This window comes from Heptranchias perlo, unplaced genomic scaffold, assembly GCF_035084215.1.
Source record: "Heptranchias perlo isolate sHepPer1 unplaced genomic scaffold, sHepPer1.hap1 HAP1_SCAFFOLD_54, whole genome shotgun sequence".
NCBI lineage: Eukaryota > Metazoa > Chordata > Chondrichthyes > Hexanchiformes > Hexanchidae > Heptranchias > Heptranchias perlo.
In genome coordinates this window covers 1,098,933-1,171,021 of record NW_027139559.1, presented here as the reverse complement: position 1 = coordinate 1,171,021, position 72,089 = coordinate 1,098,933, and the positions used below count along the sequence as shown (strand labels likewise).

General features: G+C 42.0%; 1 long non-coding RNA gene across 1 annotated transcript; it reads right to left on the bottom strand.

Annotated features, from left to right (window-relative positions):
- Positions 1-12,454: 12,454 nt before the first annotated feature.
- On the bottom strand, positions 12,455-54,214 carry LOC137315154 (uncharacterized). Its single transcript, XR_010961327.1, has 5 exons — positions 54,082-54,214; positions 50,494-50,589; positions 42,504-42,784; positions 34,079-34,174; positions 12,455-13,055 (listed from the first exon to the last, which is right to left on the bottom strand). It is a non-coding gene; the product is annotated as an uncharacterized lncRNA (long non-coding RNA).
- Positions 54,215-72,089: the final 17,875 nt, after the last annotated feature.

Below are 72,089 nucleotides of genomic sequence, written 5' to 3'. Positions count from 1 at the left end.
GTGGTACAGTAAATAGTGTCGATAGGAGCAGGAATGTGCAAAAGGATATTGGTAGATAATTACGTGGAAGAAAACTGTTTTGGATGGAGTTCAACGTGGAGAAGTATGAGGTTATCCACTTCGGAACGAAGATTGATAGATCGGAATATTTTCTAAATGACGAGAAGCTAGGAACTGTGGATGAGCAGAGAGAATTGGGGGACCGAGTACAGAAATAATTAAAACCTGGTAGACAGGTACAAACAGGTAATAAACAAGACTAATGGAATGTTGGCCTCTTTCTCAAGGGGGTTGAAATATAAACGGGTGTAAGTGATGTTAAAGTTATATAAAACTCTGGATAGACCACATCTCGAGTAAGGTGTTCAGTTCTGGACAGCGCAAATCAGGAAGGACATACTGACCTTCGAAGGGGTGCAGAGAAGTTTCAACAAAATATTGCTGGGGCTAATAGGGCTAAATTTTGAGGACAGAATCCACATACGATGCTTGTATTCCCTAAGATATTGTGGTGTTTAAGATGATTAAAGGAGTTGATCGTGTAGATAGAGAGAAAATATTTCCTCTGGTGGGAGAGTCAAGAACAAGGGGGTATAACCTTTAAATTAGCGCCAGGCAGTTCAGGGTTCATGTCAAGAAATAGTTCTTCACAAAGAGAGGATTAGAAATCTGAAACACTCTGCCCCAAAAAGCTGTTGAGGCTGGGCCAATTGAAAATTTCAAGACTGAGATTGAGAGATTTTTGTTTGGCAAGCGTAGGAAGGGTTAGGGAACCAAGGATGTAGATTGAGTTAAGACACAGGCCAGCTATGATCCAATAAAATGATGGAACAGGCTCGAGGGGCTGAATCACCTACTTCTGCTCCTACGTTGCTATAAACATTAGAGTTAGGGTTTGCGTTAGGCTGACCCTAACCCACTCACACACACCCACCTGAAGAGCCCATGGAAACTTGAAGGTCATCAGGGCGCTGCCTGCTGCCTGAGGTTCAATAATAGCGTGTCTGGCATCAACTTAAAGGCGCTGTGTTCGAAATAGGTTGGGGGTCACAGTTTGTTTTTGGAGGAAACTGAACCTAAATTATTCAAGATGGCAGATTTTGTTTGCTGCATCATCATAAACAATATCTTGCTCTAAATTTATCTCATTAGTTCCCCAGTGTCAGAAGTAGAATTCTCTGATCTCCTCATTTATTTCGTATAAGAAACAAACACAAACAGACGTCTTAAATCCGAATCAACTCACACATTGACACAAATAAACAGAGCGAGAGACACAGGCAGTATCGGGAAACCTGCGGGAAATAGGCAAGAGAAGCGATGAGGACACTCCTCAAACCAACCTTCTCTGCTCTGCGGTAGCTGGTCGATCTCAGTGATTTGGCGCCGTGGTTTAGCTGGTCAAAGCCCTTGTTTAATAAATAGGACATCCTGGGTTCGCTTTATTGCGGGGCCTTTTTATTATCTTAGTGATATTTACTCATTGTGAATTAAAGGAAAAAATATCCGAGAGCGCGATTTGTATTAGTTCGGGAGCCAACAAGGTAAGGATTCTGGAATTACTGTGTGCAAGCGCCCCTTCATTGTACAACAGGTCTCTCATAGAATGTGTCCAGAACACATTTCACCGATACTGCTCTGAAGGGCTGATTTTACAAACTTCTTTCCTTACAACCAGCAACCCATCTCCTACTCAAGGGTGCGAAGCGAAACTGGTTTCAAAGCCGTTTTCGATGTTCAGCTTTTATCCGCAACGTGCAATTGGTAGAAACTCTTTTACAACACATCTTAGTATCAATGAGAATGTCAGGCACAGGACGTTAGGGATGGAACCGCCTCTTACAATAACTGCAAAGGATAATCTATTACAAAGTGAAAAAGCCAATCCAATCTCTCAGTCTCTCTCTCTAGGTCACGTTCTCTGTGAGTGGACATAAACCAGCAGAAGATGACAGAACAAAGGACCGAGCAGTTTAGTTTGTTTCATTTTCCTTCGGGTGAGTTAAGTTGAAGAGAAGGATCGCTGTGTTCTGCTGGACAAATAACCGGAATGAGCAGTGCATCTGGTTCCCACGGTACCCAGTGAACCATCCACGTGTATATTTATATTTGCACTGATAGCTTCCTCCCGCACGAATTACAGGAAACTTTTGCCTCACGGTTCAACCACACTTCAGAAGTCCAGAAGCACAAAGAATGGTAAACGCCTCCTGATGATGTAAAATAGAGATGAATAAAGTTTGCACGTTTATAGAATCATAGAATGATACATTCTTACAGAACAGAAGGAGGCCCTTCGTCCCGTCGGGCCTGTGCCGGTTCTTTGAAAGAACTGTCCAATTCAATCCCACTTCCCAGCTTTTTACACATTGTCCTGCAAATTAGTCCTGTTTAAGTACAAGTCCAATTGTCTTTTGAAAGGTCCGATCGAGCCTGATAGGAACTTTCAGGTAATGCGTTCTGGATCTTCATAACCCTCCGTGTTAAAGAATCTCTTCATTTCCCCTCTAGTTCGTTGGCCAATTGTTTTGAATCTATTACCTCTGGTTACCGACCCACTTGCCAGAGTGAACACTTTCTCCCTACTTGCTCCATCAAATCCCCTCATTATTTTGAATACCTCTATAGGTATCCCATAACCTTCTCTGCTCTAATGAGAACAATCCTAGCTTATCCCATCTCTCCACATAACTGAAGTCCCTCATCGCTGGTATCATCCTGGAAAACCTCGACTGTGCCCTCTCCAAGACCTTGACATCCTTCCGAAAGAGTGGTGTCCAGAATTGTACGCAATACTCCAGCTGAGGCCTAACCGGTGTATAATGAATGTTTAGCAAAACTTTCTTGCATTCATACTCTATGCCTCCATTAATAAAGCCCAGGGTCCCATACGTTTTTTACAGCCTTCTCAACTTGTCAACCTTCAAAGATGTGTACACATATACCCCCAGATCTTTCTGTTCCTGCTCGCCCTTTAAAATTGTACGATTTCATTTATATTGCCTCTCCTCAATCTTCTAGCAAATGTCTCACTGCACTTCTCTGTGTTAAATTACACCTGCCATGGGTCTACCCATTTCACCAGTCTCTCTGTGTCCTCCTGAACACTGTTACTATTCCCCACATTGTTTACCACGTTTCTGAGTTACGTGTCTGCTGAAAACTTTAAATTATATACTGTTTATCTAAGTTCAGGTCAATAATATACATCAGTCCGAGAGCATACTGTGTCACTGTCTGTTTAATCTTGGTGTCCTGTCGTTCCGGATCATTCTGTATCTGTTGAAAATGGGTCTTCCGTCAGTGCCGGATCATTCTGTGTCGATGTCTGTTTAAAAGGGGTGTGCAGTCAGTGCCGGATCATTCTGTGTCAATGTCTGTTTAAAAGGAGTGTGCAGTCAATACCGGATCATTTTGTGTCGATGTCTTTTAAAAAGGTGCGTTCTCAGTCCGAGATCATTTTATGTTTGTATCCATTTCAAAGGGATGTGCAGTCAGTCCCGAATCATTCTGTGTCTGTTTAACGGTGGAAGAGCGATCGGGCTGGAAAATACTCAAGGGCACAGGGAGCAAGCAGGAGCGAGGGGCTAGATACAGTCTTCATGTGGGGAGAATACTGTAGTTGGAGTTGATGGGTTAAATGCTCTGTTCGTCTACCTGGCACATCCTGTCAGCGGAACTCACATGTTAAGCCTTTAAGTTGGGTCCAACTTCACAATCTTGTGATCTGAAAGATAAAGAACTGACAGCTTAGTCCACCTGTCAACTGATCAGCAGTCATACAGGACGGAAGCAACTTTTCCCAGGATATTTTCAGAGACCGGTCAGTCCCCGTGTGTGTGATGATAAAATGCAGCAAACTCCTTGCCAAAACTGATGAAATCGCTGCTCTCGGTCATAGAGTCATAGAGTCATACAGCAAGGATAGAGGCCCTTCGGCCCATCGTGTCCGCGCCGGCCATCAGCCCTGTCTACTCTAATCCCATATTCCAGCATTTGGTCCGTAGCCTTGTATGCTATGGCATTTCAAGTGCTCATCCAAATGCTTCTTGAATGTTGTGAGGGTTTCGGCCTCCACAACCCTTTCAGGCAGTGAGTTCCAGACTCCAACCACCCTCTGGGTGAAAAAGTTCTTTCTCAAATCCCCTCTAAACCTCCCGCCTTTTACCTTGAATCTATGTCCCCTTGTTATAGAACCCTCAACGAAGGGAAAAAGCTCCTTAGTATCCATCCTATCTGTGCCCCTCATAATTTTGTACACCTCAATCATGTCCCCCCTCAGCCTCCTCTGCTCCAAGGAAAACAAACCCAATCTTCCCAGTCTCTCTTCATAGCTGAAGCGCTCCAGCCCTGGTAACATCCTGGTGAATCTCCTCTGCACCCTCTCCATAGCAATCACATCCTTCCTGTAGTGTGGCGACCAGAACTGCACACAGTACTCCAGCTGTGGCCTAACCAGTGTTTTATACAGATCCATCATAACCTCCTTGCTCTTATGCCTCGGCTAATAAAGGCAAGTATCCCATATGCCTTCTTTACCACCTTATCTACCTGTTCCGCCGCCTTCAGGGATCTGTGAACTTGCACACCAAGATCCCTCTGACCCTCTGCCTTGCCTAGGGTCCTCCCATTCATTGTGTATTCCCTTGCCTTGTTAGTCCCTCCAAAGTGCATCACCTCGCACTTTTCCGGGTTAAATTCCATTTGCCACTGTTCCGTCCATCTGACCAACCCATCTATATCGTCCTGCAGACTGAGGCTATCCTCCTCACTATTTACCACCCTACCAATCTTTGTATCATCAGCGAACTTAATGATCATACCTTTTACATTCATATCCAAGTCATTAATGTAGACCACAAACAGCAAGGGACCCAGAACAGATCCCTGTGGTACCCCACTGGCCACAGGCTTCCAGTCACAAAAACAACCTTCGACCATCACCCTCTGCCTTCTGCCACTAAGCCAGTTTTGTATCCAAAGTGCCAAGGCACCCTGGATTCCATGGGCTCGTACCTTCTTGACCAGTCTCCTGTGGGGGACTTTATCGAAGGCCTTACTGAAATCCATGTATACCACATCCACTGCGTTACCCTCATCCACACGCCTAGTCACCCCCTCAAAAAATTCAATCAAATTAGTCAGACATGATCTTCCCTTGACAAAGCCATGTTGACTATCCCTGATTAATCCTTGCTTCTCCAAGTGGAGACTAATTTTGTCCTTCAGAATTTTTTCCAATAATTTTCCTACCACTGATGTTAGGCTCACTGGCCTGTAGTTCCCCGGTTTTTCCAGTCCTCTGGCACATCCCATGTGGCCAGAGAGGTTCTGAATATATGTGTCAGAGCCCCCGCAATCTCCTCCTTTGCCTCACACAGTAGCCTGGGATACATTTCGTCCGGGCCTGGGGATTTATCCATTTTTAGGCCTGCTAAACCCGCCAATACCTCCTCCCGCTCGATGTTAATATGTTCGAGTATATCTCAGTCCCCCTGCCTTATTTCTATGTCCTTGGAGTCCTGGTGTTGAATTAGTCCATCACTGCTTGAATTGGGCTCGGTGGAAGAGAGATCAATTTAAGTGGTATATTAAAGGGTACGGGGAGCGAACAGGAGAGAGGGGGCAGATTTAGATCTCCTGTGGAAGGAATAGTGGGGGTGGAGTTAACGATTCAATGTCCTGCTTTTGGACCTGGTACAACCTGTCAGATGAGCTCATGTTTCAAACACTGAAATGGGGCCAAAAACACAACCTTGTGATCTGAAAGATAGAGAACTGCCAACTGAGGCAAGCTGCCAACTGATCCACCATCACACAGAAGGGCAAGTCCTTTTCCCAGGATATTTTCAGATAGTCACTCCCAATTTATGTGATTATAAATACAGAAAACTCTCTGAAGCCGTCTGATCCTGACTCTGAGGAAACTTAGCGGAAGATGGCGAAAGTTCTAATTTTGGTGTTTGTCTTCCTGGTGCTGACTCAGTCCATCACTGCTCGAATTGTGATCGAAGGAGGTGATGGAAGTCTCGGTTCTTTTATCGGTGAAATAATTAAGTTTCTTTGATCTCTCACCACCAATTTTTGTTTAAACTATTTTATTCTATGACTGAAGCTCACGGTTTGATTGCTTAAATGAACATTATTGTAATATTGTAAGAATGAATGAAGAATTTAACCTGAACCAGTACCACAGGAAAATCGTCCGATTGTTTAGTCGGTACCTGAGCGGGGAGTGGGAATGGTGGGTGTTGTGTGAGGATCCAAACAGACTAAGAATTAAAGCACAAATTACTGGCCAGTGCCGAGTTACCGGATCTCAGCCGGAGAATTGACCTGTTTGGGAAAGTCTGTCATTGGCTTCAGTACCCAGGTACTGTTCAGGGGGAAACTCACAGTTCCTGCTCCCGATCCGTGTTACCTGCTGTAAAATGTGGGTGTGCGGACGGGAGCTCCTTCAGTCCCCTTCACCCACACTCGCTGCTCAGACACACAGACAAAGAATGGTGAATTGGGAGTGATACTGCAGGCGTCTGAGGAACCGATCCCCAGACATGAGTCAGATTTTCATAACATGAGGGGAGGGGATTAGATCAAAAGGGTTTGAAAATAGGTTTCTGAATTCGAATAATTCTGCAGCCTTCATAGAGATCAGGATATGAGGACACGGGATAAGTGGACGAGTCAAGCGGTGAAACTATCAATTTTCAGGAGCCGGGTGTCAGTTTACCTCAGTTAGGAGTTGCGTGAACAAGTTATGGGCTGATGTTCCACTCCAGTACATACAGCCCAGCACTGGGGGAGTGCAGCACTGTTGGAGGTGTCATCTTTTGAATGAATCGTTAAACGGAGACCTTGTCTACCTGTTCATGGAGCAGGAAACACTTGGTCGCATTATTTGTAGAGCTGGGAGTTCTCCTGGTGTCTTGGACCAACAACACTCTCTCAACTAACATCACCAGAAACTCCCCACACTGTCAAATCTCATTTGCTGTTTGTGGGACTTTGCTGTGAGCAATTTGGTTACAAAACAGTGCCGGTACTTCAGAAATAATCCTTTGTCTGTGAAACTCTTTGGGCCCTTCTGTTAAAGGGAAAGGCGCCATATAAATGTCAGATCTTTCTTTTCTTTGACTCTAGTCTCAGAAAGCGCGAACGGTGGGCTCCATTCTGTGGAAAACCATTGGGCTGCCCCTTGAGAACAAAGAGTGAGTCTCTACCGGTCGGGGAGGGGTCAGTATGAGGTTTATTGAAGTACAAATGAGCTGAGGTTCATGTGTGGTCCAGAGTCAGTCCCAGTAACACGGACAGACTCAGCTTCATGTTTTATCATTGTTCTCCCTCCCTCCATGTCCAGAACGGTCAATTAATTAACTCTTCATTTTGGATTTTAGAATTCCTCATCACCTGCAGCCATTTTGAAGCAATGTGTCGCAAAGGCTCCTGCAACATAAACGAGGAGACACTGAAGATATTCTGCGGCGTTGGGTTCCAATGTTGCAGACCGAACGAGTGAAAGATCCAGTGATGGATTCTCACCAGCCCGAGCTCTCCAAGTTCTCACTGAATGAAACCTTCGTTCACGGGAAGCTGGCTCTGTTTGATTGCATAGGTCCCACAACCCCTGACCCTGAATTGCTGCTGTCTGAATAATGGGCTGTATTCAGAAATAAATCTCACTGCATTGATCACTGCTTCATATCCGTGTCTTGTTTCTCTTTAGGATCATTGTGTCCGAGGATGGAGTGTTCAGGGGTCTTATGAGGCTGCGGGAAGATTTGGGAATCGTAGGTAATGGGAAGAGGAGACCACAGCAGGGAATCTCTGAAAGTGCCTAATAACACAGTCAGAAAGTTACTGAGATAACACAGGTGTCCCAGAGTGTCAGCACTCTGACTGTTCAAGGTTCAAGTTTGGAAGGAGAAATGCATTGCATCAGGCCCATCAGATTGTTTGTTCGGACATTGAAGCGGGAGCTTTACTCTGAATCCAACCCGTGCTGTACCTGCCCTGGGAATGTTTGATGGCACAGTGTAGAGGGAGCTTTATTCTGTATCTAATCCGTGCTGTTCCTGCCCTGGGAGTATTTGATGGGGACAGTGTAAATGGAGCTTTATACTCTATCTAACCCTTGCTGTACCTGCCCTGGGAGAGTTTGATGTGTCAATGCAGAGGGCGATTGAACAGAGACACATGTGTAGCTGGCAGTATAACTCGAATTCTGCTGGATGAACCTGCTCTGACATCAGTAACTGTCTCAAAATCAAAATTTTATGGGTTCAAAATCTGTGATTATAACCCAACAGCGCTCTTATTATAGAAGAATAAAAACTATAAGGAATATTTAACTGTGTACGGAAGCAGGGATAAAATATGTTCCACCTTCTGTCTCTCTTTCAGCCTCTGCCAAATCCCTTTATCTCGTTTTCTCTCACTCTTTCCCTCTTTGATTATTTTATTTCTCTCTATGCTTCATCTTTCTCTGCCTCTGATTTCTCTGCCTCTGTTCATTTATCTCTGGCCCTGTCACTCCCTTCCTCGTTCTCCATCTTTCATTCACCTTTACGGGGATTCAATTTTCTTTCTCTCAATCCCACTCTCTCTTCCTCTCGCTTATTTCACTCTGCCTCCTCTCTCTTACACTTCCTGCCTTCCTCTCTTCTCTATCTCACGTTCCCTCTTCTTGCCTCGCTCTCATTCCCCCTCACTCCATCTGTATCGTCCCTCTTTCTTCTCTCTGTCTCATTGTGTCTCGCCACTTCTGTCGTTTTCCTGTCTCTCACTCCTCTTTCTCTCTCTGCCACATTCCCTTCCTTTCCATCTCTGCTGCGATACCTTCGCCCCTCCTTTCTATCTCTCTGCCTCATTCTCTCTCTCCTACCCTCTCCTCTCTCTCTCTCTCTCCTTCTCTCTCTCTCCTTCTCTCTCTTATTTTCACCTATCACTGTTTCCTATCTGTCTGTCACTTACTCACTTTCTCTCTCTTTCTCCGTGTCTTCGTTCTAAGTTAAGATCCCTGATGCATCAGGACTATCCAAACACAAACAATTTCACACTGATCCCAGCCTGTACTCTGAACACATTGCATAAGCTGATCACAGCTTCTGCACCCCTAGTTCGCAAATGAGCTGCTCAGGATGTGCAAGGCCCACCAGTGGCCTGGAGTCCTGCAAGACTTTGCCATTGCTCGAGAGGGAAGCCTGCTTTTGCTTCTAACTTCTCCTGCACCTCTGCCTCCACATCTCATCCAGCCTCGATTCCTGAACTCATTTTATTACCTTCCATCTTCAAGTGACATATACACACTCTTCTTTATCCAGGAATTATCCATGCCTCTGATTTGCATCTCTCTCCAAATCTTCAGGACATTGTTTTCCCTTATTTTTGACAGTCCGTCTCTGTAACTGAATCTGTTTGTTCATTTTCTAATTTGATCTGAAATTTTTGAATAGCTGGCAAGCAATACCTGCTATTCTGCTAAGCGTATTTCCACAAACAGAGATGAATGTAGGGAGACGAAATTAACCTTGTGAACCTTCGTTTCACCTCCTCTCAGGCAACTTTGTCTTTCCTTAGGGATGGAGACCAAAACTGTACTCAGTACTCCAGGTGGGATCTCACCAGTGCCCTGTACAATTGCAGCAAGTCTTCCTTCCTATTTCAACCCAACCACCTTGCAATAAAGACTAACATGCTATTTGCCTTCCTAATTGATTGTCGTACCTGCATGTTAACTTTCTATGATTCATCTACAAGGACACCCAGATCCCTTTTAAATCCCTATATAAGCTCACGAGGGAGACATGAATAGAAAGAGATGCTGATCGGGTGAGATGAAGTCGGGTGGAGGAGATATAGAACATGAGTTAAAGTTCAATATTGGGTTCAGGCCAATTTTACTAAGCTGAGAAGTAATTTCGCAAAAGTGGAATGGAAACAGTTACTTGAAGGTAAATCATTGTCAGAGCAGTCGGAGCCATTAAACGGAGAGATTCAAGGGTTTCAGAGTAAACGTTCTGCCACAAAGTTAAAAAGTGGGACTGCCAAATTTAGAGCCCCCTGGATGGCAAGGAGCTTACAGGGTAAGATAAAGCAAAAAAGGAAGCTTATGTCAAACACCAAGAGCTCAATACTGCAGAAAGCCTAGAGGAGTAAAGAAAGTGAAATTAAATTAAATAGGTGAAATTAAAAAGGAAATTAGGAAAGCAAAGAAATATACTGGCAATTAAAATTAAGGAAAATCCAAAAATGTTTTATGAAAACATAAGGAGCAAGAGGATAACTAAGGAAAAAGTACGGGCTATTAGAGATCAAAAAGGCAACCTATGTGTGGAGGTGGAAAATGTGCGTCTGGTTCTTAATGAATACTTTGATTCTGCCTTCACAAAGGAGAAGGATGATGCAGTAATTGAAATTAAGAAGGAGGAGTGTGAAATATTGGATGGGATAAACATAGGGAGAGATGATTTTTTTTTGAGCCAGTAAGAAGGAGGGTCGATGAGGGTAACGCGTTTGATCTCGTGTACATGGATGTTAGCAAGGCTTTTGACAAAGTCCCACATGGCAGACTGGTCAAAAAGTACAATCCCGTGTGATCCAAGGGAGAGTGGTTGATTGGAGCCAACATTGGCTCAGTCGCAGGAAGTAAAGTGCAATGGTCGACGGGTGTTTTGGTGACTGGAAGGCTGTTTCCAGCAGGGTTCCGCAAGGCTCAGTACTCGGTCTGTTGCTTTCTGTGGTTTATATTAATGGTTTGGACTTGAATGTGGGGGGCTTGATCCATAAGTTTACAGGTGATACAAAAATTGGCCTTGTGGTTGTCAGTGAGGAGAAAAGCTTTAGAGTGCAGGAATATATCAATGGGCTGGTCAGGTGGGCAGGAAAATGGCGAATGGAATTCAATCTAGAGAAGTATGAGATTATGCATTTCGAGAAGGCAAAGATGGCAACAGAATAAACAATAAATTGGAGGATACTGAGAGGTGTAGAGGAACAAAGGGACCTTAGAGTGCATATCCACAGATCCCTGAAGGTCGCGGGACAGACAGATAAGGTGGTTAAGAAGGCATAGGTAACATTTTATTTCATTAGCAGAGGCATTGAATATTAGAACAGGGAAGTTATACTCGAACTGTATACATCAGTGGTTAGGCCACAGCTTGAGTATTGCGTACAGTTCAGGTCAACACATTACAGGAAAGATGTGATTGCACTAGAGGAGATTTACGAGGACATTGACAGGGCTGCAGAATTTTATCAATCAGAAAAGATTGGATGGGCTTGGGTTGTTTTCATTGGAACAAAGGAGGCTGATGGAAGGTTTAATTCAGGTTTCTAATATAATGGTGGGAGTAGATAGAGTGAGTAGAGATCAACTATTTCCCTCAGCTGAGATGTCAATGCCGGGGACATAGATTTAAAGTAATTGGTAGAAGGATTAGAGGGGAATTGAGAAAAAAGATTTCACATCGAGGGTGGTGGGTTCTGGAACTCACTGCCTGAAAGCGTGGTGGAGGCAGAAACTCTCAACTCATTTAAAAAGCACTTGGATGAGCACCTGAAGTGTCGTAACCAAGAGAGCTACGGGCCAACTGCTGGAAAGTGGGATTAAGCTGGATAGCTCTTTATCGGCCGGCACAGGCACAATGGGCCGAGTGACCTCCTTCTGTGCTTTAACTTTTGATAATTCTATACCTTAATGTTTGTGTATGTGTATGTCTGCAAATGTGCCTTGATGTATGTGTATGTGCCTTTATGTGTGTAAGTGCCTTTATGTGTGTGTATGTGTGAATGTGGCTTTTTGTATGTGTATGTGTAAATGTGTATATGTGTATATGTGTGTCCGTGGCCGTATGTATGTATGTGCCTGTATGTGCCTGTATGTGTGTGCATGTGGCTGTATATGATTGTGTATGATGAAAGTGCTGCTCTCGGTATTTACAGCCCTGGTGCTGACTGCCCGAGAGGGGCGGGTGGAAGAGAGACTTGACGTGGTGAGAAATTAAAGAGTCGAGCAGCGAGCAGGAGAGATGGGTCAGATTTAGTGTTGCGGCAAGATTAGAGATGTTTCAGGCGTATGTTATGCAATGTTACAGAGCTTAGAGATGTTTCGGGCCCATGTTATGCAATGTTACAGAGTTTAGAGATGTTTCAGGCCTATGTTATGCAATGTTACAGAGTTTAGAGATGTTTCAGGCCTATGTTACACCATGTTACAGAGTTTAGAGATGTTTCAGGCCGATGTTATACAATGTTACAGAGTTTCGAGATGTTTCAGGTCTATGTTATACAATGTTACAGAGTTACAATTGTTTCAGGCCTGTGTTATAGAATGTTACAGAGTTCAGAGATGTTTCAGGTCTATGTTATACAATGTTACAGAGTTTAGAGATGTTTCAGGTCTGTGTTACACAATGTTGCAGAATTTAATGATGTTTCAGGTCTGTGCTGCACGTTGTTGCGGAGATTACAACTGTTTCAGCCCTTTATTGTTCATTGTTGCAGAGATTACAGATGTTTCAGGCCTATCTTACATTTATAGAGAGTTCTACCCTCCAGCAGTTCCTTTGATAGGCAGATGCAAAGAATTTGTTTCCCTGAACGCCAACGTTGGAAAGTAAACTGAAAGTGTCAGCAGCTGTTCTCGGAAGTGGCCGGTTAGCTCAGTTGGTTGGAACACTGAAAAAGCATTTTCATGTTGGTCCTGTCAGTCCCCGATCATTCCGTGTCATTTTAAAAGGGAAGCGCTCTCTGTCCTGGGTCAATACTTGTCTGTTTGAAAGGTGTGTGCTGTCAGTCCCGGATCATTCTGTGTCAGTTTAAAAGGGATGTGCTGTCAGTCCCGGATCATTCTGTGTCTGTTCAAAAGGGGTGTGCTGTCAGTCCCGGATCATTCTTTGTCTGATTGAAAGGCTTTTGCTGTCAGTCCCAGATCATTCCGTGTGAGATTGAAGGGGATGTGCTGTCAGTCCCGGATCAGAGAATCAAGTTTCTGTTCAGAGCTTGAACCCGTAGACGGCTCGATCACACTGGAGATCACAACCAACTGAGGAGAACTGGGGCATGAAAAGCATTCAATTAATGAAACAAGTACTTCAAACAGGAAGTATTGTCCCGACACAGAAATACGGAGATCAGAGAAATCTGTAACAGAGGCAAAGCAATATAGAAGGGAGATTTTAATTTTAACACAGATTGGGACAGAAAGGCAATACATTTCTAGAATGCATCTAGGACAGTTTTCAGTAACAATATCATTGAACTGAGAGGTTACATATGTCTGGAAAGAGAGAACAGGCTGGGGCTCTTTTCTCTGGAAAAGAGAAGACTGAGGAGTGACCTGATCGAAGTATTTAACATTATTGATGTGTTTGACGGGATAGACGGAGAGAAGATATTTCCACTTGCAGGGGAGACCAGAACCAGGGGTCATTATTATAAGATAGTCACTAATAAATGGAATTGAATCGAATAATGAATTCAGTAAAAACTTCTTTACCAGAGACTGGTGAGAATGTGAAACTCGCTACCACAAAAAGCAGTTGAGACGAACAGCAAAGATGCATTTAAGGCGAAGTGAGATTAGCACATGAGAGAGAAAGAACAGAATAACATAAAAATGGGAGCAGGAGTAGGCCATCCGGCCCCTCGAGCCTGCTCCACCATTCAATCAGATTATGCTTGATCTTCTATCTCAACTCCACTCTCCCGCCCGTTCCTCAAATTCCTTGATTTCCCTAGAGCCCCAAAATCTATCAATCGCAGCCTTGAATATACTCAACGATTGAGCATCCACAGCCCTGTGGATAGAGAATGCCAAAGATTCACATCCCTCTGAGTAAATAAATTCCTCCTCATCTCAGTCTTAAATGGCCGGCCCCTTAACTGAAGGCTATTCCCCCTTTTTCTACACTCAACAGCGAAGGGAAATAACCACTCAGCATCTATCCTGTGAAGCCCCCCTCAGAATCTTATATTCTATTTGATATGTTTCAATGTGATGAGAAAGGAATAGAAGGACATGTTGATGGGTTTAGATGAAGAAGCATGGGAGGGGGCTCGTTTGAAGCATGAACACTGGCATGGAACTGTTGGGCCGAATGGTTTGTTTCTGAGCTGTACAGTCTCCGAAATCCAGGAATGTTACCACAGATTCGGCCCGTCATACCTGTGCTGGCTCTTTGAATGAACTGCCCAACTTAGTCCCACACACCAGCTTTCCCCCCCCCACCCTGCAAATTAGTCCAGTTCAAGAATATGTCTAATTGCCATTTGAAAGTTCCGATGGAATGTGCTTCCACCGCTCTTTCAGATCTTGCATTCTAAATTATAATAAAGCTCAGTGAAAGGGGGGTTCTCATTTCCACTCTAGATCTTTTGCCAATTAGTTTACTATCACGAAGAGGAGAGGTACTTAGAGAGAATAGAGGTCAAGAAAAATAGAGAGCGTAGAGGTCGAGCAACTAGGAGAGAGAGAGAGAGAGTAGGGTGAGAAAGAGAGAGAGAGAGCAAAAGGAGACAGAGAAAGTAGAGGGAGAAAGAGTGGGGGAGAGAGAGAGGAAGAGTAAGGTGAGAAAGAGAGAGAGTAGAGAGAGAGATTCAGAGAGAGAAAAGAGGGGATGAGACAGAGACAAGAGGAAGAGTAGGAGAGCACACAATGATAAAAAAAAGAAAGAGGGGGAGATAGAAAAAGACAAGGGGGAGAGTGAGAGAGACCGACAGAGGGACAAGAGAGAGAGAAATTGGCAGAGAGAGCGAAAAAGTGGAGAGAGGGAGAGACGGGGACAGAGCGAGTGATAGAGACTGGTCAGAGAGAGAGAGAGTAGAATGATAGAGAGAGAGAGAGAAATAATCAGGATCACAGCTTCACAGGGACGTTGAATCACGGAGAATGGGGGGAGGCAGTGAACTCTGGGGAAGGCCCAGGCAACATCCCGGCCTCTTTTAGTAGATCTCACCCGGTGTGCGACTGACACCCACACACGGTGCATGGTAGTGTTGATAGAGCTTTACTCTGTATCTAACCTCTGTTGTATCTGCCCTGGGAGTGTTGAAGGGACGGTGTAGGAGGAGCTTTACTTTGTATCGAACCCGAGTTGTTCATGCCGTGGTTGACGGTTGTTTTTTCGACTGGAAGGCTGTTTCCATTCGGGTCCCGCAAGGCTCAGTAGCAGGTCTCTTGCTTTTTGTGGTATATATTATTGATTTGGCCTTGAATGTGCGGAGCTTGACCATGAAGTTTGCAGATGATACAAACATTGGCCGTGTGGTTGATCGTGAGGAGGAACGCTGTCGACTTCAAGGCGATATCAATTGACTGGTCAGGTGGGCAGAAAGGTGGCAAATGGAATTCAATGCAGAGAAGTGTGAGGAAATGCATTTGGGAAAGGCAAACAAGGCAAGGGATTACACAATAAATGGGGGATACTGAGAGGAGTAGAGGAACCAACGGACCTTGGAATGCATGTCCACAGATCCCTGAAGGTAGCAGGGCAGGTAGATCAGATGGTTCAAAATGCATACGGGATACTTTCCTTTATTAGCGAGGCACAGAATACAAGAACAGGGAGGTTATGCAAGAACCGCATTAAACATTGATTAGGCCACAGCTTGAGTACTTGCTACAGTTCTGGTTACCACATTACAGTCAAGATGTGATTGCACTAGAGAGGGGACAGAAGAGATTTGCGAGTATGTTGCCAGAGCTGGAGAATTTTAGCTATGAGCAAAGATTGAACATGCTCGTTTTTTTATGGAATAGATGTACAATAAAGCTCCGTCAACACGAACACAGAAATATTCAGAACGGGGTCTTTGTTTAGAGTGGTGTCTGTGTTCAGAGTGTGGTCTGTGTTCAGAGTTTGGTCTGTGTTCAGAGTGGGGTTTGTGTTCAGAGTGGGGTCTTTGTTCAGAATGGGCTCTGTGTTCAGAGTGGGGACAATATTCAGAGTGGGGTCTTTGTTCAGAATGGGGTCTGTGTTCAGAGTGCGGTCTGCGTTCAGAGTGGAGTCTGTGTTCAGATTGGGACCTGTGTTCAGAGTGGTGTCTGTGTTCGGACTTTGGTCGGTGTTCAGAGTGGAGTCTGGGTTCTGAGAGGAGTCTCTGTCCCGTGGGGGATCTGTGTTCCGTGCCAGGCTTTGTTTATCAATCGATAACGCAGAATAATTTATGAAGGATTCAACTGCGTGCATGCTGTGTGAGAGAGTGCAGCTTAAAGAGATAGATGGAGGCAAAGCTCTCTGAAGAAATTGGTTTTAAAGCAGCTTTTGAAGGCACTTGCAGACACCTTACAGCCTCTTTACATTTCAGGATACATTAAGGGCATCTTTTCATTACTGCCACTAAATATTTCAAGGCCTGAACTCCGCACAGTAATTTTGTCTCCAGTATTTAGTTCCCAGGGGTGAATGTTCACAGTGTTCCCCCCATGTGAAACAGGGCGGTGTATTAGAGTTTGTTCTGGATACAGTTTTGTGAGAATTAAGTCTTTAAATGAACAGAATTCCTCCATCCTCCTGAGCAATCTCTGTCCCGTATGAAAATATATTCTGTCGATGAGGTGGTTTTGTTGCTTTGTATGCAAAGTAAGCAATTCATTTGCAAAATGTACAAATTTTTTCGGTTGCTGAGTCAGGCTGGTAAAATGTGGAAAACTAAAAGCAGATTTAAAGAAGATTCAAAGAAAGAACTAAAGTGGAGGAGAGGAGAATTAAGGGATGGGGAGGAAAGGGGAATGGAACTGACATATGTAATGTTCCAAAGATGGGTGGAGCCAAGGGGATGAAGGAGAAATGAGGAGAGAGGAACAGAGTCGTCCAGATGTAAAATAAAGCTCTTTCGATACGAACACAGAAATCTTCAGAGTGGGGTCTGTGTTCAGAGTGGATTCTGTGTTTAGAGTGGGGTCTGTGTTCAGAGTGGGGTCTGTGTTCTGAGTGTGGTCTGTGTTCAGAGTGGGATCTGCGTTCAGTGTGGGGTCTGTGTTCAGAATGGGTTTGTGTTCAGTGTGTGGACCGTATTCAGAGTGGGTTCTGATTCAGAGTGGCTCTGTGTTCAGAGTGAGGACTGTATTCGCCGTGGGTTCTGTGTTTTGATTGGGGTCCATGCTCAGAGTGGGTTCTGTGTTGAGAGGAGAGACTGTGTTCACAGTTGGATCTGTGTTCAGAGAGCGCTCCGTGCTCAGAGTGGGGCCCGTGCTCAGAGTGGTGTTCGTGCTCAGAGTGGTGTTCGTGTCCAGAGTGGGGTCCGTGCTCATTGTGGGGTCTGTGTTCTGAGTGGCAACAGTGTTCAGAGTGGGGTTTATGGGTTCAGAGTGGTGTCTGTGTTCACAGTGTGGTCTGTGTTCACAGTGGGTGTATGTGTTCAGAGTGGGGTCGATGTTAACAGTGTGGCCTGTCTTCGGAGTTGTGTCTGTGTCCAGAGTTGTGTCTGTGTTCAGAGTGGTGTCTGTGTCCATAGTGATGCCTGTGTTCAGAGTGGTGTCTGTGTTGAAAGTTGGGCCTGTGTTCTGAGTGGCTCTTTTGTTCAGAGTGGGGTCTTTTTTACACAGTGATCTCTGTGTTCAGAGTGGGGTGTCTGTGTCCAGAATGGTGCCTGTGTTCAGAGTGGTGCCTGTGTTCAGAGTGGGGTCTGTGTCCAGAGTGAGGTCTGTGTTCAGAGTGGGGTCTGTGTTCAGAGTTGGGTCTGTGTTCAGAGTTGGGCCTGTGTTCAGAGTTGGGTCTGTGTTCAGAGTTGGGTCTGTGTTCAGAGTGAGGTCTGTGTTCAGAGTGAGGTCTGTGTTCAGAGTGGGGTCTGTGTTCAGAGTTGGGCCTGTGTTCAGAGTGGTGACTTGCTCATAATGGGGTCTGTGTACCGACTTTGGTCTGTGTTCAGAGTGGAGTCTGTGTTCTGAGAGGAGTCTCTGTTCCGTGTGGGATCTGTGTTCACTGTCAGGTTTTGTTTATCAATCAATAACTCAGAATAATTTATAAAGGATTCAACTCCGTGCATACTGTGTGAGAGAGTGCAGTTTGAAGAGATAGATGGAGGCAAAGCTCTCAAAACAAATTTGTATAATGCAGCTTTTGAAGGCACTTGCAGACATCTTACAGCCTCTTTACAATTCAGGATATATTTAAGACATCTTTACATTAATGGGACGAAATAGCTCAAGGCCTGAACTCCGCACAGTAATTTTTTCCTCGGGTATTTAGTTCCCAGGGCTGAATGTTCATAGTGTTCCCCTCCTGTGACACAGGGCGGTGTCTCACAGTTTGTTCTCGATACAATTTTGTGAGAATTACGCCTTTAACTAAACAGAGTTCCTCCCTCCCCCTGAGCAAGCTTTGTCCCTGATGGAAATGGATTCTGTCGATGAGATGACTTTGTTGCGAGGAATTCAAATTCAGGAATTAAGCTGAAGGTCCTGCCTCACAGTTTCGGACAGAATATTGATTGAATTCGAAATTCAACAAGACAGATAGCTCCGTTCCCCCTGAGCAATCCCTGTCCCGCATGAAAATATATTCTGTCGATGACGTGGCTTTGTTCCTTGGTATGCAAAGTAACGAATTCATTTCGAAAATGACCAAAATGTTACAGTTACTGAGTCAGGCAGGTAAAATGGGGAAAGTAAAAAGCAGATTTAAAGAAGTTTTGCAGAAAGAATTAAAGTGAAGGAGAGGAGAATTCCGAATGAAGAGGTCTGGGGAATGTAAATGACATATGTAATGTTCCAAACGTGGGTGGAGCCACGGGAGTTGAAGGAGAAGTGGGGAGAGATGAAAGTATCGTCCAGATGTAAAATAAAGCTCTGTCTACACGAACACAGGAATCTTCAGCGTGGGGTCTGTGTTCAGAATGGGTTTCTGTGTTCAGACTTGGATTTGACTTCAGTGTGATGACGATGTGTTGATTAGACTCTATGTTCAGAGTGGGGCCTGTGTTCAGATTGGGCAGTATGTATTCAGAGTGGGCCCTGTGTTCAGATTGGTGTCTTTGTTCTGAGAGGAGTCTGTGTTCCGTGTCGGATCTGTGTTCAGTGTCAGGCTTTGTTTATAAATAGATACCTCAGACTAATTTAAAAAGGGTTCGACTGCTTGCAGAATGTGAGAAAAAGTGCGGCTTGAAGAGATAGATGGAGGCAAAGCTCTTTGAAGAAATGGGTTTTAAAACAGCTTTTGAAGGCACTTGCAGACACCTTAGACCCTCTTTACAATTAAGGACATATGAAGGGCATATTTACATTCCTGGCACTAAATAAGTTGAGGCCTGAACTCCGCACTGTAATTTTATCTCTTTATTTAGTTCGCTGGGGTGAATGTTAATAGTGTTCCCCTCCTGTGACACAGGGCGGTGTCTCATAATTTGTTGTCAAAACAATTTTATGAGAATTAAGCCTTTAACTGAACAGAATTCCTCCTTCCCCCTGAGCAATCTCTGTCCCGTATGAATATATATTATGTCCATGAGGTGGCTTTCTTGCTAGGAATCCGAAGTATGGAATTAAGTTGAAAACTGACCGAAGAGTTATGTTTACAGAGGAAAGCTTCTAAAATGGGGAAAATAAAAGCAGATTTACAGCAGACTTAGAGAAAGAAGTAAAGTGGAGGAGAGGAAGATTCGATGAGGAAGAGGAAGGGGAAATGTAAATGACATAACTAATGATACAAAGATGGGTCGTGCCAAGGCGGTGGGGCGGGGTGAAGGAGAAGTGAGGGGAGAGGAACAGCATCGTCGAGATGTGCAATAAAGTTTCCTGTACACTAACAAAACACATCTTCAGTTTGGGGCCTGTGTTCAGAATATGGCCCTTATGCAGTTTCGGTCTGTATTCAGTGGCAGGCTTTGTTTGCAAATAGATATCGGAGATTGCTTTACAAAGAATTCAGCAGCGTGCAGAATGTGAGGGACAAACAGTGCGGGGTAAGGAGATAGGGGGAGAAAATAACTTTGAAGAAAAAGGATTTAAGTCGGTTTTTGATGGCACTTGAATGGCACCTTAGAACAACGTTATCAGTTCAGGGACTATTGAGGATTTATTTCATTACTGGCACGAAATATGTTCGGGTCTGAGCAAAACATAACAATTCTACCTGAGATCTGTCGATCCCAGGGTTGAATGTTAGGAGCGTTAATCCTCGTGTGACACAAAGTCCTGTCTCACAGTTTGTTTTGGACAGAATATTGTTTGAATTCCACCTTCTACAAAACAGATACCTCCGTTGCCCCTGAGCAATCTGTGTCCCTTATGAAAACGTATTCTGTTGATGAAGTGGCTTTGTTCCATTGTATGCAAAGCAAGCAATTAATTTGTAAAATGACCAAAATATTTCAGTTACTGGGTCAGGCTGGTAAAATGGGGAAAATAAAAAGCAGATTGAAAGAAGATTTACAGAAAGAACTAAAGTGGAGGAGAGGAGAATTCGGGGATGAAAAGGAGAGGAGAATTTAAATGACATATGGAATGTTCCAAAGGTGGGTGGAGCCACGGGGGTGAAGGAGAAGTGAGGAGAGAGGAACAGCATCGTCCAGGTGTACAATAAAGAGCAACAGCATCGTCCAGATGTGCAATAAAGCTCTCTCAACACTAACACAGCAATCTTCAGAATGGGGTCTGTGTCCAGTGTGGGGTCTGTGTTCAGAGTGGGGCCTGCTTTCAGAGTGGTGTCTTTGTTCAGATTGGGGTGCATGTGTTCAGAGTGGGGAATATGTGTTCATAGTGGGGTATACGTGTTCAGAGTGGTGTCTGTGTTCAGAGTGCTGTCTTTGTTCAGAGTGGTGTCTTTGTTCAGAAGGGAGCCTGTGTTCAGAATGGTGTGTATGTCTTCAGAGTGGGACGTATGTGTTCAGAGTGAGGTCTGTATTCAAATTGGGTTTTTTGTTCAGAGTGATGTCTGTGTTCAGAGTGGTATCTGTGTTCAGAGTGGTGTCTGTGTTCAGAGTGGTGTCTGTGTTCAGAGTGGGGTCTGTGTTCAGAGTGGGGTCTGTGTTCAGAGTGGGTTCTGTGTTCAGAGTGGGGTCTGTGTTCAGAGTGGTGTTTGCGTTCAGTGTGATGCCTGCATGTGGAGTGGGGTCTGTGTTCAGAGTGGGGTCTGTGTTCAGAGTTGGGCCTGTGTTCAGAGTGCTGTCTTTGTTTAGAGTGGGGTCTGTGTTCAGAGTGGGGTCTGTGTTCAGAGTGGTGTTTGCGTTCAGTGTGATGCCTGCATGTGGAGTGGGGTCTGTGCTCAGAGTGGGTTTTGTGTTCAGAGTTGGGCCTGTGTTCAGAGTGCTGTCTTTGTTCAAAGTGGGGTCTGAGTTCAGTGTGTAGTCTGTGTTCAGAGTGTGGTGTATGTGTTCAGAGTGTTGTCTGTGTTTAAAGTGTGTCCTGCGTTCAGAGTGGGGTCTGTGTTCAGAGTGGGGCCTGTGATCAGAGTGGGGCCTGTTTTCAGAGTCGGGCCTGTGTTCAGAATGGTGTCTTTGTTCAGATTGGTGTGCATGTGTTCAGAGTGGTGTATATGTGTTCAGACTGGTGTCTGTGTTCAGAATGGGGTGTATGTGTTCAGAGTGGGGTGTAGGTGTTCAAAGTGAGGTCTGTATTCAAAGTGGGGCCTGTGTCCAGAGTGAGCTCTCTGTTCAGAGTGGGGCCTGTGGTCGGAGTGGGGTTTTTGTTCAGAGTGAGGTTTGTGTTCAGAGTGGTGTCTTTTTTCAGAGTGAGCTCTGTGTTCAGAGTTGGGCCTGTGTTCAGAGTGCTGTCTTTGTTCAGAGTGGGGCCTGTGTTCAGAGTGGTGTCTGTGTTCCATGTGGGATCTGTGTTCAGTGTCAGGCTTTGTATATCAATCGATAACTCAGAATAATTAATAAAGAATTCAACTGCGTGAATTTTGTGTGAGAGAGTTCAGCTTGAAGAGACAGATGGAGGCAAAGCTCTCTGAACACATTGGTTTTAAAGCAGCTTTTGAAGGCACTTGCGTACACCTTACAGCCTCTTTACAATTCAGGATATAATAAGGGCATCTTTTCATTAGTGGCACTCAATATTTCAAGGCCTGAACTCCGCACAGTAATTTTATCTCGGGTATTTAGTTCCCAGGGGTGAATGTTCAAAGTGTTCCGCCATGTGACACAGGGCGGTGTCTTATAGTTTGTTCTGGATACAATTTTCTGAGAATTAAGCATTTACCGAAACAGAATTCCTCCTTCCCCCTGAGCAATCTCTGTCCCGTATGAAAATATATTCTGTCGATGAGGTGGCCTTGTTCTTTGAATGCAAAGTAAGCAGTTCATTTGGAAAATGAACAAAATTGTTCGGTTACTGTGTCAGGCTGGTAAAATGGGAAAATAAAAAGCAGATTTAACGAAGATTTACAGAAAGAACTAAAGTGGAGGAGAGGAGAATTGGGGGATGAAGTGGAAGGAGGAATGAAAATGACATATGTAATGTTCCAAAGTTGGGTGGAGCCAAGGGGCTGAAGGAGAAATGAGGAGAGAGGAACAGCGTCGTCCAGATGTACAATAACGTTCTTTCTATAAGAACACAGAAATCTTCAGAGTGGGGTCTGTGTTCAGAGTGGGTCTGTGTTCAGAATTGTGTCTGTGTTCCGAATTGTGTCTGTGTTCAGAGTGGGGTCTGTTTTCAGAGTGGGGTCTGTTTTGAGAGTGGGGTCTGTCTTCAGAGTGGAATCTGCGATCAGTGTGAGGTCTGTGTTCAAAATGGGGTTTGTGTTCAGTGTGGGGACTGTATTCAGAGTGGGATCTGCTTCAGAGTGTCTCTGTGTTCAGAGTGGGGAATGTGTTCGCCGTGGGGTCTGTGTTTAGTTTGGGGTCCGTGCTCAGAGTGTGGTCTGTGCTCATTGTGGGGTCTGTGTTCAGAGTGGTGTCTGTGTTCAGAGTAATGTCCTGTGTTCACAGTGGTGTCCTGTGTTCAGAGTGGTGTATGTGTTCAGAGTGGGGTGCTTGTGTTCAGAGTGGGGTGCTTGTGTTCAGAGTGGGGTCAGTGTTCATAGTGTTGTCCTGTGTTCAGAGTGGTGTCCTGTGTTCAGAGTGGTGTCTGCGTTCAGAATGGTGTCCTGTGTTCAGAGTGGTGTCCTGTGTTCAGAATGGTGTCCTGTGTTCAGAGTGGTGTCTGTGTTCAGAGTGGTGTCCTGTGTTCAGAGTGGTGTCCTGTGTTCAGAGTGGTGTCTGTGTTCAGAGTGGGGTCCTGTGTTGAGAGTGGTGTCCTGTGTTGAGAGTGGTGTCCTGTGTTCAGAGTGGTGTCCTGTGTTGAGAGTGGTGTCCTGTGTTCAGAGTGGTGTCCTGTGTTCAGAGTGTGTCCTGTGTTCAGAGTGGTGTCCTGTGTTCAGAGTGGTGTCCTGTGTTCAGAGTGGTGTCCTGTGTTCAGAGTGGTGTCCTGTGTTCAGAGTGGTGTCTGTGTTCAGAGTGTTGTACTGTGTTCAGAGTGGTGTCCTGTGTTCAGAGTGTTGTCCTGTTTTCAGAGTGGTGTCCTGTGTTCAGAGTGGTGTCTGTGTTCAGAGTGTGTCCTGTGTTCAGAGTGGTGTCCTGTGTTCAGTGTGGTGTCCTGTGTTCAGAGTGGTGTCCTGTGTTCAGAGTGGTGTCCTGTGTTCAGAGTGGTGTCTGTGTTCAGATTGGGGTGTATGTGTTCAAATTGCGGCCTGTGTTCAGAGTGTTGTCTGTGTTCAGCGTTGTCTGTGTTGAGAGTGGTGTCTGTGTTCAGAGTTGGGTGTGTGTTCAGAGTATGGCCCGTGTTCAGAGTGGTGTCATGTGTTCAGAGTGTTGTCTGTGTTCAGAGTGGTTTCTTTGTTCTGAGAGGAGTCTGTGTTCAGTGTCGGATCTGTGTTCAGTGTCAGGCTTTGTTTTTAAATTGATACCTCAAACTATTTTATAAAGGATTCATCTGCTTGCATAAAGTGAGAGAAAGTGCGTCTTAAAGAGAAAGATGGAGGCAAAGCGGTCTGAAGAAATTGGTTTTAAAACAGCTTTTGAAGGCACTTGTAGACACGTTCGAGCCACGTTACAATTCAGGACATATTAAGGACATCTTTACATTACTGGCACTAAATATTTTTAGGCCTCATCATCGCACTATAGTTTTATCTCAGCTATTTCGGTCCCAGGTGTGAATGTTCACAGTGTCTTATAGTTTGTTCTGGATACAATTTTGTGAGAATTGCGCCTTGAACTAAACAGAATCCCTCCTTCCCCCTCAGCAATCTCGATATATTCTGTCGATGAGGTGGCTTTGTTACCAGGAACCAGATTAAGGAATTAAGTTAAAAACTGACCAAAGTGTCATATTTACAGAGAAAAGCAACTAAAATGGTGGAAATAACAAGCAGATTTACAGCATACTCAGAGAAAGAAATAAAATGGAGGAGAGGAAGGTTCGATGAAGAAGAGGAGGGGGAAATCTAAAGGACATAAGTAATGATACAAAGCGGGGTGAAGCCACGGGGGATGAAGGAGAAATGAGGGGAGAGGAACAGCATCGTCCAGATGTACAATAGAGTTTCCTGTACACTAAAAGACATCTTCAGAATGGAGTCTGTGTTCAGTGAGGGAATCTGTGTTCAGAGTATGGCCCTAATGCAATGGTTGTCGGTATTCAGAAACAGGCTTTCTTTATAAAGAGTTACCTCAGATTACTTTATAAAGAATTCGATTGCACGCAGAATGTGGGAGAGAGAGAGAGAGAGCGGTTTAAAGAGAAAATGGAGGAAAAGCCTTTTGAAGAAATCGGCTTCTTTTGCGTGCACATGATCGGCATCTCAGAGCAACGCTGCCAATTCAGGGTCTTATTAAGAACACCGGCTCTCACAGCTACATTGATCACAACGCCTCTCACCCCGCTTCCTGTGGGCTCTGTGTTCCCAGCGTGGGGACAGTTTTCAGAGTGGGGACAATGTTCAGTTTCGGTCTGTGTTCAGTGTCAGGCTTTGTTTGTAAATAGATATCGGAGATTGCTTTACAAAGAATTCAACATCTCGCAAACTGTGATGCAGAGGCAGTGCGCAGCAAGGAGATAGGCGGAGAAAATAAATTTGAAGAAACAGGTTTTAAACAGGTTTTAAGCAGGTTTTTGAAGGCACTCGAAAGGCACCTTAGAGCAACTTTATCAGTTCAGGGACTATTTGGATATCTTTCATTACTGGAACGAAATATATACGGGTCTGAGCTCCACACAGCAATTTTATCTGAAACCTTTAGTCCCAGGGCTGATTGGTCTGTCGATGAGGTGGCCTTGTCGCTTGGTATACACAGTAAGGAATTAAATTGGAAAATGATCAAAATGTTTCAGTTACTGGGACAGGCAGGTGAAATGAGGAAACAAAATGCAGAATTAAAGAAGATTTAAAGAAAAAAGTCAAGAGGATGTGAAGAGAATTCGGGGATGAAGAGGAGGGGGGAATGTAAATGACATACGTAATGTTCCAACGGTCGGTGGAACCAGGAGGGTGAAGGAGAAGTGAGGAGAGAGGAACAACATCGTCCAGATATACAATAAATCTCCATCAATGCTAACATAGATATCTTCAGATTGAGGAATTTGTTCGAAGCAGGGTCTGTGTTCATCATGGGTTCTGTGTCAGAGTGGGTCTGTGTTCACAGTGAAGTCCGTGCTCAGAGTGGGTTTTGTGCTGAGATGGGGGTCCGTTTTGAGAGTGGGGGCCTTGCTCAGAGTGGGTTCTGTGTTCAGAGTGGGGACCGTGTTCAGACTGCGGCCCGTGTTCAGAGTGCGGCCGTGTTCAGGGTCCGGCCGTGTTCAGTGTGCGGCCCATGTTCAGACTGCGGCCCGTGTTCAGGATGCTGCCCTGTTTATAAATGGGTAACTCAGAGGAGTACTCGAGAGCAAAATGCTCAATTGGTGGTGGGCGAATTTCAGTGGGATGAGAACGGTTCTGCCCGGGTAAATTGGAATCAAAGAGTGGCAGTCAAAACTGTAATTGAATAATGGGTAGCCTTTCAAGTGGAGATGAATCAGGTACAGTCTGGATACATTCCCACGATTGGGAAAGGTAGGGAAACTAAGGCCAGATCTCCCTGGATGACGAAGAAATAGTGAGTTAAATGAAGCAGGGAAAAAAGGGGGCGTATGACAGATGTCAGGTTGATAATACAAGTGAGAATCAGGCTGAATGTAAAACGTTCAGAGTGGAAGTGGAAAAGGAAATGAGAGGGGCAAAGAGAGAATAGACTGGCAGCTAATCCGGGACGATATTAACCGTCACTTGATCAAGTGGGGATTAATTAAGGAAAGCCAGCACGGAATTGTTAAAGGACGATCGTGTTCAACAAACTTGATTGAGTTATTTGATGAGGTAACCGAGAGGTTTGATAAGGGCAATGCGGTTGATGTTGTGTATATGGACTTCCAAAAGGCGTTTGACAATGTGTTGCATAATAGGCTGTCATCAATGTTGAAGCCCCATGGGATAAAAGGGGCAGCAGGGATTCACTAAGTGACAGCAGAAAGATAATAATGGTGAACGATTTTTTTTCGGACTGGAGGGCTGTACAGTGGTGTTCCCCAGTGGTCGGTACTGGGACCACAGCTTTTTTGATATATATTAATGACTTGCACTTGGGTGTATAGGGCAGAATTTCAAAATTTGCAGATGAAACAAAACTTGGAGGTGCAGTGAACAGTGAGGAGGATAGTAATATACTTCAAGAGGATATAGACAGCTTGGTGGACTGTGCGGACACGTGGCAGATGGAATTTAACGCAGAGAAGTGCGAAATGATACATTTTGTTGGAAAGAACGAAGGGAGCCAGTATGGATGGAAGGGCGCAATTCTAAAAGCCGTTCAAGAACAGAGAGATATTGGGGTATATGTGCACAAATCTTTGAAGGTGGCAGGGAAGTTTGAAGATGCGGTTTAAAAAGCATACGGGATCCTGGGCTTTATCAATAGAGACACAGAGTACAAAGTGTGGAAGTCATGATGTACCATTATAAAACACTGGTTCGGCCACTACTGGAGTATTGTGCCCAGTTCTGGGCACGGCACTTTAGGAAAAATCAAAGGCCTCAAAGAGGATGCAGAAGAGATTTACTAGAATGGTTCCATACATCATGTTTCATTGGATTACTGTTCTGGGAATTTACCATCCCCTCCTCGCTGCTGTTGCTGCTTCTGGTCCGACTCGATATCCAGCTATTAATTAGAAAACGCGTGTTTCACAAATTACTGTTCTTGTCATTTACCATTCCCTCCCCTTTCTATTGGTGTCCCTGGTAATTCTTTATATCCAGCTGTTAATTCTATAAACCATGATTCCATGTATTACTTTTCTAGTCATTTATTGTGCCCGCCAAACTGCTCTCGGTGTCCCTGGAAATTCTCGATATCTAGCTATTACTTCTATACACCATAATTCACTTTATTAACGTTCCAGTCATTTACTGTGCCCGCCTAACTGCTCTCCGTGTCCCTGGTAAGTTTTATATCCAGTTATTAATTATGGTGTTTAACTGTGCGACTGTTCTTCCCGTTTCCTGTCTGCTCATCGCTGATGATGCTATTGTTGATAAGTCTCTATATCCAGCTATTAGTTTTAAAACTATATTTCACTGTATTACTGTTCTCGTCGTTCATTGCCCCATCTTCACTTCTCCTGGAGTCCCTGATAAGACTGCATGTATTTATGGGGTTTTAGGGATGTAAGATCTAATTACGATGCTTACTGGGAAGTCTCGATAATCAGAAGGGGTTTTCTGGATGGGAGTTGGGGCGTGCAATTAAGGGAGCTCCTGTTACTTACCTATATTTGTATGATATTTCTGGAAATGAGATATAATTGCGGGGCTCTCTTGGTAATTATCTAAATTTATATCGGATTTTCATGAATTGATATGCAATTATAGAATCTCCCATTATGTGTCTATATCTAGACGATTTTCCGGCATAGTAAATGTAATTGCAGGAACCCCCCATAAGTCTCTATATCTAGATGGGTTTCCAGGATGGGAGATGTAATTATGGGGTCTGCTGGCAAATCCCGATAACCACATTGGGTTTCCTGGATGGGAGATGAAATTACGGGGTATCCTGGTACATGCCTGCATCGATACGTGGCTTCCGGATTGTAAAATATAATTAGAGGGTCTCCTTGAAAGTCTTTACATCTAGGTGAAATTTCTGAGATGGAGGATATAATTACCGGTCTCCTGGTAAGTCTGTATATTAATGTGGGTTTTGCAGGATGGGAGATGGGATCACGGGGTCGCCTGCTAAGCATGCACAGCTACATAGGGTATTCCGGATGGGGGGTGCAATTAGGGGGCCTCCTGGTAACTCTAAATATGTCAGTGGGCATTTCGGGTTTGCCAATTCAGTGTCAGTAAATACAGGATGTTCCTGAGTGAGTGTCAGTAATTGAAGGATGCTCCTGAGTGAGTGTCAGTATTTACAGGATGTTCCTGAGTGAGAGTCAGTATTTACAGGATGTTCCTGAGTGTGTGTCAGTAATTGAAGGATGTTCCTGAGTGAGTGCCAGTATTAACAGGATGTTCCTGAGTGAATGTTGGTATTTACAGGATATTCCTGAGCGAGTTTCAGTATTTAAAGGATGTTCCTGGGTGAGCTTTAGTATTTACAGGGTGTTCCTGAGTGAGTGTCAGTATTTACAGGATGTTCCTGTGTGAGTGTCAGTATTTACAGGATGTTCCTGTGTGAGTGTCAGTATTTACAGGAGGTTCCTGAGTGAGTGTCAGTATTTACAGGATGTTCCTGTGTGAGTGTCAGTATTTACGGAATGTTCCTCAGTGAGTGTCAGTATTTACAGTATGTTCCTGTGTGAGTGTCAGTATTTACAGGATGTTCCTGTGTGAGTGTCAGTATTTACAGGATGTTCCTGTGTGAGTGTCAGTATTTACAGGATGTTCCTGTGTGAGTGTCAGTATTTACAGGATGTTCCTGAGTGATTGTCAGTATTAACAGGATGTTCCTGAGTGAGTGTCAGTATTTACAGGATGTTCCTGTTTGAGTGTCAGTATTTACTGGATGTTCCTGAGTGAGTGTCAGTATTTACTGGATGTTCCTGAGTGAGTGTCAGTATTTACAGGATGTTCCTGTGTGAGTGTCAGTATTTACAGGATGTTCCTGTGTGAGTGTCAGTATTTACAGGATGTTCCTGTGTGAGTGTCAGTATTTACAGGATGTTCCTGTTTGAGTGTCAGTATTTACAGGATGTTCCTGAGTGAGTGTCAGTATTTACAGGATGTTCCTGTGTGAGTGTCAGTATTTACAGGATGTTCCTGTGTGAGTGTCAGTATTTACAGGATGTTCCTGTGTGAGTGTCAGTATTTACAGGATGTTCCTGTGTGAGTGTCAGTATTTACAGGATGTTCCTGAGTGAGTGTCAGTATTTACGGAATGTTCCTCAGTGAGTGTCAGTATTTACAGGATGTTCCTGAGTGAGTGTCAGTATTTACAGGATGTTCCTGTGTGAGTGTCAGTATTTACAGGATGTTCCTGTGTGAGTGTCAGTATTTACAGGATGTTCCTGAGTGAGTGTGAGTATTTACAGGATGTTCCTGTGTGAGTGTCAGTATTTACAGGATGTTCCTGAGTGAGTGTCAGTATTTACAGGATGTTCCTGTGTGAGTGTCATATTTACAGGTTGTTACTGAGTGAGTGTCAGTATTTACAGGATGTTCCTGTGTGAGTGTCAGTATTTACAGGATGTTCCTGAGTGAGTGTCAGTATTTACAGTATGTTCCTGTGTGAGTGTCAGTATTTACAGGATGTTCCTGAGTGAGTGTCAGTATTTACAGGATGTTCCTGAGTGAGTGTCAGTATTTACAGGATGTTCCTGTGTGAGTGTCAGTATTTACAGGATGTTCCTGTGTGAGTGTCTGTATTTACAGGATATTCCTGGGTGAGTGTCAGTATTTACAGTATGTTCCTGTGTGAGTGTCAGTATTTACAGGATGTTCCTGAGTGAGTGTCAGTATTTACAGGATGTTCCTGAGTGAGTGTCAGTATTTACAGGATGTTCCTGTGTGAGTGTCAATATTTACAGGATGTGCCTGAGTGAGTGTCAGTATTTACAGGATGTTCCTGAGTGAGTGTCAGTATTTACAGGATGTTCCTGTGTGAGTGTCAGTATTGATAGGATGTTCCTGAGTGAGTGTCAGTATTTACAGGATGTTCCTGTGTGAGTGTCATATTTACAGGTTGTTACTGATTGAGTGTCAGTATTTCCAGGATGTTCCTGAGTGAGTGTCAGTATTTACAGGATGTTCCTGTGTGAGTGTCAGTATTTACAGGTTGTTACTGAGTGAGTGTCAGAATTTGCAGGATGTTCCTGAGTGAGTGTCAGTATTTACAGGATGTTCCTGTGTGAGTGTCATATTTACAGGTTGTTACTGAGTGAGTGTCAGTATTTACAGGATGTTCCTGAGTGAGTGTCAGTATTTACAGGATGTTCCTGTGTGAGTGTCAGTATTTACAGGATGTTCCTGTGTGAGTGTCATATTTACAGGATGTTCCTGTGTGAGTGTCAGTATTTACAGGATGTTCCTGTGTGAGTGTCATATTTACAGGATGTGCCTGAGTGAGTGTCAGTATTTACAGGATGTTCCTGAGTGAGTGTCAGTATTTACAGGATGTTCCTGTGTGAGTGTCAGTATTTACAGGATGTTCCTGTGTGAGTGTCAGTATTTACAGGATGTTCCTGTGTGAGTGTCAGTATTTACAGGATGTTCCTGAGTGAGTGTCAGTATTTACAGGATGTTCCTGTGTGAGTGTCAGTATTTACAGGATGTTCCTGAGTGAGTGTCAGTATTTACAGGATGTTCATGAGTGAGTGTCATATTTACAGGTTGTTACTGAGTGAGTGTCAGTATTTGCAGGATGTTCCTGTGTGAGTGTCAGTATTTACAGGATGTTCCTGAGTGAGTGTCAGTATTTACAGGATGTTCCTGTGTGAGTGTCAGTATTTACAGGATGTTCCTGAGTGAGTGTCAGTATTTACAGGATGTTCCTGTGTGAGTGTCATATTTACAGGTTGTTACTGAGTGAGTGTCAGTATTTGCAGGATGTTCCTGAGTGAGTGTCAGTATTTACAGGATGTTCCTGTGTGAGTGTCATATTTACAGGTTGTTACTGAGTGAGTGTCATATTTACAGGTTGTTACTGAGTGAGTGTCAGTATTTACAGGATGTTCCTGAGTGAGTGTCAGTATTTACAGGATGTTCCTGTGTGAGTGTCAGTATTTACAGGATGTTCCTGAGTGAGTGTCAGTATTTACAGGATGTTCCTGTGTGAGTGTCAGTATTTACAGGATGTTCCTGAGTGAGTGTCAGTATTTACAGGATGTTCATGAGTGAGTGTCATATTTACAGGTTGTTACTGAGTGAGTGTCAGTATTTGCAGGATGTTCCTGTGTGAGTGTCAGTATTTACAGGATGTTCCTGAGTGAGTGTCAGTATTTACAGGATGTTCCTGTGTGAGTGTCAGTATTTACAGGATGTTCCTGAGTGAGTGTCAGTATTTACAGGATGTTCCTGAGTGAGTGTCAGTATTTACAGGATGTTCCTGTGTGAGTGTCATATTTACAGGTTGTTACTGAGTGAGTGTCAGTATTTGCAGGATGTTCCTGAGTGAGTGTCAGTATTTACAGGATGTTCCTGTGTGAGTGTCATATTTACAGGTTGTTACTGAGTGAGTGTCAGTATTTACAGGATGTTCCTGAGTGAGTGTCAGTATTTACAGGATGTTCCTGTGTGAGTGTCATATTTACAGGATGTTCCTGTGTGAGTGTCAGTATTTGCAGGATGTTCCTGAGTGAGTGTCAGTATTTCCAAGATGTAGCTGAGTGACTGTCATTATTTTCACTCCGTTCATTTCGAATTGCGTCAACTGGATCAGTTGGTAACCGTCGCACTTTGTCAAGAGCTCAGTGATCGCAGTGTTCGGTCTGTGAACAACAATGGAGAAAACTAAACACATTATCGACCTTCCATCCGGGCGGCTCCATTTCCTCTAATACCAAACGGCTGACGCCTCCTGTGAGCCACGTTATCAAATACCTTCTGAAAACCCATATATACCGCATGTGTTACAATCCATTGACCTATATAGTCACGTCTCAACAAATCTATATCAAATTAGTCTAATCAAATGTTAAATGTCTAAAATGTATCCGTTCCAGACTTCCTCGAATCATAAAAGTTCACTAATACGAACTGAAATTACTGCTTCGAGCAGTTTGCCCACAATTGAGTGGACTAATTGGTCTCTCGTTGACGAGTTGACCCCTCCCTTCCTATTTTAACGGAGACTTTACTTGGTCTCCTTCAGTCCATCTGGATATTTTTGATAACAATTGTGTTATCAAAATTTTGCGGGTTGAAAAATTATGATCAAAGTCCCTCCAATCTCCTCACTGACTTCCTTTAACACCCTGGGGTGAGTTATCTCTGGGCCCGGTGACATATCCACCTCGGCTATTAAATTCAGACCCAAATCCTTCTCTACTGTTATCTCCAACGTTGGATCTTCAGCCTCCTCTATTGCATCAAAATGTAACTTCCGCCATCATTTTTAGAAACTAAGGGAAATACTTTGTATCTCCCCAAATCTTCTTCCACCACAACTATTTTCCCATCAATTTCCTCCATCTCATCTCCACTGCTTGCTGGCCTGCAAAACCCATCGACAATTGTGATATTTCCCTTCCTATTGCATAACTGAGTACATATTGATTCTACCTTCAAATCGCTCCCTGGAACTTCATTCTGTTCTAAACCTCTCCGCCTCTCTCTTCTCCTTTAAGACGATCCTTAAAACCTACCTCTTTGACCAAGCTATTGATCATCCATCCTCATACCTCATTATGCGACTTGGTGTCAAATTGATAATCGCTCCTCTGGAGTGCCTTGGTCATTTTACCCCCTTTAGTTGCTATATGAATGCAAATTTGTTGATGTTGTTGTTCCAGCTCTGTCATAGAAACATTTATTAATTCTGGCCTCCTCTCCCCTCAAAACGTTATAACTAGAAACATTTCACCCTGTCCTGTGAAAACCAAGGCCCTGTTGTACAGACACTACATGACATCTCTCATGATTCTGATTTTCCAAACGTGTTTGGAATGATTTGTAGATTCACAGAAATAACACACAATCTGAACTCCAATTCATTGGAATATTGACCCGTTATCGTTTTTCTTCGCTTTTAATATCAAGTTACTTCTTCTGTCACTACTTCAAAACCTCCTTCCATTTTCCTGCTAATAACTTTTCACTATTTCATAAATTTTCTGTTCCTGCTTCAACAGTTTTATTATTTCCACTCTCTAGTCTCAGATCGAGATATTTCACACGCTCCAGTCCCATCAGGTGAAACCTTCCCACTGCTCCGTGTACCCAGTCTGTCAAACCATTGTTGTTTGTCCCTTTCGTTCGTCCTGAACTCACCCGAGTGTCCCAAGAACATGAACCCTTCCCTCCTGCTCCAGCCCTGCAGTCGCACATTGACCTGCCTCATATTTTCCTCCTTAAGTGTCCCAGTGCAAAGCAATCCAGAGATCACCAAATTGAGGCCTTGTTTTTCAGTATAGAGCTTAAATCTTAATATTCCCTGTATAAACCTAGTTCTATCCGTGTTAGTACTTCCTACCATGAATATATTATGCTATTCTTTACTCCCCAGAGACGGTCCCATCTGTTCCAGAATGTTGTTCTTTATGGCACTAGGGAGGCAGCTTAACATTTGTGACATGCTCATGGCTTCAGAAGAGTCTCCCTGTACCCCTGACTAGAAAATCTCCCAGCACTATCGCTCTCCAATTCCTGTGCCCCACCTGCCTCTCCCCCCTCCCCCACTCGGGCTGCCCCGCACTGCTCCCTGTTTTCACATTGTTACTCAGGAGGACCATCCTGAGTCACTCTTTCTATCCCTCTTATCGTCCCGAACACCAGGTATCGATTGGACAGTTCCAATAATGAGGTCACTCCACCTATGACTGTACTGCCCCTCTGGATGGTCACTCACTTCCCTCTATCTACATAGTATCTGCTCGGTTTCCTCTTCCTGTGTGAGCTGCAGGTTCTTGCTCGTGATTTGGACCCTTTTTCAGGACACAATTGATATTTAAAGATTGTTCTGAACCTACCGGTGTCTATTCTCATTCTTGTTGATGATGTTGGATCTTCTCCCCTATTTGGACCTTCAGCCATGGTGGTAACAGGCGTTCCAAGTTTCTGATGCTCTGTAATAAATATATTAATAGGAGGGTTAGACTGAAATATTAAAATGAGAGGGATAAAACGTCGCCTCGTTAAACGTGATACCAAATCCCTCCTCGCCCAACAGTACAACAGCTGTTAGCTCTGGAATCGAGAATTTCCCGACTGTTCGGATCAACTCTCCACATCAGGTGCGGCACAGACTGCTGCCCAGTGAAACCCAATGAGCCCCGCTGATCTCCACAACCCAGTTCAAGACGGCCGAGATTCTGCACTGGGAGCACCAATTGGTAAGATTTACTCACAGTGCAGGCCAGCACCCCGAATTATTCCTGAGGTCGTGAATATTCTGGAGGGCAAACTGGAGCGAGGTGATGAATTACCTTCATTCGGTATTTCCCAGTCTGGCGCTATTGTATTTTCTTATTCACAGATTTGTTTGAATATTTTTGTTTGTTGAGTTTTGATATTAAATTCTGGTGTTTTATGAACCTGATATCTATCTACATACACAATATCGAGCTGGGTGGGATTTCTCTGCTCTCTATGCGTAGTGACATTGCCCGTGTGATCATGGAGATGTGTTTTGGTTGGTGCTTCTATTTGAATATATTTATCATATCTCTCATGGTATCAGCACCTGAATAATGAGCACTGTAGGAGGTGAGGAATTTTACACCGTTCTACTAATATTAACACGAATGTATAATGTTATGAATCGTGTAACTTTAAACAGGTGCTGCACATTTATTTTTGTATTATTTTTAGGGGTCTTACAATCTCAGAAAACACCACAAATATACAAGTTGTAGATTTGACGGCTGTTTTACAATCATGATTCCACATTGTGTGTGCCTCGCTGTGTGTGCGCAAAGGCAAGAGCAACCAATCAAACTATCAGTCACACTGTGGAAATGTAAAAGAGATTAAAATCGTTCTGTAATTTCTTCAAACTATAGTTGAAGTTATTCTCTAGCTTAAATGTGCAACCTAGTTTGATACCTTGTAAGATGTAGTTATCGATTGTGTCAGTCACGCTGACACTCGTGTAATAAACGGACAACAGAAACAAAAATTACATTTACTTCTACACTAATTACATTAGTGTAATCAAACACAAGATTAACTTGTGCAGTTACATTTAATATAAAGATTAGTGATGGAGCTTCCTCCCTTTTGGTAATGTCAGTGTTTACCATGTATCTAAAGATTAATGTTGGACCCTCCTCCCTATTGCTAATTAGTGTAGTTAATTTTCATGTAAAGATTAGTGATGGGACCTCCTCCCTATTGGTAATTTCAGTCGTTACTTTTTATATAAAGATTAGTGATGGACAATCCTGCTTGGTGGTAATTTCAATCGTTACTTTTTATATAAAGATTAGTCATGGACACTCCTGACTAGTGTTAATTTCAGTAGTTACGTTTTTTTATACAGATCAGTGATGGCCCCTCCTCCCTGTTGGTAATTTTAGTATTTTTTTCTTTTACAAAGATTAATGATGGACCCGCCGAGCTGTTGGTAATTCCAGCAGTTACTTTATTTAAAAAGATGAGTGATGGAGCCTCTTACCTGTTGGTAATTTCAGTAGTTTCTTTTTATATTGAGATTAGTGATGGACACTCCTAATTGGTGGTAATTTCAGTAGTTATATTTTTGGCTGGAGTTTTGTAATGGGACCTCCCGCCTGTTGCTAATTTCAGTAGTTACCTTTTTTAAATAAAAATAACTGATAGGGCCTCCTGTCAATTGGTAATTTCAGTTGTTACTTTTGGTATAAAGATGTGATTGTTCCTCCTGCCTCGTGGTAATTTCAGTAGTTACTTTATATATAAAGATTCGCGATGGACACTCCCACCTGGTGGTAATTTCAGTAGTTACTTTTCATATGAAGATAAGTGATGGACCCTCCTCTCTTTTGGAAATTTCAGTAGTTTTTTTCTTTAACCAAGATTAGTGATGGACACCCTAGCTGTTGGAAATTCCAGTATTACTTTTTTTAAAAAGATTAGTGAAGAACCTTCCTAACTGTTGTAAATTCAGTCGTTGCTTTTTATATAAAGATTAGTAATGGACATTCCTGCCTGGTAGTAAATTCAGTAGTTACTTTTTATATAAAATTAGTGATGAACCCTCCGACCTGGTCGTAATTTCAGTGGTTACTTTTTCTATAAATATAATTGATGGACCCGCCTACCTGTTGCTAATTCCAGTAATAACTTTATTTAAAAAGATTAGTGATGGACCTTCCTCCCTGTTGTAAATTCAGTAGTTGCTTTTCATATAAAGATTTGTGGTTGACCCTCCTGCCTGTTGGTAATTTCAGTGGTTAGTTTTTATATAAAGATTAGTGATGGACCCTCCTACCTGTTGGTAATTTCAGTAATTTCTATTCTTTATAAAAAATAGAGATGGATCCAACTACCTCGTGGTGATTTCAGCAGTTACGTTTGTTATCTCAAGATGAGTGATGGACCCTCCTGCCTGTTGGTAATTTCAGTGGCTGCTTTTTTTATAAAAAATAGCGTTGGACCCGACTCCCTGGTGTGAATTTAAGTAGTTACTTTTGAACAAAAGATTAGTGATGGACTCTCAACCCTGATGGTGAATTCAGTAGTTTCCTTTCATGTCCAGATTTCTGATGGACACTGCCACCTGGTGATAGTTTCAGTAGTTATTTTTTTCGGTGAGGATAAGGGATGGGACCTCCTGTTGGTTGGTAATTTCAGTCGTTACTTTTTTACGGAAAGGTGAGTGATGGACCCTCCGACCTGTTGGTAATTTGGGTTGTTACTTTTTATATGAAGATTAGGGATGGACCCAACTACCTGTTGGTAATTTCAGTAATTACTTTTTAAACAGAGATTGGAAATGGACTCTCATACTTGTTGGTAATTTCAGTACTTTCTTTTTTTATAAACATTCCCTTTTGGCAATTTGAGTTGCAACTTTTTATATAAAGAGTAGTGATGACCCTTCCTACCTGCGGGTAATTTCAGTTGTCACCTTTTTATATAAAATTAGTGATGGGGCGTCCTGACCGTTGGGAATTTCAGTGCTTACTCTTTATATATCGATTAGTGATGGACCCTCTTACCTGTTGGTAACTTCAACAGTTACTTTTTTAGGTAAATATTAGTGATGTGGTCTCCTGCCTTTTGATAATTTCAGTCGTTACTTTTTATGTAAAGATTAGTGACAGGGCCTCCTGCCTTTTGGTAATTTCAGTGGTTAGTTTTTATGTGAAGATTAGTGACGGGGCCTCCTGCCTTTTGGTAATTTCAGTGGTTACTTTTTTATATAAAGGCTAGTGATGGGACCCTCATACCTGCTGGTAATTTGACTCGTTCCTTTTTATATAAAGATTCGTGATGGTCCCTCCTGCCTGTTGGTAATTTCAGTGTTTACTTTTTATATAAAGATTAGTGATGGACACTCCTTCCTGTTGGTAATTTGAGCTGTTACTTTTTATATTAAGATTCGTGATGGACCTTTCTCCCTTTTGTAATTTCAGTGGTTTCTTTTTATATAAAGATTAATGATGACCCCCCCCCACCTGTGGGTAATTTCAGTCGTTACTTTTTCAAATGAAATTAGTGATGGACCCTCCTCCATGTTGGTAACTTCAGTGGTTACTTTTTACATAAAGATTAGTGATGGACCCTTCTCCCTGTAGATAATTTGTGTGGTTAATTTTCATGTAAGTATTAGTGATGGACCCTCCTAACCGTTGATCATTTCAGTAGTTACTTCTATATCAAGATTAGTGACCGACAATCCTACCTGGTGGTGATTTCAGTGGTTAATTTTTAAGGTAAAGATTAGTGATGGAACCCTCATAATTACTGGTAATTTCAGTAGTTACTTTTTGTATTATCATAAGTGATGGACCCTCCTACCTGGTGGTAATTTCAGTATTTACGTTTTATATAAAGATAAATGATGGCCCCTCCTCCCTGTTGGTAATTTGAGTTGTTACGTTTTATATAAAGATTATTGAAGGACCCTCCTCCCTGTTGGTAATTTCATTAGTTACTTATTTATATAAAATTAGTGATGGGGCCCACTGCCTTTTCGTGATTTCACTTGTTACTTCTTATACAAAGATTAGTGAGGACCCTCCTACCTGTTGGTAATTTCAGTAGTTTATCTTTTTTTGTAAAGATTATTGATGGACCCTCCTGCCTGTTGGTAATTTCAGTAGCTGCTTTTTATATAAAAAATAGCGTTGGACCCGACTGCCTGGTGTGAATTTAAGTAGTTACTTTTGAACAAAACATTAGTGATGGACTCTCAACCCTGATGGTAAATTCTAAACAATTTTACAACACCAAGTTATAGTCCAGCAATTTTATTTTAAATTCACAAGCTTTCGGAGGCTACCTCCTTCCTCAGGTGAACGATGTGGAAAATTTCCACATCGTTCACCTGAGGAAGGAGGTAGCCTCTGAAAGCTTGTGAATTTAAAATAAAATTGCTGGACTATAACTTGGTGTTGTAAAATTGTTTACAATTGTCAACCCCAGTCCATCACCAGCATCTCCACACGATGGTAAATTCAGTTGTTTCCTTTCATGTCAAGATTTCTGATGGACACTGCCACCTGGTGGTAGTTTCAGTAGTTATTTTTTTCGGTGAGGATAAGGGATGGGACCTCCTGCTTGTTGGTAATTTCAGTCGTTACTTTTTTACGTGAAGGTGAGTGATGGACCCTCCGACCTGTTGGTAATTTCAGGATTTACTTTTTTAAAATCAAGATTCGTTATGCGGCCTCCTGCCTGTTGGTAAATTCAGTAGTTTATTTTTCTTTTATAAAGATTAATGATGGACACTACTTTCTGGTAGTGATTTCAATGGTTACTTTTATATGCAAAGATTAATGATGGACCCTCCGACCTGTTGGTAATTTCAGTCGTTACATTTTTATAAAAATTTAGTGATGGGCCTCCTGCTTGGTGGTAATTTCAGTAGTTACTTTTTATATAAAGTTTAGTAATGGGTTCCTCCTACCTTTTGGTAATTTCAGCCGCTATATTTTTATGTAAAGATTAGTGATGGACACTCCTACCTGATGGTAATTTCAGTGTTTTTTTTTGTAAAGATTAGTGATGGGCCCTCCTAGCTGGTGGTAATTTCAGTAATTGCTTTTTATATAAAGATTAGTGATGGACCTTCCCACCTGGTGGTAATTACAGTAGTTACTTATTATGTAAGCATAAGTGACGTACCCTCCTCCCTGTTGGTAATTTCACCAGTTACTTTTTTGATAACGATTTGTGATGGACCCTCCGACCTGTTGCTAATTTGAGTTGTCACTTTTTCTCTGTTAAATTAGTGATGGGCCTCATGCCTCTCGGTAATTTCAGTGGTTACTTTTTATATAAAGATTATTGATCGAACCTCCTCCCTGTTGGTAATTTGACTTGTTACTTTTTGATAAAGATTTGTGATGGACACTCCTACCTTCTGGTAATTTCAATAGTTATTTTTTTTATTAGTTAAAGATTAGTGATGGGACATCCTGCCTGTTGGTAATTTCAGCAGTTAATTTTTATGTAAAGATGAGTGATAGGACCTTCATACCCGCTGGTCATTTCAGTGGTTACTTTTTATATAAAGATTAATGATGGACGTTCCTACCTGGTGGTAATTTCAGCAGTTATTTTTGAATAAAAATTTGTGATGGACCATCCTACCTGTTGGCAATTTCAGTCGATTCTTTTTTATTTAACGATTAGTGATGGACCCTTCTTCCTGTTGATAATTTTTTTAGTTACTTTTCATGTAAAGATTAGTGATGGACCCTCCTTCGTATGATTATTTCAGTCGTTATTTTTTATATAAAATTAGTGATGGCGCCTCCTCTCTGTTGGTAACTTCAGTAGTTACTTTTGATATAAAGATTAGTGATGCACCCTCCTACCGGGTGGTAATTTCAATAGTTAATTATTATTTAAAGATTAGTGATCGACATTCCTCTCGGTTGGTAATTTGAGTTGTTACTTTTTATATAAAGATTAGTGATGGGGCCATCTGCCTGTTGGTAATTTCAGTAGTTATTTATTTTTTAAGTTTTAGTGATGGACCCTCCGACCTGTCCGTAATTTTAGTAGTTACTTTTCAGATAAAGATTATTGCTGGACCCTCCTTCCTGTTGGTAATTTGACTTGTTACTTTTTTATGAAGATGAGTGATGGACACTCCTACCTTCTGGTAATTTCAGTAGGTTTTTTTTTAGTTAAAGGTTAGTGATGGAGCCTCCTACCTGCTCGAAATTTCAGTAGTTACTTTTTATATAAAGATTAATGATGGACCCTCCTCCCTGGTGGTAATTTCAGGCGTTACTTTTTATATAAAGATTAGCGATGGACCCTTCAACCCGTTGGTAATTTCAGTGGTTACTTCTTTATTTAAAATTAGTGATGGAGCATCCTACCTGTTGGTAATTTGAGTTGTAAATGTTCATGTAAAGATTTGGGATGGACCCTCCTACCTGTTAGTAATTTCAGAAGTTACTTTTTATAGAAAGATTAGTGCTTGGACCCTCATACCTGCTGGTAATTTGAGTGGTTACTTTTTAATATAAAATTAGTGATTTATATAAAATTATTGATGGGTTTCCTGCCTGTTGGTAATTGCAGTGGTTACTTCTAATATAAAGATTAGTGATGGACCCTCCTCCTTGTTGGTAATTTGATTTGTAACATTTTATGTGAAGATTAGTGCTTGGACCCTCATACGTGTTGGTAATTTGGCATGTTACTTTTTGTATAAAGATTAATGATGGACCCTACTTCCTTTTGGTAATTTCTGTATTTACTTTTTATATAAAGTTTAGTGATGGACCCTCCTCCCTGTTGGTAATTTGAGTGATTATTTTTCATATATAGATTTGTTTTGGGCCTTCCTGCCTGTTGGTAATTTGAGTTGTTACTTTTTATATAAAGATTAGTGATTGACCCTCCGACCTGTTTGTAATTTCAGTAGTTACCTTTCTATATAAAGATTAGTGATTGACACTCCGACCTGTTGGTAATTTCAGTCGTTACTGTTCATATCAAGATTAGTGCTGGGGCCCTGAAAGTTTGTTGATGTTTTTCCACCTCTGTCATGGAACCATTTATTCATACTGGCGTCCTCTCTCCTCAAAATGTGATAACCAGGAACATTTCACTGTGTTCTGTGAAAACCCAGGCCCTGACTTATAGATACTAGATCACATCTCTCATGATTCTGACTTTCCAAACGTGTTTTGAATATTTTGTAGATTCACAGACATAACACACAATCTGAACTCAAATTCATTGGAATGTTGACCCGTTCACGTTTTCAATTTTTAATATCGAGTTACTTCTTCAAAACCTCCTTCCGTTTTCCTGCTCATAACTTTTCACTATTTCATAAATCTTCTGTTCCTGCTGCAAAAGTTTCATTTATTCCACTCAGTGCTGTGGCGCTCCGACCCGTTGATATTAAAAGTAACTACTCAAATTACCATGACTAACGATCAGAAACCACCCATCTGTGTGAAAGATGGTTTCCGCCCTGAACCGATATCCCTTTAAAACATTCGTGAAGTTTGTTTCTATCTGAAGGGAACGACCTTTCTTCAGTTGAGCAAGTTTAACAAATAACACCCTCGCTAACATATTTTAGCAAAAACAGACGACCCTGCTCCATTCTCCTATTAATTGGAATCAAACTAATTGATTACAATTAATCAGGAATACGTTTTGTCTCCGATGTTGCTCCTATCCTGTCATTGGATCGCGTTCATTCCGACCCATCGGGTAACCATATGCTGATTTTCCAGGTATCAGGCAGAGAGCGATAATCGGCCATTGCGAAAGAGTTAACCCTTTACTGAGCTGAACTGTGTGTTCGATCAGTCTTTGATCAGTTCAATAAAAGTGTACCGGGCACAAAACGGTTGAGTGAGTAAAAAGAGCAAGTATTACAGTTACACATCAATGCTTAAAGAGTGAGAAAGGACAGTTTCCCACCCCTGTTTACCGAATATCAAATTCTAACATGGGGAGGAGGTACCGCTGGACGAGGATGGTGCAAATCTCCAGAGTTCGTGTTCCTGCTTTCTTTCCCAGAGCCGCGTTAAATTGTGTCTGGGGGAGTTTGGTGGGGACCATGAAGGGAGAAGCCCTGAAATTCCCAGTGTAAAATAGCCGGACTTCAGTCAGTGTCTGAGCGAAAAATCAGTGAATTGTTCCGTCCGCGAGGAATAGAGAGTTCCGTTCGCCGGGGAACATATCTGACCGCAGGAAATCGGCTTTACAAATGAGGAAGGGGCAGAAAAAGTTAATTAATAAAACAAATTGACACTACATTAAGCTTACCTTGATCCCGCAAGGATTTTCCGTCTCTCAATGTCCGTGTAGATTTTGCCAATTATATCCTTGTTATTTCATTGTAATCAATCGAGTACAAGTTCTTTGCTTTATTTCAGCAGTTCACAACTTGGGAATTTGATTCGATCCTTGTTATGTGAGACTCAGAGCACCGCCCATTGTGAAAGCTGCTGCCAGACATCAGGATGGATTTCAACACAGACATTCCTCATTTGTTTCAGAAATTGTGAACAAAGTTGGTTCTAAATGTTCTTTTTCTCTTCTTGTTCCTGGGAATTTCAGCAAAATAGATACTTGTTTAGAAATAAATTGCTACATTTGCATCAGGGACATTGTTTACTTGAGTCCCATCAATTTTCTGATGTTGGCGCTTTATACCCTGCGGCCAAGAGCCAGTGTTTCGTCAGTGAGCTGAGGAGAGGCTGTTTTTGAAAGTGAGGATATTAACCATTATACCGCCGAATTAAACTATGTCTGAGCATCAATCAGCTCAATCACTGGGGGAATGGACAGTATGGGTAAATGATGTGTTTATATATCATTAAATAAGCTGTTAAATGGACAGAGTGGCTAAATGATGGGTTTATATTTCATTAAATACACTGTTAAATGAACAGTGTGGGTAAATGATGGGTTTATATATCATTAAATGCTCTGTTAAATGGACAGTGTGGGTAAATGATGGGTTTATATATCATTAAATACTCTGTTAAATGGACAGCGCGGTTAAATGGACACTTTATAAATCATTAAATACACTGTTAAACGGACAGTCTGGTTAAATGGTGGGTTTATATGTCATGAAATAGACCTTTAAATGGACAGTGTGGGTAAATTTTGGGTTGAAATATCATTAAATACACTGCTAAATGGATAGTGTGGTTAATTGGATGGTTCATATATCATTAAATACACTGTTAAATGGACAGTCTGGTTAAATGGTGGGTTCATATATCATTAAATACACTGTGAAATGGACAATGGCGATAAATTGTGGGTTTATATATCATTAAATACCATGTTAGATGGACTGTGTGGTTAAATGGTAGGTTCATATATCATTAAATACAATGTTAAATGGACAGTGCGGGTAAATGGACACTTTATAAATCATTAAATACACTATTAAATGGTCAGTGCTTGTCAATGGTGGGTTTATATATCATTAAATACACTGTTAAATGGACAATGTCAATAGATTGTGGGTTTATTTATCATTAAAAACAATGTTAAATGGACAGTGTGGGTAAATGGTGGGTTTATATATCATTAAATACACTGTTAAATGGACAGTCTGGTGAAATGGTGGGTTCATATATCATTAAATACACTTATAAACGGACAGTGTGTGTAAATGGTATGTTTATATATAATTAAATACACTGTTATATGGACGGTCTGGTTAAATGTTGAGTTCATATATCATTAAATACACTGCTAAATTGACAGTGCGGGTAAATGGACACTTTATAAATCATTAAATACACTGTTAAGCGGACAGTGTGTGTCAATGGTGGGTTACATATCATTAAATCAACTGTTAATTGGACATACACTGTTAAATGGACAATGTCAATAGATTGTTGGTTTATTTATCATTAAATACATTGTTAAATGGACAGTGTGTGTAATTGGTGGGTTCATATATCATGATATACACTTTTAAATGGAAAGTGTGTGTTATTGGTGGGTTTATATATCAATAATTACACTGTTAAATGGACAGTGTGGGTAAATGGTGGGTTTATATATCATTACATACACTGTTAAATGGAAATTACGAGTAGATGCTGTGTTCACATATCATTAAATACACTGTTAAAAGGACAGTCTCGTTAAATTGTTGGTTCATATATCATTAAATACACTGTTAAATGGACAGTGTTTTTAAATGGTCGGTTTATATATCATTAAATACATCGTTAAATGGACAGTGTGTGTTATTGGTGGGTTTATATATCATTAAATACAATGTTAAATGGACAGTGTGGTTAAATGGTTGGTTTATATTTCATTAAATACACTGTTAAATGGACAGTCTGGTTAAATAGTGGGTTCATGTATCATTAAATGCACTGGTAAATGGACAGTCATTGTAAATGGTACGTTCATATATCATTAAATACACTGTTAAATGGACAGTGCAGGTAAATGGACACTCTATAAATCACTAAATACACTGTTAAATGGTCAATGCGGGTCAATGGTGGGTTCATGTATCATTAAATACACTGTGAAATGGACAGTGTGTGTAAATGGTTGATTTATATTTCATTAAATACACTGTTAAATGGACAGTCTGGTTAAATGTTGGGTTCATATATCATTAAATACACTGGTTAATGGACAAATGTCGATAACTTGTGGGTTAATATATCATTAAATACACTTTTAAATGGACAGTGTGGGTAAATGTTCGGTTTATATATCATTAAATTCACTGTTAAATGGTCAGTGCGTGTCAATGGTGGGTTTATATATCATTAAATACACTGTTAAATGGACAATGTCAATTGATTGTGGGTTTATTTATCATTAATACAATGTTAAATGGACAGTGTGGGTAAATGGTGGGTTCATATTTCATTAAATACACCGTTAAATGGACAGTGTGTGTAAATGGTGGTTTAATATATCATTAAATACATGTTAAATGGACAGTGTTGTTGAATGATTGGTTCATATATCATTAAATGCACTGTTAAATGGACAGTGTGTGTAAATGGTGGGTTTCTATATCATTAAATACACTGTTAAATGGACAGTCTGGTTAAATGGTGGGTTTATATATCATTAAATAGATTTTAAATGGACAGTGTGGGTAAATGTTGGGTTCGTATATCATTAAGTACACTGTTAAATGGACAGTGTGTGTAAATGGTTGATTTATATTTCATTAAATACATTGTCAAATGGACAGTGTGGGTAAATGGTGGGTTTATATATCATTAAATACAGTGTTAAATGGACAGTGTGTGTTCTTGGTTTATTTATGTATCAATAATTACACTGTTGAATGGTCAGTCTGGTTCAATGTTGGGTTCATACATCATTAAATGCACTGATAAATGGACAGCGTTGTTAAAATGTGTTTTCATGTAACATTAAATACACTGTTCAATGGACAATGTCGATAAATTGTGGGTTTATATATCATTAAATACACTGTTAATTGGACAGTGTGGGTAAATGTTGGGTTTATATATCATTAAATACACTTTTAAATGGATAGTGTGTGTAAATGGTATTTTTATATATCATTAAATACACTGTTATATGGACGGTCTGGTTAAATGTTGATTTCATATATCATTACATACACTGTTGAATTGACAATGCGGGTAAATGGACACTTTATAAATCATGAAATACACTGTTAAATTTTTGAGTGCGGGTAAAGGGTGGGTTCATATATCATTAAATACACTGTTTAATGTACAGTGTTGGTAAATGTTGGGTTCATATATCTTTACATACACTGTTAAATGGACAATGTCAATAGATTGTTGGTTTATTTATCATTAAATACATTGTTAAATGGACAGTGTAGGTAAATGGCGGCTTTATATAACATTAAATACACCTTTAAATGGACAGTGTGGATAAATATATGTTCAGATATCATTAAATACACTGTTAAATGGACAGTGTGGGGAAATGATGGTTTTTTTCTAACGTTCAATACACTATTAAATGGACAGTGTGGGTAAATGGTGGGTTTATATATCATTAAATACAATGTTAAATGGACAGTCTGGTTAAATGGAGTATTCATATATCATTAAATACACTGTTAAATGGACAGTGTGGGTAAATGGTAGGTTTATATATCATTAAATACACTGTTAAATGGACAGTGTGGGTAAATGGTAGGTTTATATATCATTAAATACAATGTCAAATGGACAGTGCGGGTAAATGGTGTTTTCCTATATCATTAAATACACGTTAAATGGGCAGTGCGACTAAATGGTGGATTTATATATCATTAAATACACTGTTTAATGTACAGTGTTGGTAAATGTTGGGTTCATATATCTTTACATACACTGTTAAATGGACAATGTCAATAGATTGTTGGTTTATTTATCATTAAATACATTGTTAAATGGACAGTGTGGGTAAATGGCGGCTTTATATAACATTAAATACACCTTTAAATGGACAGTGTGGATAAATATATGTTCAGATATCATTAAATACACTGTTAAATGGACAGTGTGGGGAAATGATGGTTTTTTTCTAACGTTCAATACACTATTAAATGGACAGTGTGGGTAAATGGTGGGTTTATATATCATTAAATACAATGTTAAATGGACAGTCTGGTTAAATGGAGTATTCATATATCATTAAATACACTGTTAAATGGACAGTGTGGGTAAATGGTAGGTTTATATATCATTAAATACACTGTTAAATGGACAGTGTGGGTAAATGGTAGGTTTATATATCATTAAATACAATGTTAAATGGACAGTGCGGGTAAATGGTGTTTTCCTATATCATTAAATACACGTTAAATGGGCAGTGCGACTAAATGGTGGATTTATATATCATTAAATACACTGTTAAATGTGCAGTGTGGGTAAATGTTGGGTTCATATATCTTTAAAAGCACTTGTTAAATGGACAATGTCAATAGATTGTGGGTTTATTTATCATTAAATACACTGTTAACTGGACAGTGTGGGTAAATGGTGGTTTTATAGATCAGTAAATGCACTGTTAAATGGACAGTGTGTGTATATGGTGGGTTTATATATCATTAAATACACTGTTAAATGGACTGTCTGGTTAAATGGTTGGTTTATATATCATTAAATACACTGTTAAATGGACTGTCTGGTTAAATGGTGGGTTAATAGGTCATTAAATACACTGTTAAATGGACAGTGCGGGTAATTGGTGGGTTCATATATGATTAAATACACTGATAAATGGACAGTGCGAGTAGATGTTGGGTTTATATATCATTAAATATACTATTAAATGGACAGTCTCGTTTAATGGTCGGTTCATATATCATTAAAGACACTGTTAAATGGACAGTGTTTGTAAATGGTAAGTTTACAGATCATTAAATACACTGTTAAATGGACCGTGTGGGTAAATGGTGGGTTTATATATCATTAAATACACTGTTTAATGGACAGTGTGGGTAATGGTTGGTTTATATATCATTAAATACACTGTTAAATGGACATTCTGGTTGAATGGTGGGTTCATATATCAGAAAATACACTGTTAAATGGACAATGTCAACAGATTGTGTGTTTATTTATCATTAAATACACTGTTAAATGGACAGTGTGGATAAATATTTGATTATATATCATTAAATGCAATGTTAAGTGGACAGTGCAGGTAAATGGTGGCTTTCTATACCAATAAATACACCTTTAAATGGACAGTGTGGATAAATGTGGGTTAAGATATCATGAAATACACTTTTTAATGGACAGTGCAGATAAATGGACACTTTATAAATCATTAAATACACTGTTAAATGGACAGTGTGGTTAAATGGTTGGTTTATATAACATTAAATACACTGTTAAGTGGACAGTGTGGGTAAATGGTGTGTTTATATATCATTAAATACATGTTAAATGGACAGTGTGGGTAAATGATGGTTTAAATATCATTAGATACACTGTTAAATGGACAGTGTGGGTAAATGATGGATTTATATATCATTAAATACACTGTTAAATGTACAGTGTGCGTAATCGATGGGTTTATATATCATAAAATACACTATGAAATGGACAGTGTGGGTAAATCATGGTTTAAATATCCTTAAATACACTATTAAATGGACAGTGTGGGTAAATCATGGTTTAAATATCCTTAAATACACTATTAAATGGACAGTGTGGGTAAATGATGGGTTTATATATCATTAAATAAACTGCTAAATGGACAGTGTGATTAAATGTTGGGTTCATCGGTCATTAAATACAATTTTAAATGGACATTCTGGTTAAATGTTGGGTTCATATATCATTAAATACACTGTTAAAAGGACAGCGTTTGCAAATGGTGGGTTTATATATCATTAAATACACTGTTAAATGGACAGTCTGGTTAAAGGGTGGGTTTATATATCATGAACACACTGTTAAATGGACTGTGTGTGTAAATGGTAGGTTTATATATCAGAAAATAAACAGTAATATGGACAGTGTTTTAAATGGTGGGTTTATATATCATTAAGTACACTGTTAAATGTTCAATGTTAGTAAATGGTGGGTTCATATATCTTTAAATACACTGTTAAATGGACAGTGTGTGAAAATGCTGGGGTCATTTATCATTAAATACACTTTTAAATGGACAGTGTGTGTAAATGCTGCGTTCATTTCGCATTAAATACACTTTTAAATGGACAGTGTGTGTAAATGGTGGTTTAATATATCATTAAATACACTGTTAAATGGACAGTGTGTGCAAATGCTGGGTTCATATATCATTAAATACACTGTTAAATGGACAGTGTGTGTAAATGGTAGGTTTATATATCATTAGATACATTGTTAAATGGACAGTGCGGGTAAATGGTGGGATTATATATCATTAAATACACTGTTAAATGGACAATGTTGTTAATGGTGGGTTCATATATCTTTAAATACACTGTTAAATGGACAATGTCAATAGATTGTGGGTTTATTTATCATTAAATACACTTTTAAATGGACAGTGTGTGTAAATGGTGGTTTAATATGTCATCAAATACACTGTTAAATGGACAGTGTGGGTAAATGATGGATTTATATATCATTAAATACATTGTTAAATGGACAGTGTGGGTAAATGTTGGGTTTATATATCATTAAATACACTGTTAAATGGACAGTCTGTGTAAATGGTGGGTTTATATATCATTAAATACACTGTTAAATGGACAGTGTGGGTAAATGTTGGGTTTATATATCATTAAATACATTGTTAAATGGACAGTGTGGGTAAATGTTGGGTTTATATATCATTAAATACACTGTTAAATGGACAGTGTGGGTAAATGGTGGGTTTATATATCATTAAATCACTGTTAAATGGACAGTGTGTGTAAATGGTGGGTTCATATATCATTAAATACACTGTTAAATGGACAGTGTGTGTAAATGGTAGGTTCATTTATCATTAAATACACTGTTAATCGCACAATGTCGATAAATTATGGGTTTATATATCCGTTCCCTTCGTCCTGAACTCACCCTATTGTTGTTTGTCGGTTCAGATCGTAACCGTCCCTTCCCGTCTTCCTCAACTCACCCTAGTGTCCCAAGAACATGAACCATTCCCTCCTGCTCCAGCCCTGCAGCCGGACATTGACCTGCCTCATATTGTCCTCCTTAAGCAGCCCAGCGCAAAACAATCCAGAGATCACCACCTTCAGGCCTTGTTGTTCAGTCTTGGGCTCCAGAGTTAATATTCATTCTATAAACGGAGCTCTTTCCTTGTTATTCGTTCCGGCCATGACTATTTTCCTCTCTCCTTTCCTTCCCAGAGAGTGTACAACCTGTTCCAGGAAGTTCTTCGCTCTGATACCAGGAAGGCAACTTACCAATTGGGACCTGCTCAGGGCTGCAGAACAGTCTGTTTACTCGCCTGACTATAGAAACTCGCAACACTATCGCGCTCCTATTCCTGTGCCTAACCTGCCTGTCACACCTGCGCCACTCGGGGTGTCCCCCTACTCCCTGGTGTCACACTATTAATCAGGAAGGCCAGCCTGAGTCACTGTCTCTATCCACCTTGCAGTCCCTAACACCAGTTATCTACCGGACAGTTCCAGTACTGATGTCCCTCTACCTGTGACTGCACTGCCCCACTAGATGTTCACTCACTTCTCTCTATCCACAAAGTATCTGCTCGGTTTTCTCTTCTTGTGTGAGCTGCAGGTTCTTGTTCGTGAGCTGGACCCTTTATCAGGACACAATTGATATTTTAAAGGTTGTTCTGAACCTACCGGTGTCTATTCTCATTCTTGTTGATGATGTTGGGTCTTCTCCCCTGTTTGGTCCTTCAGCCATGGAGGTGACAGGCGTTCCAAGATTCTGATGCTCTGTAATAAATATATTAATAGGAGGGTTAGAGTGAAATATTGAAATGAGAATGATAAAACGTCGCCTTGTCGCGATATCAAGTCCCTCCTCCCCCATCAGTACAACAGCTGTTCGCTCTGGAATCTAGCATTTCCCGACTGTAAGGATCAACTCTCCACATGAGGTGCGGCAAAGACAGCTGCCCAGTGAAACCCAATGAGACCCACTGATCTTCACAACCCAGTTGTAGCCGGCCGAGATTCTGCACTGGGAGCACCAATTGGTCAGGTTTACTCACCGTGCAGGCCAGCACCAGACTTATTCCTGAGGTAGTGAATCTTCTGGAGGGCAATATGGAGCGAGGTGATGAATTAAATGATCCTTCACTCGGTGTTACCCAGTCTGGCGCTGTTGTATTATTTTATTCACAGATTTATTTTTAATATTTTTAATGTGTTGAGTTTTGATATTAAATTCCGGTATTTTATGAATCTGATATCTATCTACATACACAGTTTGGAGCTGTGTGAGAATTTTCTGCTCTCTATGGACAGTGACATTGTCCGTGTGTTCATGGAGATGTGTTTTGGTTGGTGCTTCTATTTGAATATATTTACCGTATCTCTCATGGTATCAGCACCTGACTAATGAGCACTGTCGGAGGTGAGGAATTTCCGTTCAATAATATCAACACTAATGTATAATATTCTGAATCGTGTAACTTTAAACATATGCTGCACATTTATCTTTGCGTTATCTTTTGGGGTCGTACAATCTCAGAAAACACCACAAATTTCTAAGTTGAAGATTTGAAGGCTGTTTTATAATCATAATTCTCCATTTTGTGTGCGCCTTGCTGTATGTGTGCGCAAATGCAAGAGCAACCAATCAAACTATCAGTACCGGTGCTTTCCTTTCCACACTGTTTGAATGTAAAAGCGGTTCATGTCGGTCTGGAAATTTCTGCAAACTATCGTTGAAGTTATTCTCTACCATAAATGTACGACCAAGTTTGAGACCTTGTAAGATGCAGTTATCTGTTGTTTCAGTCACGCTCACACTAGTGCTTTAAACGGACAACAGCAACAAAAACTTAAATTTACACCTACACTAATTACATTAGTGTGATCAAACACAAGATTCATTTGAGCAGTTACTTGCTTTTATATATAAAGACTAGAGATCGGGCCCTCAAACCTGTTGGTAATTTGAATGGTTACTTTTTATATAAATATTAGTGATGGACCCTCCTACCTGTTGGTAATTTCTGTAGTTACTTTTTGTCTGAAGATTAGTGATGGACCCTCCTACCTGTTTGTAATTCAGTAGTTATTTTTACATAAAGATTAGTGATGGACCTTCCTACCGGGTGGTAATTACTGTAGTTACTTTTTAAATAAAGATTTGTGATGGACCCTCCTACACGTTTGTAATTTCAGTAGTTACTTTTTATACAAAGATTAGTGATGCACCCTCCAACCTGTTTCCAGTTCAGTAGTTACTTTTCATGTAAAGATTATTGAAGGACACTGCTCCATGTCGGTAATTTCAGTAATTACTTTTTATATAAAGATTATTGATGGACCGTGGTAGCTGATGTATTTCAGTAGTTAATTTTCATTAAAGATTAGCGATGGAACCTCCTTGCTGTTTGTAATTCAGTAGTTACTTGATATATAAAGATTAGTGATGGACCCTCCCACATGTTGGTGATTTCATTAGTTACTTTTCATATAAAGATTATCGATGGACTCTTCTTCCTGTTTGTAATTCAGTCGTTACTTTTTAGTTAAAGATTAGTGATGGACTGTCCTACCTGTTGGTAATTTCAGTAATTACTTTTTAAAAGAAGATTAGCGATGCACCCTCCGACCGACTTGTAATCCAATAATTACTTTTTAAATAAAGACAAGTGATGGACAAATCTCCCTCTTCGTAATTGCAGGAGTTACTTTATATATAAAGAGTAGTGATGGACCCTCCTACCTGTTGGTAATTTATGTAGTTACTTTTTTTCTGAAGATTAGTGATGGACCCTCCTCCCTGTTTGTAATTCACTAGTTACTGTTCTATAAAGATTAGTGATGGACCCTCCCACCTGTTGTTAATAACTGCAGTTACTTTTATATAATGATTTGTGATGGACCCTCCTACCTGTAGGTAATTTCAGTAATTACTTTTTATATAAAGATTATTGATGGACCGTGGTAGCTGTTTGTAATTCAGTGGTTAATTTTCATTAAAGATTAGCGATGGACCCTCCTTGCTGTTTGTAATTCAGTCGTTACTTTTTATATAAAGATTATTGAAGGACCATCCTCACTGTTGGTAATTTAAATGCTTACTTTTTATATAAAGATTAGTGATGGACCCTCCTCCTGCTGGTAATTTCATTAGTTATTATCTTTAAAAAGATTAGTGATGGACCCACCGACCTGTTGGTAATTAAAGTAGTTACGTTTTATGTAAATATTAATGATGGACCCTCCTACCTGTTGGTAATTTCAGTAATTACATTTTAAACGAAGATTAGTGATGCAGCCTCCTACCTTTTGTAATATAATAGTTACTTTTCAAATAAAGATAAGTGATCCACACACCTCCCTGTTGGTAATTTCAGGAGTTACTTTACATACAAAGATTAGTGATGGACCCTCTTACCTGTTCGTAATTTCAAGTGTTTCTCTTTGTATAAAGATTAATGATGGTCCCTCCCACCTGTTGGTAATTTCAGTAGTTACTTTTTATATAAAGGTTAGTGATGGACCCTGCCACCTGTTTGGAATTCAGTGGTTACTTTTTATATAATGATTAGTGATGGACTCTCCTACCTGTTTGTAATTCAGTATTAATCTTTCTCTAAATATTAGTGATGGTCCCTCCCACCTGTTGGTAATTTCAGTGGTTACTTTTTATATAAAGCTTAGTGATGGATCCTCCGACCTGCTCGTAGTTGTAATCGGCTGATTTTCCAGGTGCCCGGTAGAGCGCGAGAATCGGCCATTGCGACTGTGTTAAAACTTTACGAAGTTGAACTGAATGTTCCATGAGTTTTTGGTCAGTTAAATAAAAGAGTACCGTGCAGAAAACGATTCAGTGAGTAAAAAAAGCCAGTGTCACAGTTACAAATAAATGCATATAGAGTGAGAAAGGTCAGGTTCCCACCCCTGTTCACTGAATATCAATTTCTAAGTTGGAGAGGAGGCACCGCTGGACTACGGTTGTGTAAATCTCGAGAGTTCGTGTTCCTGCTTTCTGTCCTGTAACCGCTTTAAAATGTGTCTGTGGGGAGATTGGTGGGGCCCATGAAGGGATAAGCCCTGAAATTCCAGGTGTAAAATAGCCGACCTTCAGTTCGTGTCTCAGCGAACAATTAGTGAATTGTTCCATCCGCGAGCAAGAAAGCTCCATACGCTGGGGAACATATCAGACCGCGGGAAATCGGCTTTCGAAAGGAGGAAGGGGCAGAAAAAGTTAATTCATAAAACAAATTGACACAACATGAACCTTACCTTGATCCCGCGAGGATTTTCCGTCTCTCACTGTCCGTGCAGATTTTGCAAATTATATCCTTGTTATTTCATTGAAACCAATCGAGTACAAGTTCCTTGCTTTATTTTAGCAGTTCACAACTTGGGAATTTGATCTGATCCTTGTTATGTGAGATTCAGAGCTCCGCCTTCTGTGAAAGCTGCTGCCAGACATCAGGATGGATTTCAACACAAACATTCCTCATTTGTTTCAGAACAGGGAGCGGCCTTTCTGGTGGAATCTAATCGAACCGGTTTGACGATTCGCTGCCAATGCGAACAAAGTCAGTTATAAATTTTACTTCTTCTCTTCTTTTTCCAGGGAGGTTCAGTAAAAAAAGATACTTGGTTAGAAATAAATTGTGACATTTGCATCAGGGACATTGTTTGCTCAAAGTCCCATCGATTTTCTGATGTTTGCGCTTTCAAACCTGGGACCAAAAGCCAGTGTTTCGTCAGGGAGCTGAGGAGAGGCTGTTTCTGAAAGTGAGGACATTAACCATTTAACCGCCGAATTCAGCTGTCGCTGAGCATCAACCACCTCAGTCACTTGTGGAATGAGCACTGTCTTTCCCCAGTTACATTTATCATAGTAAATATTCTGAAGATACAGCAGTTAAATTGTTAAATCCGGAAAGGACCATTTATGTGCTGTGATCGGTATAAGGATCGAATTTCACTCATTTTCAGAGGTCCGAAGAGAGAAAGTGTTTGAGGACAAATTGTGGTGATAATTCCGAGGGACAGATTGTTGTGATCAACCCCAGGGACAGATTGTGGTGATAATTCCGAGGGACGGATTGTTGTGATCAATCCCCGAGATAGGTTGTGGTGATAATTCGGATGGACGGATTGTTGTGATCAACCCCAGGGACAGATTGTGGTGATAATTCCGAGGGACGGATTGTTGTGATCAATCCCAGGGATAGATTAAGTGATAATTCCGAGGGACGGATTGTTGTGATCAATCCCAGGGATAGATTGTGGTGATAATTCCGAGGGACAGATTGTTGTGATCAATCCCAGGGACAGATTGTGGTCATAATTACATAAACTGTTAAATAGACAGTGTGGGTAAATGGTGGGTTTATATATCATTTAATACACTGTTAAAGAGACAGTGTGTGTAAATGATGGTTTTATATATCACCAAATACAAAGTTACAAGGACAATGTGAGTAAATGGTGGTTTATTTCTCATTAAATAGACTGTTAAATGGACAGTGTGGTAAATGGTGGGTTTATGTAACATTAAATGCACTGTTAAATGGGCATTGTGGGGAAATGGTGGGTTTATGTATCATTTAATACACCGTTAAATGGACATTGTGCTTAAATGGTGGGTTTATATATCATTAAATACATTGTTTAATGGACAGTGTGGGTTAATGGTGGGTTTATATATCATTTAATACACCGTTAAATGGACATGGTGCTTAAATGGTGGGTTGATATCTCATTAAGTACATTGTTACGTGGACAGTGTTGGTAAATGATAGGTTTGCATGGACTCTGGGTGCGTTAATTGAGATTTATAAATTGATAAAACGATTCAATAGAGAATTGCACAGAATTACATCGAACGTACGGCATTGAAACACTCCATTCGGCCCAACTGGTCCATAATCCACACGAGACTCCTCCCTCCTTAATTCATCTTCTCCTCCCACCATATCATTTCTCACTCGGATGTTTATCTAGCTTCCCTTACATTCATCTAGGCGACTCGCCTCAATGACTCCTTGTGGTCGTGAGTTCCATAGTCTAACTACTCTCTGGGGAAAGACGTTCCTGCTGAATTCCCTATTGGATTTAGTAGTGACTATCATTTATTTATGGCCCCTAGTTGTGGTTTCGCCCGCAATTTTGATGATCTGAAAGCCCTCTATCAGGTCACCCCTCTATCTTCCCTTTTCCAGAGAAAAGAGCTCCATGTTGATCAATCTTTCCTGATAGTAATAACCTCTCAGTTCTCGTATCATCCTAGTAAATCCTTTTTGCACCTTCTCCAGTGCCTCGATATCCTTTTTTATCATATGGAGACCAGAACTGTACACAGTAATCTAAGTATGGCCTAACCAAGGTTTTATACAACTTTAACATAACTTCTCTGCTTTGCAATTCTATCCATCTGGAAAGAACCTCAGTGCTTGATTTGCTTTTTAATGGCCTTATTAACCTGCATCGTCACATTTAGTGATTTCTGTATCTTTACCCCCAGAACCCTCTGCTCCTCTACACTATTTAGACACTTATCATCCAAGCAGTATGTGGCCCCATTATTTTTCCTACTAAATATAATACACCACACTCATTAGATACAGAGAAGTCATTTCCTCTGATGGAGGTGTCCAGGACAAGGGGGCACAATACTAAAATTAGCGCTGGGCCCTTCAGGTGTGAAACCTGGACGCACTTTTTCACACAAAGTTTACTGGACATGCGGAATGCCCTCCTCCAATAGGTTGTAGATTGTTGGTCAACTGAAAAGATCAGATAATCGGTGCAAGGGAATCGAAGGTAAACTTTGTTAAATATAGTAAACACACCCATTGTTCCACCCTGTGTCCAGTCAGAATTAAACAGTGAAACCCTGAAACCAACCTGCGATTCTGTCTCTGTAGATTTTAAATACTAAGGTCCTGAAATTGATGCTTTTTGTATCTGCCGAGATGCTGACATGATGTGTCCAGGATTCTGGATCTCAATTCACCCCCCACCCAAACCCACGCTATCATAAGAATCTTGTCGTTCAGTCGACAAACAGTGAGACAGGTCAGAACATCGAACTCTCTGGCGCCGTTTCGGAGTCTCCGCCTCTGCCGGGCGAGTCCCAGCAGTTCTCCCGCACCCACCTGGCAGGACAAGACAACAATTGTACAGAAAGTTGTTTTTTAATTTGTGAGTTTGACAGTGCAGTCCTTCTAACTGATCTGCTTTAACCGCAGCAATGCACAAACACGGCCTGCCGGCTCCGGGTATTTTATTGGTGCAGTTTCAAGTTCCCCTTCTAACGTGCTCTGGATTGTGCCGACATTGCCGGCATTAATCCGGTCCTAGGGGAGAAGATTGTGGCCTGGGTGTTCCTTCCTGCCATTATTTCTTTTAATTCCTGGAGTCACTGGTTCAATGCATTATTTACCAGCAATATCAGGAAAGACTTAACAGGCTGTGGCTCTGTTCTCTATTAAGGAGAAGACTGATAGACGACGTGATGGAGGTCTTTATATTCAAAATGATTTCCATAGGGTGGACCTAGAGAAGATGTTACCCCTTGAGGGCGGTCCTAAACTAGAGGCCATGAATATTAGGTAGTTACTAATGAAACCAAGTACGAAATCAGGAGAGACATCTTACCCAGAGAGTGGTTAGAATGTGCAACTCGCTACCACGTGGAATGGTTGAGGCGAAAAGTGCAGATGCATTTAAGGGGAAGGTGGATAAATACTCGAGGGGGCCAGAAATAGAAAGATAAGTTGATAGGATGGGAAGAAGTAGTGTGGGGAACGCTCGTGTGGAACATAAATCCAGACAAAGACCTGTTGGGCCAAGTGGGCTGTTCCTGATCTGTAAAATTCTTTGTCAGTCAGTGAATATTTTTATTACACCAGCTCTTTCATCAACACACAGTGTCAGAATTATCAGCCCGAAAATGAGCAGGGATACTGTCGTAATAAAAGCCCAATATTGAGCATGGATACAGTCAGTAATATCAACGCTATATTGAGCACAGGTACAGTCAGTAATATCAGCTCTATGATCAATAGAGCTACTCTCAGAAGTATAAGCTCTATACTCAAAACTTATACTGTCGGGGGTATCATCTCGAAAATCAGTACAGATACTCTCAGTAACATCAGCTCTATAATCAATACAGTTGCTGTCAGTAATATCAGCTCTATAATCAATACAGTTACTCTCAGTAACATTAGCTCTATAATCAGTACAGATACTGTCAGTAATATCAGCTCGATAATCAAGACAGACACTGTCAGTAATATCAACTCTATAATCAATACAGATACTCTCAGTAATATCAGCAATATAATCAACACAGATACTCTCAGTAATATCAGTACTTTTTAGTTTAACGATACTAGCGCTGCTTTATAACAACTGGACTTGCACTTTGAAACAGTCTCGAATCGCCAATACCAGGCCACATTCACCCGCCACATCATATCAGCGGCTCAGTGGTCGGTCTGATGCATCGAATCGGGATAACAACGCCTCCCCCTGGATCCCGGTTTTCGTGCCATTCGGGTGATTTACTTCCCGCGTAAACCGGGTATAAAAAATCCAATCTCTTTTAACCCCAGATCCCCACTCCTCCTCAAGAGTACAGCGGGTTAAACCTCCTCCCTCACTGAGGGGCCAATCAGAGATTTATGAATACATTCTCATCCCACACTGAGGGGCCAATGGGAGACCCACACAGGTCCACTTTCCAGCAGTCACCGGGAAACTTGGGTGTTCTCACTCCACAAACCCAGGAACACTGAGTCCGATTGCAAGTGACTAACTGCAGCGCAGACTGAGACCCAGCCTGATCCCTTCCTGTCTGTACATTTACCCAGTGTCCCACTGCAGCCCAGACTGAGCGCCACCCTGGGCCCTTCCTATCTGTACATTGACACCGTGTCTCACTGCAGCCCAGACTGAGACCTACCCTGGGCCCTTCCTGTCTGTACCTTGACCCAATGTCCCTCTGCAGCCCAGACTGAGGGCCTCCTGGTACATTGAGTGTCCCATTGCTGCCCAGACTGAGACCCGCCCTGGGCCCTTTCCGTCTGTAAATTGACCCAGTGTCCCACTGAAGCGCAGAATGAGCGCCAGCCTCGGCACCTTCCTCTCTGTACATTGACACAGTGTCTCATTGCAGCCCAGACTGAGTCCTACCCTGGGACCTTCCTTTCTGTACATTTACCCAGTTCACACTGCAGCCCAGACTGAGTCCTATCCTGTTCCCTTCCTGTCTGTATTTTGACCCAGTGACCCACTGCAGCCCAGACTGAGTCCTATCCTGTTCCCTTCCTGTCTGTACATTTACCCAGTGTCTCAATGTAGCCCAGACTGAGTCCTACCCTGGGACCTTCCTTTCTGTACATTTACCCAGTGTCACACTGTCGCCCAGACTGAGTCCTCTCCTGTTCCCTTTCTGTCTGTACATTTACCCAGTGTCACACTGTCGCCAAGACTGAGTCCTATCCTGTGCCCTTCCTGTCTGTACGTTGACCCAGTTTCGCACTGTAGCCCAGACTGAGTCGTATCCTGTTCCCTTCCTGTCTGTACGTTGACCCAGTGTCACACTGTCGCCCAGACTGAGTCCTATCCTGTTGCCTTCCTGTCTGTATATTTACCCAGTGTCACACTGTAGCCCAGACTGAGTCGTATCCTGTTCCCTTCCTGTATGTATGTTGAACCAGTGTCACACTGTCGCCCAGACTGAGCCCCACACTGAGCCCTTCCTGTTTGTAAATTGAACTAGTGTCCAATTGTAGCCCAGACTGAGTGCTGCTCTGTCCATTCCTGTCTGTACATTGAGACAATGCTCCATTGGGGAACATTCAGCCCCGGATATCGTGCAGAATCAGTGCTCGTGGGACCGGGTGACTGAGTCTCGGGATCCTGTCGCTGCGCCTCTGACGTCACAATGGGAGACAACACTCGCTCAGCTCGGGCTTCAAACGTGGAGCGCGGCCCGTGAATGGAGAGGGTCAGAGAATCGGTCCAAATGATCAAGGACTGAGAGCACATCGCTTTTAAACAGAGACAGAATGATCCGGGACTGAGAGCACATCGCTTTTAAACAGAGACAGAATGATCCGGGACTGAGAGCACATCGCTTTTAAACAGAGACAGAATGATCCGGGACTGAGAGCACATCGCTTTTAAACAGAGACAGAATGATCCGGGACTGACAGCACATCGCTTTTAAATAGAGACAGAATGATCCGGGACTGACAGTACACCCCTTTTAAACAGAGATAGAATGATCCGGGACTGACAGTACACCCCTTTTAAACAGAGATAGAATGATCCGGGACTGAGAGCACATCGCTTTTAAACAGAGATAGAATGATCCGGGACTGAGAGCACATCGCTTTTAAACAGAGACAGAATGATCCGGGACTGAGAGCACATCGCTTTTAAACAGAGACAGAATGATCCGGGACTGAGAGCACATCGCTTTTAAACAGAGACAGAATGATCCGGGACTGAGAGCACATCGCTTTTAAACAGAGACAGATTGATCCGGCACTGACAGCACATCGCTTTTAAACAGAGACAGAATGATCCGGGACTGACAGCACATCGCTTTTAAACAGAGACAGAATGATCCGGGACTGAGAGCACATCGCTTTTAAACAGAGACAGAATGATCCGGGACTGAGAGCACATCGCTTTTAAACAGAGACAGAATGATCCGGGACTGAGAGCACATCGCTTTTAAACAGAGACAGAATGATCCGGGACTGACAGCATATCGCTTTTAAACAGAGACAGAATGATCCGGGACTGAGAGCACATCGCTTTTAAACAGAGACAAAATGATCCGGGACTGAGAGCACATCGCTTTTAAACAGAGACAGAATGATCCGGGACTGAGAGCACATCGCTTTTAAACAGAGACAGAATGATCCGGGACTGAGAGCACATCGCTTTTAAACAGAGACAGAATGATCCGGGACTGAGACCACATCGCTTTTAAACAGAGATAGAATGATCCGGCACTGACAGCACATCGCTTTTAAACAGAGACAGAATGATCCGGGACTGAGAGCACATCGCTTTTAAACAGAGACAGAATGATCCGGGACTGAGACCACATCGCTTTTAAACAGAGACAGAATGATCCGGGACTGAGAGCACATCGCTTTTAAACAGAGACAGAATGATCCGGGACTGACAGCACATCGCTTTTAAATAGAGACAGAATGATCCGGGACTGACAGTACACCCCTTTTAAACAGAGACAGAATGATCCGGGACTGAGAGCACATCGCTTTTAAACAGAGACAGAATGATCCGGGACTGAGACCACATCGCTTTTAAACAGAGATAGAATGATCCGGGACTGAGAGCACATCGCTTTTAAACAGAGACAGAATGATCCGGGACTGAGAGCACATCGCTTTTAAACAGAGACAGAATGATCCGGGACTGAGAGCACATCACTTTTAAACAGAGATAGAATGATCCGGGACTGACAGCACATCGCTTTTCAACAGACACAGACTGATCTGAGACTGACAGTGCACCCCTTTTAAACAGACACAGAGTGATCCGGGACTGACAGTACACCCCTTTTAAACACTAGAATGCAATCACCATTTGCTCACATTTTTTTGATCGGACTTTGCTTTTCAAAGCTGACGTTTATTTCACTGGCTGTTTGAGAATAAAGATGTTATTGCAGCTGCGTTTATCTGAACATTTCCCCAAATTGTAACATTCAGTTCATGCAAAATATACCTAGCAGCTTTTTCACTATCCGGTGCAGGAATCAGTTTTTCGGTACCTTCCGTACTGCAGCGAACCTCGCTCCCCGTGCACTTTCCGCCCCCCCTCCCCGACCACCTGGAGCTGTCGGCGCGGCTTTAAATTCAGCTTGTCCGTCTGTTTCAGCAAAACGGAGATTTCAGCCGGAGCTGAGATCTGCTCCTCGGCCCGAGTCCGTTGCAAAATAACAGGTTGAGAAAGTCCTCAGCGCACTTTGTTTTGTTTTCAATGGGGGTTTGAGACAAAAATAAAAACGATTCCCCAGCCCAGATTCTTCCGTTTCAGGCAATGAATCTCATGAACAACTGTAACCTGCTGAAAGACAAACCAGTAACCTTCAAAACAACGATTGTTCAGAAACATCGGCAAGTGAATGTCAAATGGAAACAACATAAAATCTGATAGAGTAAAGTGACAAAAGGAAATCAACTCGAAAGATGCAGTGATACAAGGGAAAGACAACAAAGTTCTGTACAAAAATGTGCAACATAAGCCTGAATCATCTGTAATCTCTTCCACAATGTATAACATAGGCCTGAAACATCTGTAATCACTGTAACATACTGAAACATAGGCCTGAAACATCACTAAACTCTGTAACATTGTATAACATAGGCCTGAGGCATCTGTAAACTCTGTAACATTGTATAATATAGGCCTGAAACATCTGTAAACTCTGTAACATTGTATAACATAGGTCTGAAACATATTCAAACTCTGTAACATTGTATAACATAGGACTGAAACATTTATAAACTCTGTAACATTGTATAACATAGGCCTGAAACATCTCTAAACTCTGTAACATTGTATAACATAGGCCTGAAACATCTCTAAACTCTGTAACATTGTGTAACATAGGCCTGAAAATTTTTTAAACTCTTAACATTGGATAACATAGGCCTGAAACATCTCTGAACTCTGTAACATTGTGTAACATAGGCCTGAAACATTTCTAAACTCTTAACATTGTATAACATAGACCTGAAACATTTCTAAACTCTTAACATTGTATAACATAGGCCTGAAACATCTCTGAACTCTGTAACATTGTGTAACATCGGCCTGAAACATTTCTAAACTCTTAACATTGTATAACATAGGCCTGAAACATCTCTGAACTCTGTAACATTGTGTAACTTAGGCCAGAAACATTTCTAAACTCTGTAACATTGTATAACATAGGCCTGAAACAGGTAGGTCAGGCCTGTGTTACACATTGATGGAGCGATTATTGATGTTCCAGGATTATGTTACACAATGTTGCAGGGATTAGAGACGTTCAGAACAAAGTTACACATTGTTAGAAATATTGCAGATATCTCAGGTCTTTGCTGCGCATTTTTGCGAAAATCCAGATGTTTCAGGCCTATGTTACAGGTTGTTGTAGATATTAGATGAGGTTCAGAACTATACGATACATTACTGTGGAGATTACAGATTTTTCAGGCCTATGTTACCAATTGTTGTGAAGATGACAGGTGATCCAGGTCCATGTTGCACATTTTGCAATGAGTGGAGATGTTTCAGGCCTATTTCACACATTTCTGCAGAGATTAGAGATGTTTCTGGCTCATGTTACACACACTCCTTTTTAACAGACACGGTATGATCGGGGACTGATCGCACACCTCTTTTCAACAGAAAAAGACACAGATCTCTATCTCTCTCTGACTCACTCTCTGTCATCCTGTGTCCCCGTCTCTCTATCTACCTGTCGCTCCGGTTTTCTTCCTCACTCTTTCTCAACCGTTTCCCTCTCTGTCTCTGCTTGTTTACCTTTGTTTCTCTCTCGCCCTCTCTCTGTCTGTCCTTCTCTCACTCTCTCTTCCTCTCGCTCATCATCTCTCTCTGTCTCTATTTTTCTCTGTCTCTCTATGTAATTCCGTGTGTGTCTCTCTCTCTGTCTCTCTCCTTGTCGCTCCCACTCTCTCTCCTTTTATCTCTGTCTCTCCATCTGCCTCTCTCTCTCTCTCTCTCTCTCTCTCTCCCCCTCTCGGTCTCCCTGTCTCTCTCTGCCTGTTCATATGTATTTCTCTGTCTCTGTTTCTCTTTGTCTCTTTTTCTATCTGACACTGTTTCACTTTCTTGGTCACACTCTCTCTGCCCTGCCTCTCTCTCTTTCTCTGCCCTTATCTCTGTTTCTCTGTCTCCTTTTTCTCTCTATCTCTTTTTCTCCCTCTTTTCACTGTCTCTTTCTCTTTCTATTCTCTCTTTCTCTCCCTCTTGTCCCTTTCTCTAAATATCAATCTCTCACTATCCCTCTTTCCCTCCATCTTGTCTTTCTTTCTCTCCCTCCTTTCTGTGTGTCTTCCTCTTTCTCTCACCACTCTCTCTATCTTTCTATTTCCCTCTCTCCCTGGCTTTCCCTCTCTGTCTTTAGTTTACTTTCTCATTCTTGCCTCCACCTCAACTCTTTCCCTTTCCATTTCTTTGGGTCTCTCCGTCTTTCTGTGTCCGTTGTGTCTCTCTCTCCCTCCAAGCACTTTGTCTCTGTCTCTACTCTCTCTTTCACTCTCGCTCTGTATCTCTCTCCGTCTCCGACTCTTGACTTTCTCTCTCACTGTCATCCCGTCCCGCTCTCTGTTCTCTCGATCTCTCTCTTTCCCTATGTCTCTCTCTCCCCCTCTCTTTTTGTTTCTGTTGATGATTAGAGAGTTGTTTCCTAACACAGCACAGTCTCTCTCTGTCCCGCTCTCTCCCTTTTTGACAATGATTCTTTCACACTATCCCTGTCTTTCTTTCTGTGTGTCTGCTCCAATCCCTTTCACTCTCGCTGTCTGTGACTTTCTATCTGTTTCTCGCTGTGTCTCTCTCTGCCTCGATATCCCCTCTCTCTTTCCCGATCGAGCTCTGTCTCTCTCTCTCTGGCTCTCTCTTTCTCTCTCACCCTTTCTCCCACTCTGTCCCCATCTCTGTCTCTCTCCCTGTCTCTCCCTCTTGTCTTTCTTTCTCTCCCTGACTATCCTCTGCCCCCTCACTGCTTTGTCTCTCGCTCTCCGTCTCTCCATCTCTCGCTATCTGTCTCACTCTCTGATTGGCTCTGTGTGTGTGTCTATCTCTCTTTCTTTCACTCTCTTTTTATTTCTGTTGATCGTTACAGACTTTTCCCTCTCTCTCTGTCTCTCCCTCTCTCTACCTCTCCGTCTCTCTCTTTCTCTCTCTCTGTCTCACTCTTTCTGTCCCACTCCTTTTCTCTCTATCTGTGTCCCACTCATTCTCTCTCTCCCCCTCTCTCTCTGTCTCAGTCCCTCTATGAGACTCTCGCTCTCTATCTCGCTCTGTCTCTGTCTGTCTCTCTCGTTCTCTCTTTCTCTCTCTGTCTCTCTCCGTCTCTCTCTCACTCCCTCTCCCTCTCCGGTCTCTCTCTCTCTCGCTCGCTCTATCTCTCCGTTTCTCTCTCGGTCTCTCTCTCCCGGTCTGTCTCTTTACCTCTGTCTCTATCCCTCGCTCTCTCTGCCTGTCTAACGCTATCTGTGCCTCTCGCTCTGTCTCCCTTTCTCTCGGTCTCTCTTTAATTTCTGTGTATGTGTGTATTTCTCTCTCTCTGTTTATTTCTCACCCTCTATCTCCCTCTCTCTCCCACTCCTGTCTGTCTCTATTACTGTCTCTCTATCTTTCACTCTCCCTGTCTCACTCTCTCTGTCGAACTCCTTGTCTCTCTCTCCCTCTGTCTCTCTGTCTGTCTCTCTCTCTGTCTGCCTCTCTCTCTGCCTCTGTCCCTTTAAGAGACTCTCTCTCTCTCTCGGTTTCTCTCTGTCTCTCGACATCTCCCTCTCTCTATCTGTTGCTCTCTCTCTGCCTCCACATCTGTAGGTCTCCCTCTGTCTCTTTCTCTCTCTGATGCCGTGTGTGTGTGTCTTTCTCTCCCTCTGTTGCCTTCTCACCCTCTATCTCCTACTCTCTCTTTCCACTCTCTTTCTTTTTATCTGTCTCCCCATCTCTATGTCTCTCTCTCTCTGTCTCTCTCCGACTCCATGTGTGTGTGTGTGAGTGTTTGTATTTTTCTCTCGATCTCCTTCTCACCCTCTATCTCCCATTCTCTCCTCCTGCAATCTGTCTCTCTCACTGTCTTTCTATCTCCAGCTCTCTTTGTTTCACTCCGTCTCTCTGTCTTTCTCTCCCTTTCTCTCTCACTCTTTCTCCCTCTCCCCTCTCTCTATATATCTCCCCATCTGTTCCTCTCTCCGTCTCTCTCGCTCGCTCTGTCTCTGTCTCTGTCTCTCTCTCTATCTGCCCCTTTCTCCGTGTCTCTCTCGGTCCCGCTATTTCTCTATGTTTCTCTCTCTCTCGTTCTGTCTCTGTCACCCTCTCTCTCTATCTTTATCTGCCTTGCTCCCTCACTCTCTCTCCCTCTCTCACATTCTCTCCCTCTCTTCCACTTCTATCTCTCCATCACTCCTGGTCAGCAGGGTCCCCTGGTGGAAGGTGCAGTAGGTGCTGACACGGTGCGTCTATTCTGACACAGGAGATTATGCCCTTGGGGTGAAATACCAATGAGGCAGCCTGTCATTGTGGAGCCCGTCCCTCAAGGATAGTCAGTATCTATGGGGGTGGGAGGCTGGGAAAAAGCAAACTTCAAAATCATGTGAATCACTAATGTTACCAGAGTAACTGTTGAATGCGGAGGGTTAAACTCAGCTGGATTTCAACAACAGGCCTCTGGGGGGAGCAGGAATGTTTTAGACAAAGGTTGTCTGGAAGCAGGAAGTATTACACCTCATCGTTCGTTGAATCCCACATCACAGGAAAAGGCCACCCGGCCCTTTCTGTTGAGACCGGCTCTTTGAAAGTGCTATTCAATTAGCCCTACTCCACTGTTCTTTCCCCATAGCACTGCAAATTTTAGCCCTTCAAGTATTTATCTAATTCCGGTTGAAAAGTCACAATTGAATCAACTTCCGCCACCCTTTCATGCTGTGCATTCCAGATCATAACAGCTCGCTAACAAAGGAGAATTCTCCTCATCGTCGCACTCTGGTTCTTTAGCTGATTATCTTAAATCTGTCTCCTCTGGTTACCGACATTCATTCCGGTTGAATTCGCCTATCATTGGCTCTATTCTCGACAATCTCTCCTTATGCCTTTCTGCTCCAAGGAGAACAATTCCAGATTCTCCAGTCTCCCCACGTAACTGAACTCCCTCATCCCTGGACCTATACCAGTAAATCTCCTCTGCATCCTCTCCAAGGCCTTCCTAATGTGTAGTGCCCAAGAATTGGACACAATGCTCCAGCCGAGGCCTAACCCAGCGATTTATAAAGGTGTTGCCTAACATTGTTTTATAACTATATCCAGTTCACTGTGGAGGATCCAACAAAAAGCCAAAGCCCTGGGTTCAGAAGGTGAGCAGCAAGAAAGTTTTCTTTTCATTGTGCCCTGTCCGTGAATCCAATACTGACAGTGTTTGAAATGTAGAGACAACTTCTGTGAGGAACGTTCAGCGGAAGACCAGCTCTCTCTGCTGGATGAGGACAGACTGAAGCCTGGGATCGCCTCTCTTGGTTTCGAAGGATTATAGGAACAGGAGTAGGCCTTTTACCCTCTAGCCTTTTCCGTCATTTAATGAAATCATTGCTGACCTGTGACCTAACTCCATATACTCGCCTTAGCCCCATATCACTTAATAACTTTGGTTAACAAAAATCTATCAATCTCAGATTTAAAATCAACAATTGAACAATCATCAACTGCCGTTTGTTGAAGAGAGTACCATACATATACCACCCTTTGCGTGTACAAGTGTTTCCTAACTTCACTCCTGAAAGTCCTGGCTCTAATTTTTAGGCTCTGTCCCCTCGTCCCAGAATCCCCAACCAGCGGAAATAGTTTCTCTCTATCTATCCTATCAGTTACCCTTAACATCTTGAAAATTTCGATCAAATCACCCCGTAATTTTCTAAATTCCAAGGAATACAACCCTAGTTTGTATAATCTCTACTCATAATTTAACCCTTGGAGTCCAGTTATCATTCTAGTAAATCTACGCTGCACTCCCTCCAAGGCCAAAATATCCTGCCGAAGGTGCGGTGTCCAGCACTGAAGACAGATCTCCAGCTGTGGTCTAACCAGGGCTTTGTGTAGCTGTATCGTAACTTGTACTCCCTGTATTCTAGTCCTCTAGAATCAAGGCTGGCATTCCATTCGGCTTTTTCATTATTTTCTGGACCTGCCCATGATATTTTCATGATCCATGTACATGGAACCCTAAGTCTCGTTGGAGTTCCACTGGTTCGAGCTTTCCACCATATAGAAAGTACTTTGATCTATCATTTTAGGTCCAAAATGGATGACCTCACAGTACCTTACATTCTGATCCATTTGCCACAGTTTTGCCCATTTACTTAATTTATTAATATTTCTCTGTAATTCTATGCTTCTATCTACACTTTTAAAATGCTGCCTATCATTATGTCATCGACAAATTTGCCTATGTGGCTCCCTACCCCGACATCTAAGTCGTTAATAAACACAGTGAATATTTGTGGTCCGAGCTCAGATCCCTGTGGGACACCACCATTCATATCCTGCCAATGTGAGTACCTGGCCATTATCCCAAGTATATGAAGTAGAGAGAATCCGGAGATATTCCCGTGAGAGACTGTTGAACAAGTTCGGAGGAAAGATCACACGCAGTCTTCAGGCAACAGAAGGAAATAACGTGCATTTATCTAGCGCCTTTCAGGGCCTCGGGAAGTCCCAAAGCGCTTCACAGCCAATGAAAATAGTCACTGTTCTAATGTTGGAAACGTGGCAGCCAAAAGGTCAAATAAACAGCAATGGGAGAATGATCAGATGATCTGTTTTTAGTGATTTTAGTTGAGGGATAAATGTTCGCCAGCACGCCGCAAAGAACTCCCCTACTCTTCTTCCAACAGTGGCCGTGGGATCATTTACATCCACCTGAGAGGGCAGAGGGGGCCTCAGTTTAACGTCTCATCCGAAAGACGGCACCGACGACAGTGCAGCACCCCCTCGGCATTGGCGACCGAGATTGTGGGCTTAATCATCTGGAGTGGAGAACGAATCCACGACCCACTCAGATGCAATGGAGCGACCAACTGAGCTCGGTGAAAGAGCAGGATATAATTGGAGGGAGTGAGGAATAAATGTCCATTTAAGAACATCCATTGTCTCCTTACTCCCATTGAACTGGTCAGTGTCCCGTTACCTTGAACATGGACATATAAATAATAAGAAACAATGGAACAAGTGCTTTCAAATTAGGTGATAGATATCGATTGCCACAAGCTGGTTTAAATTAGCTATATCGTGTATAAGAATAGCTGCTTTCGATCACAAGAATGTCACTTTAAATAAATAAAAGCTGCTTTAATAAATACATGGTTTCAAATGATTCATCCACTGCTTGAAGTTAGATTTGTTCTCTAAAATTTTAGATAAGCGATTTTAATTTATTGACATTTTGCATTAAATTACACATAGATAAGTCAGGTAAATGCGTGGCTGGAGCAATGGTGCAGGAGGGATGGCGTCAGGTTCCTGGGACATTGAGATCAGTTCTGGGGCAGGAGAGATCTGTACAAGCTGGACGGTTTGCGCCACGATAGAGCTGGAACAAATTTCCTTGCGTGGAGTTTAACTGGTGCTGTCGGGGAGGGTTTTAAATAATTTGGCAGTGGGTGGGCACCAGAACGAAACATTGGCGAGGAGTAACAAGGTGCACAGAGGACTGGGAGAGACAAATTTCAGTAGAGTAATTAGTAGTACAGATATAGGAGGAATCAAGCAGTGAGCCAAAGTGATGAGGCAGTCTACGATGTGTTTGGAGTGAGTGTGTGTAATTACTGGTAGCGTGGAAAATACGGTTGGTGAACTCCATGCACAAGTCGCCTCATGGACTATGATATAGTGGTAATCGCAGAATCCTGGCTCAAGGGCGAGTAGGATTAGATACTTAATATTCTGGGCTATACGCTATTCTGGAAATATAGGGAAGGGAAGAAAGGAATGGGTCGAAGACAGTTTTGATCAAATAAAGTATTTTAGCACTGGAAAGGGATGATGTAGTGCGGGGTCAACGACAGAATCTGTTTGTTTAGAATTAAGGGACAAAAGAGGAGCTATTTCACTCATGGGTGTATATTACAGGCCACCAAATAGTGGGAAGGAGATAGAGGTGCAAATGGCAGGCTAATAACTGAAAGATGAAAGAACTATAGAGTAGTGATAATGCGGTTCTTGAATTATCCCAAATATAGTCTGGGACAGTAACAGTGTAAATGGCAATCAGTGGAGTATTTCCTGAAATGTACTCAATTTCTTGATCAGTGTGTTTCCAGCCAAATGAGGAAGGAAGCAGTCCTGGACCTAGTTCTGCGGAATGAAGTGGGCAGGTGGAGCATGTATCATTGGGGGAGCACCTGGGGAACAATGATCACAATATTATTAGGTTTACAATCGTTATTGAATAGGACATGGAACAACCAAGTATAAAAATACTTAACTGGAGGGTGGCTTATTTCATTCAGTTGAAAAGAGACCTTGCCTTATAGAATTTTATAATGGTTTCAGCAGAGGACGGGTCATTTGGCCAATCTAACCCGTACCTGCTCTAATAAGCGGAGTTTAGATAGTTCCATTCCCCCGCTCTTTCCCTGTGGTCCTAAATATTTTCCATTTAAATATTTATCCAATTCCATTTTGAAAATCCTTGGTGAATTGGAATCATGAATTGGGAGGCAAAGCAGCAATTGAACAATGCGAGGCCTTGAACGATGAGCGAGTTCAGGTACAGAGTTGACACATTCCCACGGGGGAAAGGAAGGACATCGAAAGCGAGAGCTCTCTGGAAGACTAAAGATGTGGATATTAAAATGAAACAGATAAAGGAGGTTTATGACACGTGTACGATTCATAACACAGTAGAGAACCAAACTAAATCTGAAAAGTAGAATAATTGGAGCAAAGAGAGAATGTGATAATAGATTAGGAGCAATATTAAAAAGGAATACAATCGTATTTTATGAACATATTAATAGTGAAAGGATAGGTAATGGAAGGGTGGGGCCGATTAGAGACAAAAATGAGATCTTCCTGTGTGGGCAGAAGTTCTGTCTGAGGTACTAAATGAATTCTTCGCATCGGTCTTCACTCGATAAGAGGACGCTGCCAATGTAGCAGTCAAGCAGGAGGTAGGAATGATATTGCACAGGCTAAAATAGATAAAGAGGAGGTACTTCAAAGGTTGGCAGTACTCAAAGTAGAACAGTCACCCGGTCCAGATGGAATGCATCCCAATTTACTGATGGAAGTAAGGGTAGAAATTGCGGAGGCTCTGGCGACAATATTCAAATCCTCCTTAGATATGGGGCCGGTTCCAGAGGAATGGAGAATTGCAAATGTTACACGCCTGTTCAAAAAATTGAACACAATAACCCTGGAAAGCATTAATTGGCACTTAGAAAAGCCAGCACTCTTCGCTAAAGGTGTTCAAGGTCATGAAAGTTTTTGACCGAATAAATAAGCGGAAATTGTTTCCAGTGACAGACGTATTTGAAACCAGAGGATACAGATTTAAATTAATTGACAAAAGAAACAGAGTCGACATGAGGAAACTTTTTTTAAGCAGAGAGTTGTTATGGCATGGAATGCTTTGGCTGAACGATTGGCGGGAGCAGATTCAATCCAATATTTCTCAAGGAAATTGGAAAATAATTGATGGGGAAAAATACAGTGCTATGGGGAAAGACCAGCGGAATGGGACCAATTGGATCGCACTTTCAAAGAGCCGGCACAGGTAGGATGGGCTGAATGGCTTCCTTCTGTGCTGTGACATAAAATTATACTACTTTGATACGCAGCGAGTTGTAGTGATCTGGAATGCTCTGCCTGAAAGGATGGTGGAAAAAGATTCAATTATAACTTTCAAAAGATAATTGGATAAATACTTAAAAGAAAAAAAAATCAGGGCTATGGGGAAAGAGCAGGGAATGGGACTAATTGGAAAGCTCTTTCTAAAAGCCGGCACAGGCACGATGGGCCGAATGGCCTCATCCTGTGATTTACCTACTCTTATATTATGAAACGATGAAGGTGCCAGTGACCACTGCGTTAATTACGCGAGGGGTAGAGGATATCCCGGGACTGTAGGTGCCGGTGACCAGTGTGTTAGTGGGGCGGGAGGTAGGGGAGATCCCGGGACTGTAGGTGTCGGTGATCAGTGTGTTAGTGGGACGGGAGGTCGGGGAGATCCCGGGACTGTAGGTGCCGGTGATCAGTGTGTTAGTGGAGCGGGAGGTAGGGGAGATCCTGGGACTGTAGGTGCCGGTGACCAGTGTGTGAATGGGGCGGGAGGTCGGGGAGATCCTGGGACTGTAGGTGCCGGTGACCAGTGTGTGAATGGGGCGGGAGGTCGGGGAGATCCTGGGACTGTAGGTGCCGGTGACCAGTGTGTGAATGGGGCGGGAGGTTGGGGAGATCACGGGACTGTAGGTGCCGGTGACCAGTGTGTGAATGGGGCGGGA